Source organism: Lipophrys pholis (genome assembly GCF_963383615.2).
Source record: "Lipophrys pholis genome assembly, chromosome: 9".
Classification (NCBI taxonomy): domain Eukaryota; kingdom Metazoa; phylum Chordata; class Actinopteri; order Blenniiformes; family Blenniidae; genus Lipophrys; species Lipophrys pholis.
The window spans coordinates 1147501-1219589 of record NC_137639.1 but is presented as its reverse complement, the minus strand read 5'-3'; the positions used below and the strand labels follow the sequence as shown (position 1 = coordinate 1219589).

The following is a 72089-nucleotide window of genomic DNA, read 5'->3' as shown; positions in this document are numbered from 1 at the left end:
GTACACACGTGCCTATATAGTATGGGAAGATCATTCAACACTTTCAGCAACAACAACCTTTATACAATATCACTTTAAACAAAAGGAGTAAATCTAAATCTAATTCCAATGGAATTAGACTATTATTATTATTATTATGATTATCATTATTAAAAAAAGTAAAAATTAAGAAACTTAAGTGATATTAACTTTAAATGTATGAAGAAGAATTAGGGACACAACAGTACCACTTTTTTAAAAGACGAGTAAGAGTAATCAGTCAGACTTCAGTTATGTTTAGCATGTAGCATGTAGCATCGCTGGTGTTTGAGCCTGGAACTATTTAGCATGTAGCATGTAGCATCGCTGGTGTTTGAGCCTGGAACTATTTAGCATGTAGCATGTAGCATGGCTGGTGTTTGAGCCTGGAACTATTTAGCATGTAGCATGTAGCATCGCTGGTGTTTGAGCTTGAAACTATTTAGCATGTAGCATGTAGCATTGCTGGTGTTTGAGCCTGAAACTATTTAGCATGTAGCATGTAGCATTGCTGGTGTTTGAGCCTGAAACTATTTAGCATGTAGCATGTAGCATCGCTGGTGTTTGAGCCTGAAACTATTTAGCATGTAGCATGTAGCATGAAGCATCGCCAGTGTGTGATCCTGAAACTTGTTAGCATGTAGCATGTAGCTTTGCCAGTGTGTGATCCTGAAACTATTTAGCATGTAGCATGTAGCATGGCCAGTGTGTGATCTTGAAACTCTTTAGCTTGTAGCATGTAGCATCGCTGGTGTTTGAGCCTGAAACTATTTAGCATGTAGCATGTAGCATGAAGCATCGCCAGTGTCTGATCCTGAAACTTGTTAGCATGTAGCATGTAGCTTTGCCAATGTGTGATCCTGAAACTATTTAGCATGTAGCATGTAGCATGGCCAGTGTGTGATCTTGAAACTCTTTAGCATGTAGCACGACTCAGAGTAAAATCCTCCTGACCCACTGAGGAGTAAAACAACTGAGCAACATCGAGCGAACTGCTGGTCCAAATGTCTGCTGATGAAGCTGCTGGTGATGAAGCTGCTGGTGATGAAGCTGCTGGTGATGAAGTTTCTGGTGATTTAGTTGCTGGTGATTTAGTTGCTGGTGTTGTATGAACTATCTTTCTTGATATTTTGTCAGAACATCATTTACAGTCTCTTTCTTTTATCATTCTCATTAATACTGAAGAATCTCCAAACTGCGACGTTGCTCGTGTTCTCGTCTACCTGCTGCTGACGTTGCTGATAGTGACGTCATGGAAATCGAGAAACTTTTTCAGAGTTTGAGTACAAGTACTCTGTGTAGTATCGAACCTGATACTCAATACTGCTATCGATTTTTCTTTTTTCTGCACACTTTCAATCAAAGAATAACGTGTTGGTAACTATGAAATATTTGTACTCAGTACAGTGTGAATAAATATTAAAATAATATTGTATTAAAGTCACCCAACACCCCCCACCCCCCACCCCCCACCCCCCACCCCCCCCCACTCAGTGGTCTTACCTTGTCCTGTCATGGAGCTCTGTGACAGTCTGGTCAGTGAACTGTGGTGGGACATTTATACCCCGTCCCCCCACCACCACACACACACACACACACACACACACACACACACACACACACACACTCCCCCGGGTCACTGCAGTCAAACATTTCCTGGCGCTGAGCCAGGACGGCCAACAAATTATTACTTTTTTCTGCTGACAAGTGTAAGAATTGCCCCCTGATCTATTGATCAGCCTCCAGGAATCTGCCCCGGAGGACAAAGCAGCACGTCAGAGTCCTGTTGTTTGTGTTTTGGAATCTCCAAGTAAGCCTGAGCACTTTACACAAGAAACAGCTTTATTGTTCCACATGAGGCCGGAGCCCTGCTGCTCTGGACTGAATTCCTGAGATTATGGCCCCAAACAGCTTCACCTGGAAACATTTAATCCCATCACCTCCTCCTGGTCATCGGATAAATGCTCCTTCCTGTTTCTTTCCATGTGTCCTGGTGTGATGTCTGGAGATTTAACCTTCCTGTTGGGTGTTCAGGGGTGAACGTGGCTCCAGCCTATTCAAGTCATTTCATGATGGCAATACTTTTTAAATTATGTGTTTAAGTGGATTTTACAGTGTGAACATTTGCAGCCATCAGCAAAACAGAAGCAGTTTGATATTCCATCATCCATAACTATAGTGAAAAATACTTCAAATGAAGTTTCATTAATTAAAAATTGGGTCTACCATTCCATACACTATATGTAAGTGTGTTGGACACAAGTCCACTGGTTTTAAAGTTGATTTGGAAAACAATTCGAGGGTTATTGTATGAATGCTGTGATGCATGTATAACTTCATCTGTAGGTAGTATTCTGCTTTTTTCATGGATGAAACAGTGTTTTTTATTCATCAAAAGAATTTCAATTGTCCATCCATCCATCCATCCATCCATCCATCCATCCATCCATCCATCCATCCATCCATCCGTTGTCCACCTCTTATCCGGGGTCGGGTCTTGGAGGCAGCACTCTCAGCAGGGAAGCCCAGACTTCCTTCGCCCCAGACACGTCCTCCAGGCCAGCTGAGAGACATAGTCTCTCCAGTGTGTCCTAAGTCTGCCCCGAGGTGTCCTACCGGAGGGACATACCCGGAACCCCTCCCCAGGGAGGTGTCCTGGGGGCATCCCAAACAGATGCCCGAGCCTCAGCTGGCTCCTCTGGCTCCTCACCCTATCTCTAAGGGTGCGCCCAGCCACGCTACGGAGGAAACTCATTTCAGCCGCTTCTTCTTTCAGTCATGACCCAAAGCTCATGACCATAGGTGAGGGTAGGAACCAAGATCAACCGGTAAATCCAGAGCCTCACCTTTTGGCTTAGCTCCTTCTTCACCACGATGGACCGATACAGCGACCGCATAACTGCAGACGCTGCACCGATCCGCCTGTCGATCTCACGCTCCATCTTCCCCCCACTCCTGAACAAGACCCCGAGATACTTGAACTCCTCCACTTGGGACAAGGGCTCTCCACCGACCTGAAGGGGGCAAGCCACCAGGCGTAGAGGGACCTTACAGCCCTTAACAATGGGTCCCGAACCCCATACTCCCAAAGCACCCCCCCACAGGAGGTCCCGAGGGACACGGTCGAACGCCTTCTCCAGGTCCACAAAACACATGTGGACTGATTGGGCGAACTCCCATGAACCCTCAAGCACCCGGTGGAGAGTATAGAGCTGGTCCAGTGTTCCGCGACCTGGACGAAAACCGCATTGTTCCTCTTGGATCCGAGGTTCGACTAACGGCCGGATCCTCCTCTCCAGTACCCTGGAATAGACTTTCCCGGGGAGGCTGAGGAGTGTGATCCCCCTGTAGTTGGAACACACCCTCTGATCCCCCTTCTTAAAAAGAGGGACCACCACCCCAGTCTGCCACTCCAGAGGCACTGTCCCCGACCGCCACGCAATGTTGCAGAGACGTGTCAGCCAGGACAGTCCCTGCACATCCAGAGACTTAAGGAACTCAGGGCGAATCTCATCCACTCCCGGTGTCTTGCCACCGAGGAGCTTAGGAACTACCTCGGTGACTTCAGCCTGGGTAATGGACGAGTCTACCTCTGAGAACCCAGCCTCTGCTTCCTCAGTGGAAGACGTGATGGTGGGATTGAGGAGGTCCTCGAAGTATTCCTTCCACCGCCTGACCACATCTCCAGTTGAGGTCAACAGCCCCCCCCTCCACTGTAGACGGTGTTGGTGGAAAACTGCTTCCCCCTCCTGAAGCACCGGACGGTTTGCCAGAATTTCCTCTGGGCAGACTGGTAGTCCTCCTCCATGGCCTCCCCGAACTCCTCCCAGACCCGAGGCGTTCCCAACAGACCCTCATGACACGTTTGGGCCGGTCGAGTCTGTCCAGCTTCCTCCCCGTCCAGCGCATCCAACTCACCACCAGGTGGTGATCAGTTGACAGCTCTGCCCCTCTCTTCACCCGAGTGTGTCCAAGACACGTGGCCGGAGATCAGATGACACGACCACGAAGTCTATCATCGACCTCCAGCCAAGGGTGTCCTGGTGCCACGTGCACTAATGGACACCCCTGTGCTCGAACATGGTGTTCGTTATAGCCAAACTGTGACTAGCACAGAAGTCCAATAACAGAACACCGCTCGGGTTCAGATGAGGGAGGCCGTTCCTCCCAATCACCCCTTTCTAAGTCTCACTGTCTTTGCCCACATGGGCGTTGAATTAGAACAATTGAGTCCCCAGTTGGAGCACTATCCAGCACCCCTCCCAGGGACTCCAAGAAGGTCGGGTACTCTGTACTGCTGTTCGGCCCGTAGGCCGAGACAACAGTCAGAGACCTGTCCCCTACCCGAATGCGACCCTTTCGTTCACCAGGGTAAACTCCAACACATGGCGGCTGAGCTGTGGGGCAATAAGCAAGCCCACGCCAGCCCGCCGCCTCTCACCAAGGGCAACTCCAGGAAAGTGGAGTGTCCAGCCCCTGTGGAGGAGCTGGGTTCCATAGTCCAAGCTGTGGGTGGAGGTGAGCCCAACTATAGTCTAGACGGTATCTCTCAACCTCCCCTACAAGCTCAGGCTGCTTCCCCCCCAGCGAGGTCACATTCAATGTCCCAAAAGCCAGATTCTGTGTCCGGGGATAAGTCGAGGCCCCTGCTGTCGACTGCCACCCAATCCACACTGCACCCGACCCCTACGGTTGCCTCTGTGGGTGGTGCTCACAGGAGGAAGAGGAGGGGCCCGCGTCATCCCTTCGGGCTGGGCCCGGCTGGGGCCCCGCGGGCAAAGGCCCGGCCACCAGGCGCTCGCATTTTCAAGTAGTCAGAGCTATTCATGACTTTTAACATGATAAACGTATAATATAATAATATAATCATGTTAAAACTTTGCTTCAGTTTGGATGTCGACACAAATCTATTCGACCCCATTTACTCAACGACGTTTAAATTTTTTTTTTTTAAGAAAGGTTTTGAAACGTTTCCAAAATGATGTCCGTTTACATACAAATGGAAGAAAGACTCAAAATGATGTAGCCAGCATGTTGGGCCACTAGTTGGTGCTGTTGTTAGTTGTAGTACTGAAAGTACACACACACACACACACACACACACACACACACACACACACACACACACACACACACACACACACACACACACACACACACACACACACACTCACACACACACACACACACACACACACACACACACACACACACACACACACACACACACACACACACACACACACACACACACACACACACACAGCAGAGAACAATGAGCTCTAAACATTAACGCTGAGAGAACACGGACATTCTAGTAGAAGTGACGTAGCGGAACCCACTCGCCTGAAAGGACGTACAGCGGTCGTCATTTGCCAGAAGCAACGTAAAAGGTTTCTTTTTACGTGTCTTTCTTACAGAATGGAGGATTGTCTTCTGTTAAGGTAAAGATTTGCCTTCTTGTCTATAAAGAAATGATCAGCCTGCACTAATAAGAAGCAGTAGTTATCGCAGTATTAATGAGAGGAGCAGTAGTTTTGTGGTTATGTTCAGAGCAATGGAAATTTAAGTTGCTCTTCCTATCCTCGTTACATGTGTTGGTTTATTAAGTATAATTTTTTGCCTTGTGAAAACTTGCACCAGTAACTTTTGGAGTGGTGAGAGACGAGGTTTGCCAACCGTCTCTTGAAAAACGGAATCTTCCCGTATTCGCAAACAAAAGTATGCGAGTATCCAGTAGTAGCTGAAAAGGGACGCTGTCCCGTATTACCCTGAGAATCAAAAATAGTCTCTAAAATGTCAAAGGGATTTATGACCAGCAGGGCGCTTTATATCAAAACTTATGGTAAAGTTAATCCACCGCCTCTCCTGCTCTGTGACCAATGAGCTGACAGCGTACTCACCCACGAGTATGACAGTACAGAATCCTGCTTCTCTCATTGGTTGAGGTACAGTTGCTCATGAACAAGATACCGGAAGTCAACAGACGAGCAGACAAAGCAGCATGGGGACAGACTCTGATAGTTCACCTTCCACCTGCAATGCTCCTCTGAAAAAACATAAACAAGGCTGCAGCAGTACAGGAGGAACGAGAAGAAGTCAACATCTGGAGGAAAAAGTGCCTGATCACACTTATAAATCCACTGCACTCTGTCCTGGAACACTTTAGATCCTCCTGCTCTCTGCATGAGGGAACATTTCCTTCAATGACATGAGAAGATCATGGAGCAGCTTCACCTGGTCGGCAGGTGATAAACCATGTTTAATATTAGTGATAGTTAGAAACAAAGAAATAGATAATATATATATATACAAATAATAAATACAATTGATAGATCATATATACAAATAAATACATACTCATAAACTTACTTTACATTATACACACGAATATGCATTCTTTTATTCAACATTTTACAAATTCAAACAGTTCATATACTTAATATATGGATGGATAAATAAATAATAAATAAAGTAAACTATACAGGTAGTCAAAATACCATCCAAATTATAAATAGAACTAATAGGATTTCTTTTCCTTTTATTCACCATTTTAAATAACTCAGGTCAACTTCTCATCTCTATTGGCAGAATAAACATCTCTATGGGTGAGCTTCATGAGGAGTGTGTGACTGCAAACAGCCTTCTGGAGAACCTCACTCCAGAACTGCACTACAGAACCTCACCACAGAACCTCACTACAGAACCGCACTACAGAACCTCACTACAGAACCGCACTACAGAAGCTCACTGCAGTACCTCACTACAGTGCCTCACTACAGAACCTCACTGCAGTACCTCACTACAGAACCACACTACAGAACCTCACCGCAGAACGTCATTGCAGAACCTCACTACAGAACCTCACCACAGAACCTCACTACAGAACCTCAATACAGAACCACACTACAGAACCTCACCACAGAACCTCACTGCAGTACCTCACTACAGAACCACACTACAGAACCTCACCGCAGAACCTCACTACAGAACCGCACTACAGAACCTCACCGAAAAACCTCACTACAGAACCTCACTACAGAACCGCACTACAGAACCTCACTGCAGTACCTCACTACAGTACCTCACTGCAGTACCTCACTACAGTACCTCACTACAGAACCTCACTGCAGTACCTCACTGCAGAACCTCACTACAGAACATCATTGCAGAACCTCACTACAGAACCTCACAGCAGAACCTCACTACTGTACCTCACTACAGAACCTCACTGCAAAACTTCACTGCAGATCCTCACTACAGAACGTCATTGCAGAACCTCACTACAGAACCTCACAGCAGAACCTCACTACTGTACCTCACTACAGAACCTCACTACAGAACTCCACTGCAGTACCTCACTGCAGTACCTCACTACAGAACCTCACTGCAGTACCTCACTGCAGAACCTCAGTACAGAACTTCACCGCAGAACCTCACTACAGAACCTCACAGCAGAACCTCACTACTGTACCTCACTACAGAACCTCACTGCAAAACTTCACTGCAGATCCTCACTACAGAACATCATTGCAGAACCTCACAGCAGAACCTCACTACTGTACCTCACTACAGAACTCCACTGCAGAACCTCACTACAGTACCTCACTAGAGAACCTCACTGCAGAACCTCACTACAGAACCGCACTGCAGAACCTCACTACAGAACTTCACTGCAGATCCTCACTACAGAACATCATTGCAGAACCTCACTACAGAACCTCAACGCAGAACCTCACTACAGTACCTCACTACAGAACTTCACTACAGAACCTCACTACAGAACCTCACTACAGAACTTCAATGCAGAATCTCACTACAGAACCTCACAGCAGAACCTCACTACAGAACTTCAATGCAGAATCTCACTACAGAACCTCACAGCAGAACCTCACTACTGTACCTCACTACAGAACCTCACTGCAAAACTTCACTGCAGATCCTCACTACAGAATGTCATTGCAGAACCTCACAGCAGAACCTCACTACTGTACCTCACTACAGAACTCCACTGCAGAACCTCACTACAGTACCTCACTAGAGAACCTCACTGCAGAACCTCACTACAGAACCGCACTACAGAACCTCACTGCAGAACCTCACTACAGAACTTCACTGCAGATCCTCACTACAGAACATCATTGCAGAACCTCACTACAGAACCTCAACGCAGAACCTCACTACAGAACCTCACTACAGAACTTCACTACAGAACCTCACTACAGAACCTCACTACAGAACTTCAATGCAGAATCTCACTACAGAACCTCAGGAGAAGGAAACAGCCCAAGAGAACAGCAGAGAGGTTCCAGTTCCTCCCCAGCATCCAGGCTGTGGTTCCTTTGCCCTCAGCATTCAGCTCATCCTGTGTTTGTGGAGAGGATTCCTTCTTCCATGAAGAAGAAGTGGACTGATGTTCTGCTGAATTCATTAGAAATGAACTCATTGTCAGTCTAAATGATGAAATGTCTTGATCAGAGTTTTACTGTGTAACACTGAAAGACAAACACCTCCTGACTGCAGTAATACCTCAACAGAAATACTAACGGAACAATATTCTGTCTTTACATGATGGAGCGTTGAGCTTTTAGGTTCATGAGTTCCATCTTTTTTCTTTTTTACTTCAGCTGCAGCCTGCTGTCGTTCACCTGGAGGAACAAATATGTTATGTTTAGAACTTTTCCGCAGATTTTCTGTTTGAACTTTTCTTATCGTCCTTTATTACAGGAATGTTCTGCTTTCTATTGTTTTCGATTAATTTATACAATTTTAAGTGAATTGGTATCTATTCTGTTATCATTTAAGCCAGACGAAGTTCTGTTAAAGAAACATGCATTTTTATTCTAAGAAGGTTTCTATGGAGAAAAATACAGATTTTATTTAGTTAATTTTGGTATTTTGCACTAAAAATTTATTGCTAAATAATTTGTTTTCAAAGTGTTCATATCACAAATAATATGCATCTATTAAAATTCAGCTTCAAGTCAAATAGTAAATGTGTTTCACACACAGAAAAAAAAGAGCTAAGAAAATTTTCACCTCACCAGGAACGGTGAACGCAAACGGGTCAACCGGACCTGCCAGTGAGGAGTCCCGTATTTCTTTTCAGGGAGTTGGTAACCCAGCTATGTTCTGCCAAATGATCAACCCTAACCCATGAACACTAGTTCAAACAACACCAGAAACTAAATCACCAGAGACATTTGGAGCAATGATGTCACTCATCTGTGTAACTGCTCAGTGGATCAGGAGGATTTTACTCTGAGCCGTGCTACATGCTACATGCTAAAGAGTTTTGGGCTAACACACCAGCGATGCTACATGCTTAACATGATTAAAATTGGATTGATACATTCCTTAACAGCGAGCTGGAGCATGTGGCAGCACACAGCGAGCTCCGTCCCTCTGCCTTTATGGCATTTAAGTACGTACTTATATCGGTACTCTGTTAAAAAGGTGGTATCAGTTCGTCCCTCGTGCAGAAAAAAATTATTCAATGCACATTTTTTTAAATGATTTATTTTGCTGCACTGGCAGAGAATCAAAACAAATCCAGCAATTCTACTTGTAAAATAGTTAAGTCATAATTTTAAATCAAACCTGCTACACTAAAGATTGTTAAATCATTGTAAGTTAATAAATTGCATTTGGTTTTGAAAATGATCATTTGAACATGTAAATCAGTGTCATCCCCAGGGGTGGCTGGTCATTAGGGACAGGGCTGAGCGCCACCTGGTGTCATCAGAAAGGACTACAAGCAAAGTATGTTATTAATTCTTTAAGATTATCTACAATATTTTCTTGTCTGTGAATAAAACTTCCTCCTCTTTAGCGCATAATAGAATAGTTATTACGTTGACTGTCAAAATAAAAGTACCAAGTTGGATTGTTATTGTGGTGACTGTCAAAATAAAAGTACCAAGTTGGATCGTTATTACGTTGACTGTCAAAATAAAAGTACCGAGTTGAATTGTTATTACGTCAACTGTCAAAATAAAAGTACCAAGTTGGATCGTTATTAAGGTGACTGTCAAAATAAAAGTATCAAGTTCCAGCAGAATAAGAACTCCGAGTCATGACACCATGGAGGGAACTTTGCTCTGCTTGGCTCTACTGAGCATGTGCAGAAGAACTAGTTACTTCGACTGTGGTACTCATGTGCAGTAGCAGTGTTTCAGAAAAGTAATGTTTGCCCCATTTTCACAGAGTCGGAGAGTTTTCAAAAAGTTTCTCATTGGGAGCTGTTTTCAAAAAGTTGCATTTTCAGTGAGTCTGAGCACAGCGCTGTTGTGTAATCTGATGCCCAAAACACAACAACGGTTTTCCATTTTCACCTGAAAACATTGTTTTGTCAGTGTTTAGGAAAGAATCCTGCCGATGAGCGCAGGCCGGCTGTTGGTTTTGACTGTGGCTGCAGGCCGGCTGTTGGTGTTGACTGTGGCTGCAGGCCGGCTGTTGGTGTTGACTGTGGCTGCAGGCCGGCTGTTGGTGTTGACTGTGGCTGCAGGCCGGCTGTTGGTGTTGACTGTGGCTGCAGGCCGGCTGTTGGTGTTGACTGTGGCTGCAGGCCGGCTGTTGGTGTTGACTGTGGCTGCGGGTGTGTTTGTTGTTGGCCACTGCGGTGGAGATGATCTCGGACACAGGCTGGAGCACCTGGTCATGGCACCAGCGGTAGCAGCCTGACCAAGGGCTGCTGGGCGGTGGCTGAGGATGAGAACATCAGTCCGTGGAAATCATTTTAGTCTTAAGTATTCTGACAGTTTTCTTATACTGCAATTTGGCAAAAGGATGTTTGTCATGATAGCAAAAACTCCATTGTAAGCAGACAACTATGTTTAATCATCTGAACTAAGAATGCACCATAATACACTTGTAAGATAAAAAATGTCAAAGTGCCATATATAATCATGTTCTTCACAAGTTCTTGTGTATTTTCTGTATAATTGAACATGGGCATCAAACAACACTCACTCACCCATTTTCATTCTTTTTTTGTTAAAGAGGGTCAAAACTTTACTTTTTGCCCACCTTTACTGATCAGTAGTTGAAGGCCAAATCAAAACAACAGTCAAATCATTTAACTGTGTAAAACCCATTTTAACTAGTTACAAAAACTTTATTCAAAGGTATGAGTATAAACCAATGTAGAAAAATATGAAAGTGCTAACAGAGGCCTAACAATTAAGCCTTTCTGTGTCTGATCTTGTCTTATTCCGGTTTAGTTCTTGTGTGGACAGGGCCAGTCGTGACCATGGTATGGTCGTGACAGCTGCCGAGAGGCTCCTGTACCTTTAAGAGAAAGTCTCCGCCCAGTCATGACGTGAGGAGACGAACAAAAGATTAAAAAGGTTGTTTTTTTTAAAGTGTTGTATTACTATTAGTTAGCATGAAATATATTTAGATTTCTGTAACTGTCTGTTTGAAAATATAACGTTAAATTAATATTTGTTATTATTTTTGGGCGGGAGTTCAAAGGTCAGAAACAACATGGCGGCACACGGCTTATCCGCCGTTACTTCGCTAGGAACAGCCGTCTGTGGAGAATATAAGTGGATATTTTAATGCCCAGAGAGTGGAGCCCACATTAAATCAACGTGTTATGTTTGGTAACATCCCAGGGCAAAGTGCGTTTCATGGCGGCTTCACCTGTGTGCACCCTGTAAAGACTGTGCGGAGGAAGCATCGGGGAGACTCACAGAGACACGCCGAGGACGGAGCGCTGTGAGCAGCGACAGCGCCGCTGATTTCCCCGCTCCGACTTCCACCATCCTGCTGTATACCACGGTTTAGTAAAGCAGCGACCATGAACAGAAAGAAGGATAAAGGCTTCGAGAGTCCGCGACCTTTTAAATTATAAGTGTTCTCTTTATTCTCTTGTTTTCCGGTAACAGAAGCTGTACATGTTATTTACTCACTAATAGTTTTGTATTATTGGTTTCCACGACCCACCAGGTGGTGTGCATCAACAACATCAACTTCCAGAGGAAATCCGTCATTGTGAGTACATTTTATTCAAACAATCAGACCTTTTTCCTACAGAGACAACAGTCCATTCAATGAATATGTGTTTTACAGAGTTATTAACTCATCATTATAAACATTCCGTCTGGTTGCATCCTTTGTTCTTCATCTTTGCTGTGTTAATGCAAACTGTCCAGGTTTCTCGATCTGAGATGTGCTCTAAGAATGTCCGTTTATTAACTTTAGAAAATCAATTTCTCATCTTTTTGTAAAAGTTACTGATAGAAACAAACACGCTGATTTAGTTATTTTACAAATTATAGATGTTGAGTGGCTTCAGGATGTTTTTGGATATGTGAAAGGTCTGCCAAAATATAGGCTTCTAATACTACTACTACTTATTATTACTACTTATTAAGGACAAAAATGTCCAAAACACTGTAATAAAAACTATAGATTACATACATGAGGTTGAACGAGTGGTTTATTTCTGGTCACAGGTCAACACCAACAAATACTAGAAAAAGGCTGAAGCCAGTGCCTTATTTATGCCTGCTCTTTAAAGTCTATGAATAACCTTGAATAATTGTAACTCACAAACAAATAGTCAAAACAACAAAAACAATAACAAAAGTAAAAAATACATAAGGAAGATATAAAGAACATAATACCATAATATTGATATTCCCTTTCTTCATCACCAGTCTGAACTGTAACTCCTAATCAGTTTGTATTTTACAGCTTTTTTGAAAACTGTGAACTACTACGTTTAAGTTCAGCATCTCCTTAAACTGCTTCTGATCAGCAAGATTGTTATTTTGAGGATTTTAACCTGAAGTCACTATTGTTAATTATGAAAGAACAAGCTATTTCCAATGTGGCATTTGTGAACTTTTGTGACTCATGTACACTAAATACTTATTGAATAAAAACAAGCATTACTGCAGTGCATTTACAGAAAACATTATTCTAATGCTGATTATGAGAATTTGACTTATTTCACTGTAGAAAATGGCAAATTTGACAGATGTTGTCCGTTTTATGAATGTTCTCAATAACAGACTCCAGAACATTAATGATGAGGCAAATTCATTTCTATTGGCAGAAGGCAAGTCAGTGCTGAACAAAGAAAAACCCAAAACAGGGAGATTAGGAACAACATGAACAGGAGGATAAAGTGTAAAAGCTAGGTTAAGATAAAGGTACTAAAAATAATAAAATCTACTGTTCATATGGATTCCTGAGCAGATGATAGTGTTTTACGTTATGATTTAGTTGGAGTGAGTGTGTCAAGAGGAAGCTTGTTCCACAGCCGAGGAGGCAGGAAGTAAAAGCTGCTTCACCTTGTTTCTTCTGGGTCTGGGAACTTTTAGTAAATCTCTTCCAGAACCTCAGAGTTTCATATTGTTTCATATTCTACTAGTACTCTGAGATGGACTAAGGCCCGAGACCATTCAGAGCTTTCTGGAGCAGACGGAACATGTTGAAGTCCATGCTTTGCTACACAGGCAGCCAGAGCAGAGGGTGGAGCTCAAGTGTAATGTGCTCCACCCTCAGTGTGTTGGTGTAATGTGCTCCACCCTCTGTTTGTTGGTGTAATGTGCTCCACCCTCAGTGTGTTGGTGTAATGTGCTCCACCCTCTGTTTGTTGGTGTAATGTGCTCCACCCTCTGTTTGTTGGTGTAATGTGCTCCACCCTCAGTGTGTTGGTGTAATGTGCTCCACCCTCAGTGTTGGTGTAATGTGCTCCACCCTCAGTGTGTTGGTGTAATGTGCTCCACCCTCAGTCTGTTGGTCCACCGTCAGTGTGTTGGTGTAATGTCCTCCACCCTCAGTGTGTTGATGTAATGTGCTCCACCCTCAGTGTGTTGGTGTAATGTGCTCCACCCTCAGTGTGGTGGTGTAATGTGCTCCACCCTCAGTGTGGTGGTGTAATGTGCTCCACCCTCTGTTGGTGTAATGTGCTCCACCCTCAGTGTGTTGGTGTAATGTGCTCCACCCTCTGTTTGTTGGTGTAATGTGCTCCACCCTCTGTTTGTTGGTGTAATGTGCTCCACCCTCAGTGTGTTGGTGTAATGTGCTCCACCCTCAGTGTTGGTGTAATGTCCTCCACCCTCAGTGTGTTGATGTAATGTGCTCCACCCTCAGTGTGGTGGTGTAATGTGCTCCACCCTCAGTGTGGTGGTGTAATGTGCTCCACCCTCTGTTGGTGTAATGTGCTCCACCCTCAGTCTGTTGGTCCACCGTCAGTGTGTTGGTGTAATGTGCTCCACCCCCAGTGTTGGTGACGACTCTGGATGGGCTGCAGCTGTGGTCCCACCCTCTCCACCCTCTCCACCCTCTCCACCCTCTCCTGAGCCTATGAACACACTGTGACAATCATCCAGCCTCCTGGAAGTGAAAACATGAACAAGTTCCTCTGAATCTTCTTCGCTCAGGAATCCTTTAATATGTGATGCGCTTGAGATTAAAGAAGTAACGGAATATTCCAAATGGGGGAAGTATATTCAGTGTGACGCTCCAGAAGACAAAAAAAAGAACCAAGAAACAAAGTTTTCCATATTAGTTCTGTGTCGTCCTGCCGGTGGTCCAGTGTGGAGACATCAGGACAGCAGAGGTGTTTCTACCTGCTTCCTTTGTTCTGCAGAGTAATTAAAGCTGCTCTCCATTCGGAACATGGCACGCTGCACTGTTCCGCTGTGTTCTGGATATCTGCCCGTCTGTAACGGAATCCTGCGTTACACACCTGACGGTGCTACGGTCTCATCACAGCGAGCTCCATGTTGACGGAGTCTCAGCCCAAATGTCCTGGCTGTTTTGACCAGAGACCAAAATCTCAGCTGTGTGTTGAATTAGTAGATGTCCTGTCAAACAGCTTGTGTTGGACGAAGCTCTGCTGCTCCATCAGTACCAGCAGACTTTGGACTGTTTTCACTTTCTTCTTTGAAATATTTGCTGACTGTGCTTGAGTGGAGTTATGATGAGTTTCCCGCCGCTGAGCTAAAGCCTCTTGATGGCTCATGCTGACTTTTCACACTGTCCTACCTCAGTCCATCTCCAATAAGCTGGTGTCCTCAGGTTTCCTTGTTGTTCCCCTCTCACAGGGATACGTGGAGCTCACCATCTTCCCCACTGTGGTCAACCTGAACAGGATCAAGCTCAACAGCAAGCAGTGCCGCATCTACAGGGTCCGAGTCAACGAGCTGGAAGCCCCCCTCATCTACAACGACCCCACTCTGGAAGTGTGCCACCACGAGTCCAAACAGTCCGTTCACACCTTTGTCTAATTTTATACACACTGAAGAGAAAAATCATTTCAATGTAAAAAACTTCAGGTCTTTTATCAAATATTTAAAGAGTTTGAAGTTAAGAAACATCAGCTTTATATCCTACGTTACAGTTTAGTTGTCTGGTTCACAGTCAAGAACAGGCTCATATAGATTACACAAAAAAGTATGTAATGTATTGATAACTTTAGAACAATGTTTTATAATTACAAACCCATTTGAAAAATGTAATGTTTGATGAACTTATTTAGATTCACCACTTTCTGTGCCACCAGGGCCCACCAGGGGGCAGCAGCCCACACTTTCCTATACTTTATAGTCATTGTGTTTCTGCACATCAGATGTGTCACATTCATTTCATTTCAGTTCAGGGGCCACATGCAGTCCAGTGTCATCCTGAGTGGGCCGGACTGGTAAAATAGTGAGCTACTCCTTAGAAATTTGCTTTAAAGAAAAGAATCAATGTTTTCTTTGGAATGTTTCCTATTTTCTTGGTGATTTGGCCGGGTTGGCGTCTCTTGTGGGCCGGTTTTGGCCCAGGGGCCTTATGTTTGGCACCCCTGCTCTGCGTCTTACAGGTTGTTATAAAGTGATTCACAAATACAGTTTGATTATGAACCTGCTGATAAACTTGCAATAATGAATTTTCTGGATTAAAGAGACGTAGCTAGAGCAGCTTCAGATGGCCTGATGTTCAATTCTCTGTTGGCAGGAGGAACCTGAACTATTTCTCCAGTGCGTACACAGCAGCAGTGAGTGCTGTGGACCCGGACGCAGGACATGGAGAGCTGGTCATCAAAGTGCCGTCTGAGCTGTGGAAACAAGGAGATGGTGAGAAAGAGCGCTCAGAAGAGTTGTGTAATGTCAGGACAGATCTGTACCGGTGGATTCTCGTCTCGCTGTGCAGACCTCAAAGTGTTGAAGGTCTACATCGAGTTCTCTCTGGATCAGCCCAAAGGCGGGCTGCACTTCGTGGTTCCAGATGTGGAGGGCAGCATGGCCGAGAGAGGAGCCCACGTCTTCTCCTTCGGCTACCAGAACTCTTCCAGGTGAGTGATCCACCCTAAACCCCCCCCCCCCCCCCCCCCCAATGAGTCCCGGAGGGGCTCAATCCCACTTTTCCTGCCCCGTCAGGTTCTGGTTCCCCTGCGTGGACTCGTACTCGGAGCTGTGCACGTGGAAGCTTGAGTTCACCGTGGACGCCTCCATGGTGGCCGTGTCCTGCGGGGACCTGGTGGAGACCGTCTACACCCACGACATGAGGAAGAAGACGTTTCACTACATGCTGCCCATCCCCACCGCCGCCCCCAACATCTCGCTGGCCGTGGGCCCCTTCGAGATCCTGGTGGACCCCTACATGCACGAGGTCAGTCCACAATCACTTTCACTTCGGCTAGGTACAATACATATTGTACAGTACATAACATATTTAAGATTGGGTTTTTTTGTTCTATGTGTTTTTAGTCAGTCAGTTTGCTCCAGTGAACTCCCACCCCACACATTCTACATTGCAAAAAAGCCAACGTGTAAACATAGGGACCAACGTGTAGGGACGTCCCGATTACACTTTTTTGCCCCCGATACCGATCTGATTTTTTTTCAGAACATGGCTCAACACGAGGCTTCAGGGCATGTAGTACACATGCCAGGCCTGTAGGGGCGCTGTGACTCACCAAACACAATAAAAACGCAGAAGAAGACAGACCACATAGAAATTTAGAAGTAGACTTCTGCACATAAACACATAACCCACTTTATATGACTCTAGTTTTATAGGTCTATTGCCCCTCTCCGCCTGCTTCTAGCTTCTGCAGCTCCACCCGAGCTTCTAGTCCCTGATTGTTCTGGTTATTAGGTGACGTAGTGGTTATTAGGTGACGTAGCGGACCGCGTTTTTTTTTTTTTTTTTTTTTTTTTTTAGATCGGTGGGGTGATCGGCTGGATTTGCCGATCCCCGATCACTCACAAATCACTAATATCGGCCCTGATCCGATATCTACCGATCGGATCGGGACATCCCTAATATATATATATATATATATATAAAGTTTGGGGTCACTTAGAAATGTCCTTATTTTTGAAAGAAAAGCAGAGTTTTTTTCAATGAAAACTTTAAAGTAATCAGAAATACACTCTGTACATTGTTAACGTGGTAAATAACTATTCTCGCTGCAAAGGTCTGGTTGTTGGTTCAATACCTACAGAGGTGTATAGAGGCCTGTCCCTCCAGTGTTCTAATGCTCCAATGTGTTGCTCGTTGTGTCAGAAGGCTGATGGATGATTAGAAAACCCTTGAGCAATCATGTTAGCACATCTGAAAACAGTTTAGCTGCTGAGAGAAGCTCTAAACTGAGCTTCCTCTGAGCAGCTGGAGGATCTGGAGCATCACATGTGTGGGTGGATTCAGGCTCCAAATGGCCAGAAAAAGAACTTTCATGTGAAACTCGACAGTCTGTTCTGGTTCTTAGAACTGAAGGCTATTCCATCACCAGGAAAGTGAAGATTTCCTCCAGCGGTGTGTCCTAGTCCCTCCAGAGAACAGCACAAACAGGCTCTAACCAGAGCAGGAAGAGAAGTGGGAGCAGGAAGAGAAGTACATTAGAGTCTCTAGTTAGAGAAATAGACGCCTCACAGGTCCTCAACTGGCAGCTTCATTAAATAGTACCCGCTAAACGCCAGAGTCAACCTCTCCAGTGAAGAGGCCACTCCGGGATGCCGGCCTTCAGGGCAGAGTGGCAAAGAAAAAGCCAAATCTGAGACTGGATAATAAAAGAAAAGATTAATATGGACAAAGAACAGAGACATTGGACAGAGGAGGACTGGACAGAGTGTTATGGACGGAGGAATGGGAGTTTGAGGAGTTTGGATCACACAGAAGAACATTAGTGAGACGCAGAACAACTGAAAAGATGCTGGAAGAGTGTCTGACACCACCTGTCAAGCAAGGTGGGGTAAGGTGATGGTGTGGGGTTGCTGTGGTGCTGGTAAGGTGGGGTAAGGTGATGGTGTGGGGTTGCTGTGGTGCTGGTAAGGTGGGGTAAGGTGATGGTGTGGGGTTGCTGTGGTGCTGGTAAGGTGATGGTGTGGGGTTGCTGTGGTGCTGGTAAGGTGGGGTAAGGTGATGGTGTGGGGTTGCTGTGGTGCTGGTAAGGTGGGGTAAGGTGATGGTGTGGGGTTGCTGTGGTGCTGGTAAGGTGGGGTAAGGTGATGGTGTGGGGTTGCTGTGGTGCTGGTAAGGTGGGGTAAGGTGATGGTGTGGGGTTGCTGTGGTGCTGGTAAGGTGGTGTAAGGTGGGAGGTTTGTTCAGGGAAAAGGATTTTGAATAAGGAAGGCTATCCCTCCATGTTCCAGCGCCATGCCGTCCCCTGAGGACAGCGCTTGGTTGGAGCCAGTTTCATCCTCCAGCAGGACAATGAGCCAGAGCACCTCCAGAGGGTGGAGGAGTATTTAGAGGAGAAGCAGGCAGCTGGTATTCTATCTGGAATGGAGTGGCCAGCACCGTCACCACATCTAAACCCCATTGAGCTGCTGTGGGAGCAGCTTGACCGTATGGGACGCAGGAAGTGTCCGTCCAGCCAGTCCAACTTGTGGGAGGAGCTTCTAGAAGTGTCAGGTGACATTCCTCCAGATTACCTCAACAAATTAACAGCTGGAATGCCAAAGTACTGCAATACTGGGATTACTGCAGATGGAGGATTCTTTGACCAAAGCAAAGTTTGAAGGAAAAAATTATTATTTCAAATAAATATCATTACTTTTAACCTTGTCAATGTCTGGACGATAGTTTCTATTTGTTTTACAACTAGTGTGTAAATAAAAGTGTGACTTTTCATGGAAAACACAAAATTGTCTGGGAGACCCCAAACTTTTGAACGGTAGTGTAAATATATACATATATATATATATATATATATAAAGTTTAATTCAACTTTATTTATACAGCACCAAATACAACACAGTCATTTCTAGGAGCTTTTAACAAAGAAAAGAGAAAAACCCAACAAATCCACATGAGCAGCAGATTTATTTGCGACTATGGAAAGAAAAACTCCTCTAACAGGAAGAACCTTTGTAGAAACCAGAGTCAGAGGTGGAGGGGGGGGGGGGGGGGGGGTAGAGGAGAGGAAGGGATAGGATAGACAGAGAGATAGATTGAGGGGATCTGGGATCTGGTTCCACATCAGAGGAACCTGAAAGCTGAAAGCTCTGCCTCCATTCTACTTTTAGAAAAACTAGGAACCTCCAGTAAGCCAGCACTGTGAGAACCAAGAGTTCTTCTGGGGAGATCTGGGACCAGCAGTTCTTTAAGATCTGAGCAGCACCGTGACAACAGAGCAGCACCGTGACAACAGAGCAACACCGTAACTGACTACAGAGCAGCACCGTGACAACAGAGCAGCACCGTAACTGACTACAGAGCAGCACTGTGACAACAGAGCAACACCGTAACTGACTACAGAGCAGCACCGTGACAACAGAGCAGCACCGTAACTGACTACAGAGCAGCACTGTGACAACAGAGCAACACCGTAACTGACTACAGAGCAGCACCGTGACAACAGAGCAGCACCGTAACTGACTACAGAGCAGCACTGTGACAACAGAGCAACACCGTAACTGACTACAGAGCAGCACCGTGACAACAGAGCAGCACCGTAACTGACTACAGAGCAGCACTGTGACAACAGAGCAGCACTGTGACAACAGAGCAGCACCGTGACAACAGAGCAGCACCGTGACAACAGAGCAACACCGTAACTGACTACAGAGCAGCACTGTGACAACAGAGCAGCACTGTGACAACAGAGCAGCACTGTGACAACAGAGCAGCACCGTGACAACAGAGCAGCACTGTGACTACAGAGCAGCACCGTGACAACAGCAGCACCGTGACAACAGAGCAACACTGTGACAACAGAGCAGCACCGTGACAACAGAGCAACACTGTGACAACAGAGCAACACTGTGACTACAGAGCAGTACCGTGACAACAGAGCAGCACCGTGACAACAGAGCAGCACCGTGACTACAGAGCAGCACCGTGACAACAGAGCAGCACCGTGACTAGAGAGCAGCACCGTGACAACAGAGCAGCACCGTGACTACAGAGCAGCACCGTGACTACGGAGCAGCACCGTGACTACAGAGCAGCACCGTGACTACGGAGCAGCACAATACTGAGTGGAATAATATTAAGGCAGAAACTGTCACTTTAAAAAGTTCTCTGAGGCTGATTGAGAAAATAAAAGTCATTTGGTTTACTTTGTAAAGCTGAATTTAACAACCGCAGAAGTGCGTGCGTGCGCGTGCATGCTCTCTCTCGTGTGTGTGTGTGTGTGTGTGTGTGTGTGTGCGTGTGCGTGTGCGTGTGCGTGCGTGATATATATGATTGCCACTTAGTTTATGTAATAATTGTACAACTTTGTTTCTAGAACTATTAAATTCTCAAAGTGGTGGACCTGCACTCTAACAAAACCCAGACTCATGTTAGACGTTTATTAATTAATGAATTTATGTTTTTATTATTTTGCTGATCTTGGAGAGAAACAGTTTCACCAAGAGCTAAAAGGACGTTATAAAGATAGTCTTTTAATTTAAATAAAGACTCTGTGTTGAGTCGACATTAATTCTGTGGTTTTCCCCAAATGAATCTCCATTACAAGCTTCAGTCTTCAGTAGAAAAACAAGCTGATTAATCGCAATTAATTACAGAAAATTGTGCAATTAATTAGTTGGGTTTTTTTAATCAATTGACGGCAATAATATTAATTGATGATATTGGTAGTCAAACAAATGGGAATCAAAAATGAAATCATAAATAAACAAATATATAAATACAAAAGGAAAAAGATCAGTCTGTACATTAAAATTATAATCCCAAACACCCATTTTTTCTATCTGATCCAGAACCGGCTGCTAGACGGTGTAAAATTTTAAACTACTTGCTCATATGCAGACGAACTATTAACTAATGTGACTACTTTAATATACTAAAACATGAAAATCATTTCTTTAACTTTATTGCATCAACAATTAGATGATTACTCCTCGTTATCACATTTTTATGGATCTCTTCTTTTAGTTTTCGTTGACATGCAGCCTGTTCTTAGGATGAAAATCAAGAGTCATTGGTTCTTTTCCACAATCGGTCCAGCAAAATTTGAAGCTTTACTAAAGAAATACTTGAGTCAGCATTCTTTTCTTAATTCTTTAAGCCCCAAAGTAACAAACTCAATGAAAGAATTTTCTTTGATTGAATTGAGTTGTAGTTCCTCTCAGTGACCACTAGATGTCACTGAATGCCAGCAGGGAGATTGACTGTGACCGTTTTTGGGAAACTGGTCTTGGTGTGCGGTCCCTTCTCAATATCTACAACCCAAATCTCCAACTCGATTCTAGTAGATTCATCAGTCTGGTCACACCTAAAGCCCAAAGTACTTTCTTTGGTCGCTTCTCATTTCAGTTTTCTGCTGTACGACTGGAATCATCTGCCACAGACCTTCAAACTTTCTTTATTCCACAACCATCAAACAACAGTAACTGGAGGATCACTGCACTTACTCTTTTATCGATTTATTTCTCAATATAAATCACTGTGAAGACTGTAAATACTACTTTGAAGATTGCTTGACACTGTTTTCTAGTATACATATGATGTATAGATGTGTTTCTGTGTCTCACTCCCCGCTGCCTCGTGGCCAGCTCAGCATTGTAAATGAGAACTGCTTCTCTGTCGACCCAGCTGGTAAAGGGAAGTTGAACTGACTGACTGAATGTTGTGGTGATTCCCTCTCAGGTGACTCACTTCTGCCTGCCTCAGCTGCTCCCGCTGCTCAAACACTCCATGTCCTACCTGCACGAGATCTTCGAGTTCTACGAGGAGATCCTGACGTGCCGCTACCCGTACGCCTGCTTCAAGACCGTCTTTGTGGACGAGGCCTACGTGCAGGTTTCCACCTATGCCTCCATGAGCATCTTCAGGTAGGCGGCGGGGTTCCGGGCTCGGTGGCGTCTGTCGGGTGAAGCCGGGACTCAGATGAGGTTTCCTTCTCGTCTTCTAGCACCAACCTGCTGCACAGCGCTCTGATCATCGACCAGACGCCGCAGACCCGCCGCTGTCTGGCTCAGGCTCTGGCTCAGCAGTTCTTCGGATGTTTCATCTCTAGGATGTCCTGGTGAGGGAAGCTGATGCTTTGATTTTCACTTGGAAATGCTCACAACATAAGTCACACTATTTGTAGTTTGACCATCTGTTGATGGGTTTCACTTATATAGTCCCCACAGCACACACACATTCACACACACATTCACACACACATTCACACACACATTCACACACCAATGGAGCACACCAATCAGTATCTGGCTCAAGACAGTGGAGATGGGAATTGAACCGGCAACCTTCCGATTGGGAGACGACCGCTCTGCCAACCGAACAGATGTCTGTTACCACTGATCTGTTCAGTAGGTCCAGTGTAACATTTGTACAAGTTACTATACCGTGTATCTATGTAGTCATAACAGACAGTATTTATCCTTTACCGTTTATTTTACTAGGTCCGTAGATCAAGGTAAATCATCCATTCATGCCAGTCTTTAGTGAACTTGTCTGTACAAAGGCTCAGTATTTCTGCCTCGGTTCTGATCCTTCTTTAGTTAGTCATCTCCTTGTTATATTTTTCTTAGTGGCTGCCAACATTATTTTATTTGAATCAGATATTTATCAGTGACTTTAATCGTGGATGGGATGTTGCATCATTCATCTTCATTAGGGATGGGTCCGATCCAGTGTCAGTATCGGTATCGGGTTCCGATATCAACGTAATTCACGGATCAAAAATTTCTGATCCAACCTGCAGAGGTTCCTGATCCATGGTCCTGGTCTGATCCATGGTCCTGGTCTGATCCATGATCCTGGTCTGCTTCATGGTGCTGAAATGATCCCCAGTGTTTCCCTGCTGCTGCTCTGCTCGCTGGCTGCAAACTGTGGACTGGATTTCCTGAAGGGAGGCGGGTCTCAATGAGACCAGGAGGAATGAGTCAGGAAGTCTATTCCACAGTTTGCAGCCAGCGAGCAGGCTAGGGAAGTAGCACTGTGCTAGCCAACTTTTCATGGCAACATGTTGCTGTTTGGACAGATTTTACACTCCGTTTTCTTTTCTTTTCTTTTTTTTTTTTCTTTCTTTTCTTTTTTGCACTCCGGTTTCCAAGAGGTGTAAAAAAAACCCAGCCAAGACGGGGTGCGCTCGCTCCCGCGCTCCGACCTGAGATCCGCAACTGAACAAGCGCTTCATACTCGACCTTATTTACCAACAACATTCCTGGACACAACTTCAAAATAAATGTCAAAATGTATTTTCAAAACAATCTTCTCCCAACCGAGCTTGTATTTTGAAAAGAATACTGGATGCGTTTGCGTCCATGTGAGAGTGCGCACGTAACTGACTCAAATGACCCGTGGAAACTGCGTAAAAAGAAATGGAGTGCATCACTAATGGAGCAGCAAAGAGCAAGAGTCTGGTGAAAGAGAGGAATAACAGAGAGAGAGAGAGAGAGAGAGAGAGAGAGAGAAGGGAAACAGTGACGGCTGCTACGTCCACATCTCTTTTTATTTGGGAGAGTATCGAAATACATGGTGGTATCGGTATCGATACCAAAATGTTGGTATCGTGACAACACTAATACATGTATACATTCCTATATTTCATACTTTCCTGTAGAGAGGAGTTTATTACAGCCTCATATAAAATCAACAATAATGATGATAATAATATTAAAGCAGACAGAGCTCTATTGGCAGACATCCAAATTCAGGTATCAGGATCGGATCAGAAGTGAATAGCTGTGGATCGGTGCCTCCCTTATCCCGAGTCCAAAACTCCTAAGAAAGAAAAAAAAAATCTATATTTTCTTTGAAAGTTTTACAATTTCCTTGTTGGTTTGGCGGCTGGATTGGAGCCTCCTGGAGACCGGTTTTGGCCCATGAGCCTTGTGTTTGACACCCCTGATCTGGTGGGCCCGGTTTGGCGTGCTGACCATGTTTGACACCATTACTGGATGTGGTGAAACACAAAGCGGGAGTTATCTAGTTTATTCATGTTCATGAGAGTTTGATGGGAAGTCGTGTTTATTTCAGCTCCGAGCAAAAGTCGAGAAAAGTGAAAAAAAAGTGCAGATTGTGTGTGATTCAGAGTGAAAAGCACTTTCAGCCGTCCTCCACGCTGCCTCCTCATCTGTTTTAAGAAACGTGGCAACATTTGGGCCATCATCATTTGATGACAGATTGACAACAGATCGCAGCTCCTGTCGGTGGATTGGAGGTGGTGGACGAGCTGATGGATGACTGCCAGACTCGTTTCTGTCAAATCTCATAATGAAGCTTTTTCTGCACCATAGAGGAGAAAATATCATGATCTGCAGATCTTCACTGTGTGTGGGCTTTGGCAGTGGAAATTATGTTTTTAAGTTTGTGCGTGCGTGCGTGTGTGTGGTCAGATCTCTCTGACTCCTCCTGAACATACCATGGTTCTGTGTGGCGTGGTGCTGTGTGGTGTGGTACTGCGTGGCGTGGTGCTGTGTGGTGCTGTGTGGCGTGGCACTGTGTGGCGTGGCACTGTGTGGTGCTGTGTGGCGCTGCGTGGAGTGGCGCTGTGTGCTGCTGTGTGGCGTGGCGTGGTGCTGTGTGGTGCTGCGTGTCGCTGTGTGGTGCTGCGTGGCGCTGTGTGGTGCTACGTGGCGTGGCGCTGTGTGGTGCTGCGTGTCGCTGTGTGGTGCTACGTGGCGTGGCGCTGTGTGCTGCTGTGTGGCGTGGCACTGCGTGGTGCTGTGTGGCGCTGCATGGTGCTGTGTGGTGCTGTGTGGCGTGGTGTGGTGCTGTGTGGTGCTGTGTGGCGTGGTGTGGTGCTGTGTGGTGCTGCGTGGCGCTGCGTGGTGCTGCCTAGCACTGTGTGGTGCTGCGTGGCGCTGCGTGGTACAGTGTGGTGTGGCGTGGTGTGGTGCTGCGTGGCACTGTGTGGTGCTGTGTGGCGCTGCGTGGTACAGTGTGGTGCAGTGTGGTGCTGCGTGGCACTGTGTGGTGCTGTGTGGCGCTGCGTGGTACAGTGTGGTGCTGCGTGGCGTGGTGTGGTGCTGCGTGGTGCTGCGTGGCACTGTGTGGCGCTGCGTGGTACAGTGTGGTACAGTGTGGCACTGCGTGGTACAGTGTGGTGCTGTGTGTCACTGTGTGGTGCTGCGTGGTACAGTGTGGCGCTGCGTGGTACAGTGTGGTGCTGTGTGTCACTGCGTGGTACAGTGTGGTGCTGTGTGTCACTGTGTGGTGCTGCGTGGTATGTGTGGCGTGGCGCTGTGTGGTATGTGTGGCGTGGCGTGGCGCTGTGTGGTATGTGTGGCGTGGCGCTGTGTGGTATGTGTGGCGTGGCGTGGCGCTGTGTGGTATGTGTGGCGTGGCGCTGTGTGGTATGTGTGGCGTGGCGTGGCGCTGTGTGGCGTGGCGCTGCCTGCCCGCAGTTAGTCGGAGGAGGCTAACTGGAGCCACTAATTGAAACCAGGCCACGCTCAGTCACACATGAAAGAAAAAACATGCTGCTTTAGTCCCTTTGAATTCACTAAGTTGGATTTGAGCCTCAAAAACAACAAAGACTTGCTTCCAGTCTGGTGCTCTGTAGTTCTGCACATGCTCAGTAGCTGGACAATGAGAACTATGTTTGCCTCCGGAGTGTCATGACTCCCAGTCCATACTCTCCCGGGAGCTTTAAATCCTGAAACTGTGTACTTTTTGTCAGTTTTAATGTAAATAAATGGCACATAATGGTGCTTTGTTTTTAAACTTTTATGACTTTCGAACGCCTCTTAAACATGTCTCCAGGTTTTAATTTCTGAGATTTACTAAAGTTTTGCACTATATGAAAAGTAGTTTAAATCTTAACTGTATTGTATTATTTTTATTAATGACTGACTTTTAAAGCAGAGAGAATCCTCCAAGAGTGAATACAGTAATTCAAAGAGTGCTGGATAATTATTATTTCTGTACTTTACATCATCTCTCAGACTGAATTGAATACACTCTCAGGCCACATATTTGACATCTGCCTTAAACCACCAATTCTGAAACGATTCAACGTTGGCACAAAGGAGACCAGAACTTGGCAGAAGTTGTTTCCATAACGTGGGCTGAGCAGATACCCGGGTGAAGCCTCACTGGATCCAGCTCACCATGCAGTGGTGAAACCACCAACGTCGAATCTACGTATTGTCTCCTTTAACAGGCCAATAAATCCAGGCTCATAGATTTATCAGAGCAGACTGCGCCAAGCCCAGTTCCATCCAAGGATTTCCACAAGACCAAAACTCACAACAACAAAGTGATGAATGAACCCGGCCCGGAGATGCATTGGCCTGGGAGGCCTGGGAGGCCTGGGAGGCCTGGGAGGCCTGGGAGGCCTGGGAGGCCTGGGAGGTTCAGCAGGGCTGCACACAGCAAAAGCAGATGGAAGGCTAAAGGGGAAATCATCACTTTTACTTTATCAACCACACCTGGTGTCAAACCAGATCATTGTCTCATCGTCTCAGGACTCTGGATGGAACGGAGTGGGAGACCTTAGAGTTGTAGAGAGAAAAGCATCCCTTCCTCCTTCAGACAGCACTTTGATACGGTTTGGGAGGCAGAAACTCCCTTTAAGGAGGAAACCGCTAATAGAAGCTGACTCAGAGGTGGGTGGTCATCTGCCTCGCCTTGTTGGAGAGAGAACTTTTCAACTTCTCAAAGCTGCAGAAACGGTCACATATTGAGGCACATTTCATAGTCGTTTCCACAGTTGATGTCATCAAGAAGTAGAAGTTCATCACAGGTTCTGGAAAAAGTTCTTAAAAGGTTTCTTTTTGTTCCAACGCAGAACTCAAGAAATCTAATCAATCAGAGCATTTTAGGGCCAGAGTCACACACCTCGACTTCCACGTTCGGGCTCATTTAGATGAAGGTTGACTGGAACGTTGGAGGTCCGGTAAATATCTCAAGTTTTCTTGTTCTTCCAGACCAAGTACAAGAGCAAATCATTATCTTCTGGACTGTAAGTGTCACTGCTGTAAAAAGGCTGAGATGTACTACTATGTCTTAAAGCGCTGTCCACAATGGACAGTGTGTAGTCTCTACGCGGTCCGTTCACCATGGAAGTTCTGCGTCGAGTTTGTATGAGCCGTGAAGTAGTTCACTGCCATAACGCTAGGGGGCGTTGAAGGATCGGTTGAAACCGCATTAAACTCATTGGTAGTGTTTATTCTTATTGAGCAATTTGAAGATTGACAGTGATGCTGTGAGTTTTAGCTTTGGGTGAAGCCAGCAGACTAGCAGCGAGCTACAAGCTAGCTTCTTGCACGTCATCCAGATTATCGCAGGTGTGCAGATTATTCTACCCTGATCCTGGACGGTGTGTTCTCCTCACTCTTCAATTTAACAGCTTCTCCAATGAAGTGCAAAATTAGTACACCATAATCTGGATGGCGGGAGTTCTTAACATGCCCCATGGTGTAGCAGAACAGACCACTCACAGCCCTGGTTGTCTCATGACATCATAGATCGGACCAATCACAGCTCTCGTGGACTGATCCCCCCTGCATTCTGTCACTTCGATGTGTGTGAGGTTACGCAAAATCTCTGTGGAGGGGGTTTCTCGACAATGCCTCGTCTTTACGTATATGTAACGTAGGTACTATAAATTGGGTTTTAGAATGATTTATTTTCCCATGTCCAGATGTAAGTGTTTATTATCGTGGTCCAGCAGCCGCTGTTCCAGAACCTTCTGTGAATTTGGTCCTCAGCTTTTAACCAATGATTACCCTTCTTTGTTTTCTTTCCTGCTCTGTCAGGCAAGTACAGTCCTAGAGGAGGTTACTCTGTGGTACTGTAGCAGCTTTGTCTTGTAATAGTGACATCTAGTGGTCACAGAGGGTATATACTGATATATGTATCGATATGTACAGCTCATGAACTTTGAATGGGTTGTAAAAAGACCATAAACCTTGAATGTATTTGACTTGTCTGGAGGTTGTGAGCTGTGTTGCTCTGTGTGCAGGGCTGATGAGTGGGTCTTAAAAGGAATCTCAGGCTACATCTACGGACTCTACCTGAAGAAGACATTTGGAGTCAATGAGTACCGACACTGGATCAAGGAGGTATCTGTTAACCTGGTGACAAATCTTCCCGGCTTTCCCTCACACGCTGATCTTTGACATCTGAAACAGCTGCCTAACTCTTACCTCGCACCCTGAAGGTTTTCCTCTACGTTGTCATCTAAAGATGTTCCAGATACAAACTGTTTCTCTCCAGTGTCTCATCTGTAACACTTGCTCAGTGTCTTTCTCTGGGCTTGTATTAACTTATTTACTCCCTGACAAGCTCATTTCAAAGATCAACTCACAGTTAATAAAGTGACTGATCCTGACCCCAAAGACCGCATCACACTTTAACTGGAACACGGCACTGCAGTGCGGGGAGTCTTATGACGTAGATAACTCATGTGATATGTGCTTTTTCAGTCTGTTACAATTACAGATACATGACATTACAAATTTATTGATATCAACATGAACAAAATTATTCCTGTGGTGGTCACAGGGCGGAAGTGAAGATTGAATGAGTCAAAGCAACATATCTAACAAATTCCTCCACTTGTGAAACACGTGAGAAGCACAGAAACAGAAAACTGTTGTGTTTTGGGTGTGATATGACAGCAGTGCTCGGAGCCACTGAAAACACATCTTTTTAATTACCTGTGGAAATGGACATATTGATCTCTGCTGCATGTGTGTGTGGTTTCATTGAACAACAACCCCAACAGCACCCACTAGTGGCCCTACATGCTAACTACATCATTTTCAGTGTCTCTGCCATTTCTGTGTAAACAAGCATGGTTTTCAAAACGTTGCCTTGCAAACGCCAAACTATTCCGAAACAAAAATGCTAAATTGATGCATTTTCACTTGAAAGGTTGACCTGTAATCAGGGGCTGAAGAAGTTTGTTTTCTGCAAATAAAATGTACTTCCTATTTTGGCCACTTCTTCAGACGACATCGTTGTATTGTTCGCCAGTGTGTTTGCGCAACTGGCTAACAAGCAACAATAAATAAATACATGCAGTGTTTTTAGTATTCAATACCATGAATGCATTTCAGTTTACAGCCATGCTACAACTTCATAGCTGACAACATTGATTGTTCCGAGCTGTTTTAATGTTGCTGAAAAAAGACAAAACTCATTTTTTGCTTCTTTTATGATAACAAACAAGAATTGTTGAGTATGTACATTGTTTGAAACCAAACATTTCAAGTAACAAATGAACATTTGAAAACACTTTTTCATCATATTTTGACTTTAGGTTAACAATTCCATTCATCCAGATACTTAATAACTAAAATGATGAGTAGTCCCAGCATTGACGTTTGTTAATAAAATATAGTTCAGAATATAATATAATATGTAGAGTCAAACACATTGAAAAACACCTGAAAGTATAATGATTACAGCGTTTCATCAGAAGCAAGTTAACCAGCAAGGCATTGCTGGAAAGGGCTTGTAGTACCATGTTGTGCCACAAGAGGGTGTAGTGAGTCACTTCAGTATCTCCTTTCATTCAGTCTTTGAACAGAAGAGACCAAAGCCGGGATAAACTGGAAATTTGATGAGTTTGTAGCAGCATGTAACAGCAAATTACTGAAATTTGAACTGACATAGACACTACTGACATCCAGTGCACAAAAGTGGTATTACACAAATCTTATGTAGTATACATTTATGCTCCAGAATATTCTAAGGGCCGTAATTAATTAATATAAACAAACCCTCAAAATGATGGGCAAAACACAAGTAAAGCAGAAGTTGGTATGAAACCGAAGGCTATCGGGATTATCTCATCTGCTTGTTTTACAGGAACTGGACAAGATTGTGGATTACGAGCTGAAAATGGGAGGCGTCCTCCTACACCCCACATTCATCGGAGGCAAAGAGAAAGACAAGTAACACTCCACTCAAGACTTACTTTTCACACCGGGGAGTGTTAGCTCTCGTTAACAGAAGTTTTTCTCCTCAGTCCGACACCACACCTTCACTTCTCCATCAAGCACCCTCACACCCTGTCCTGGGAGTACTACAAGATGTTCCAGTGTAAAGCCCACCTGGTGATGAGGCTGATCGAGAACCGCATCAGCATGGAGTTCATGCTGCAGGTCGGACGCCACCACCATTTGCTCCTCCTCTCTTCGTCTCTTAGTGGTTGAATTTGAAAGTTTCTTGTTTGTACTGCAGGTCTTTAACAAGCTACTAAGCCTGGCCAGCACAGCCTCGTCTCAGAAGTACCAGAGTCACATGTGGAGCCAGATGCTTCTGTCCACCCACGCCTTCCTCAAGTCCATCTCCAACGTCTCGGGCAAAGACATCGGACCTCTCATCAAGCAGTGGGTGTATCCTTCACCTGTGCGTCATCCAGAACCAACAGATCAGCCGAGGACCAGAACAGGCTTCACCAATCCACCCAATGGATGAATGAGAAATCAAAGTCTAATGTTTATTTTATTACTGATTTATTCACTGTGTTTGTAAGAGTAGTGCTCATAAAAGTTAGTGCTCTTATTGCTAGCATAGCACATGGTCCGGAGGAAGGCTTAGGACATGGCCGAACCAGCGGGTGCGCCGTTGCACAGCCAGGTGGGATGCTCTGGGCGTGCAGGCTCTAAGCACTTTGTTGGAAACTCGCTGAGGTCACCTGATGTTGTCGATGGTTCTGAGAGCCCTGCTATCAAAGCCATGGATTCTGGCCGCCAGAGTCTTGTTTAAGGGCCAAGTCTCCGAGCCGTAAAGCAGGATGGAGAGGACTGCAGAGTTGTAAATCTGGAGCTTCGTCTTGCTTGAGACGGTCTGGTGCCGCCAGAGTGGTTTCCAGAGAGACTGCAGAGCTGATGCAGCCAGGGCTCTTCTGTGGATAATCTCTGGTTTTAGTCCCCGTTGTCTGTCACTATGGACCCCAGATACACAAAGTTCTTGACATGTTGTTACCGAGCCATAGAGGAGGTGGATCCGGTCCATCACCGACATACAGTACATGAACTTGGTTTTGGTCCAGCTCACTTGGAGGCCGAGCTTCTCTGCCTCTTCACTGTATATACCCAGAGCGTCTCTCAGCTGACTGGATGTGCTGAGCAGAATGGTGTCGTCAGCGTACTCCAGGTCAGTCAGGTGGGAGCTGCCGAAGGACACTCCGGGGACCCGCTCACAGACCCTGAACGTCAGATGGTCAATGATGCAGTTGAAGAGGTCGGGAGCAGCCACGCAGCCCTGGCGACGCCGCTGGAGAGCTCTGCCGTTAATGCGGACACAGCTCTGGGCATTGCTGTAAAGCAGCTTGAACAGGGCAACGATCTTAGATGGTGCAACAAGGGGCTGCAGCATTAGCGGCTGTTAGGATGGTGGGATCAGCCGAGGTGGCACCGTGCTGCAGAAGGAGGCTGAAGTGCTCTTTCCAGCTTTCTAGGCAGTTTGCTTCAGTGGGAAACCCACAAGACATTTACATCTGCTCAGATTCATAATTACTCATCGACAAAAAATAGTCCCTATCCTGCAAGTCAAGGCGTGTTCATATTTCCCCGTTTGATCTGGATCAGAATCTCTTCAGGGAGTTTCTGGGTAAGATGGCATGCTAACTACATTGCTTTCAGCGTTTATACCCTTTCCACGTAAATGGGCATTGTTTTCATAATATTGATGTGTAAACACAAAACAACAATGCATGTCACGGAAACGGGACCTAAAACTGAAGTCCTTTGGTAGGTTTGCTCAAGGGAATAAGGAAAGAATATTAAAAAGAAAGAAGAGCAAATAGAAGACATGTTCTAAAACATTTTCAGATTGAATGTGTAAAAAAAACATTAAATTGTAGTTTTTATTGAACCTTTAAACATTTCTGGTTTTCTATAAAGATTGAAATGTTAATGTGTTTGCATTGAAACGGGTGAACATTTAGAGTTGGAGTGCTTGATAGATTTTTGATGACGTTCTTTACTGAAGCGGCTCCCTCCAGGTCTATTAGGGGTCAACTAACATGTCTTAGACATCTACACGTTGCTGTCGATGTTTTTCATTATCGTGCCAATCGTAAGTTCCTACAGCACATTTCCTTGCATTTGTTGCCAATTTTTAAACTAAATAAGCCTGTTTAAAAGAGTTTCTGTAACTTTCTGACCTGATCTGCATGTTTTTAGTCTTAACTGCATGTCCAGAGACCAGAGCAGTGTGGTGAAGTTCTTTGGTAGTTTTGCCTTCAATAGGAAGAGGAACGTTCTGGAGCTGGAGATCCGTCAGGACTACACATCATCAGGAACTCAGAAATATGTGGTCAGTAAACGGCTGCAGAGCAGAATCCACAACAACCCTCCCCTCAGACACGGTTCTCCAGTGGGTGGAGCTTTGCTCCGCTCCGAGGGGTTCTCGCCGCCGCCTCGTGCTCTTCTGAGTGAAATGACGGTGTGACTCTCCTGACAGGGTCCCATCAAGGTGACGGTGCAGGAGCTGGACGGCTCCTTTAACCACACGCTGCAGATCGAGGAGAACAGCCTCAAACACGACATCCCCTGTCATTCCAAGAGCAGAAGGTACGCAAACACTAGAACACTAAACGTGTTTCCCAAACTCTGGTTCGTGGCCCTCTTGTTGAAAACTTCACCTCTAATGGTGAAAGTAACAACATGGTGTCACTCTACTTTGATCATATGAGCCTGCAGCTCAATCTGTCAATCTTCTTAAAACATGAGGGGTTTTTTACTATCTCACCCACACACACACACACACACACACACACACACACACACACACACACACACACACACACACACACACACACACACACACACCTCTGTGGAACCACCTGAAGAACTGTGAGTAGCACACTTCATCACAATATCTATCTGTCCAGGTCTGAAATACCTCAAAAAATCTTCAGACCACCTTTTAACCACACATAACTTATTTACTTATTTCATTTCTCACTCACTCACTCACTCACTCACTCACTCACTCACTCAATAACTCACTCACTCAATGACTCAATGACTCAATAACTCACTCACTCACTCACTCACTCACTCAATGACTCACTCAATAACTCACTCACTGACTCAATAACTCACTCACTCACTCACTCACTCACTCACTCAATGAATCACTCAATAACTCACTCACTGACTCAATAACTCACTCACTCAATGACTCACTCAATATCTCACTCACTGACTCAATAACTCACTCACTGACTCAATAACTCACTCACTCAATGACTCACTCAATATCTCACTCACTGACTCAATAACTCACTCACTGACTCAATAACTCACTCACTGACTCAATAACTCACTCACTCACTCAATAACTCACTCACTCACTCACTCACTCAATGAATCACTCAATAACTCACTCACTGACTCACTCACTCAATGACTCACTCATTTGCCTGTTTATTTAATTATTTACTCAGTTTTTCATTTACTTATCTACTTCCTTACTTACTCATGTATTTACTTATTTACTTATATACAGGTACATCTAAAAAAATAGAAAATCATGAAAATGTTCAATATTTTCTGTCACTCATTTCAGAAAGTAAAACCCATATATGATCTATGCTCATGACACACAGTGAAATATTTAAGCCTTTATTTCTTGAAATGTTGATGATTTTGTCTTACAGAGAGTGAAAACCCAAAATTTAGTGTCTCAGAAAATTAGAAATATAAAACATTTTCATGATATTCAAATTTTTTGAGATGAACCTGTAATTACTTGGTCATTCATTCATTCATTCACTGTAGAGGCAGAGAAAGATGAGATGGACAGGGAGGACACTCACCTTTCTTTATTGCCTCCAGCAGCAGAACAGTTCACCTGTGCATCGCCACACTTCCTCTTTTAACCCTTCAGCTGTCACCAACACACCCACAGGTGCACACCACATTACCAACTAATTTATTTACTTTCATATATATTTACTTGCTTATTTCCTTATTTATTTATATACTTGCTTATTTATTTACTTAACTATTTGTTGATTTACCTACGTATTTACTTAAAGGGCTGAAGACTTTGTGCACTGTTAAAAACCCGGCTTGGAAAACATCTCAGCTGAAGAGGCTAAATTAAATCAAGTCAATTTTATTTTATTTGATTGAATAGTTACAATTACAACAAAGTCATTTCAAGGCACTTTTCCATCCATCCATCCATCCATCCATCCATCCATCCATCCATCCATCCATCCATCCATCCATCTTCTCCAGGTTATCAGTTGTCAGGTGGTGGTGGTGTCAGTCTGAGCACCGTCACCCAGATCACATTGCACCATTAAGAACCTTCCTGCAGGTGGAGAGCCCACAGGAAGGTGGAGAGCCCACAGGAAGGTGGAGAGCCCACAAGAAGGTGGAGAGCCCACAGGAAGGTGGAGAGCCCACAGGAAGGTGGAGAGCCCACAGGAAGGTGGAGAGCCCACAAGAAGGTGGAGAGCCCACAAGAAGGTGGCGCCCGGCATGGGACATGAACCCTCTACCTTGAGACTGAGAGTCTCATGCTCTACCTACTGAGCTGGACGGGGGACATGAACCCTCTACCTTGAGACTGAGAGTCTCATGCTCTACCTACTGAGCTGGACGGGGGACATGAACCCTCTACCTTGAGACTGAGAGTCTCGTGCTCTACCTACTGAGCTGGACGGGGGACATGAACCCTCTACCTTGAGACTGAGAGTCTCGTGCTCTACCTACTGAGCTGGACGGGGGACTTCAAGGCACTTTTACAGAGAAAAAAACAACAATTCTTTAGGATGGAAATAGAAAATATATCCAGCATCTTAACTTAGTGTTTTCTTATATTTGATAAAGAAAAGTGTCTTCGTGTTTGTTTTTGTACAGGAACAAGAAGAAGAAGATCCCTCTGATGAACGGAGAGGAGGTGGACATGGATCTATCAGCCATGGAGTAAGACGACTCATCTTAAACTGGGATCTTTTTCTTCCACCTGACTGGAATTCCTACTGGAAGGGTTGAGTCTTTCCACGAAAATGTTCCCATAAATCCATAATAATTCAGTCGTATCCCCTCCCTCCCTCCCTCCCTCCCTCCCTCCCGCGCAGCGCTGACTCTCCTCTCCTGTGGATCCGGATCGACCCGGACATGTCCATTCTGAGAAAGGTTGAGTTTGAGCAGGCCGACTTCATGTGGCAGTACCAGCTGAGGTACGAGAGGGACGTCGTAGCCCAGGTGAGCTCATCATGTACGGTCTAATCTGCTCTGACAGAAACCAAACCTTCATCGGGATCAGGATGTTTTAGAACATCAGCCCAATACGAGTGTTTCAGGTGCGTCTGAAGGTCTTTTGATGCTCAATGCTCAAAGCTTTTGTCCGTCTTTAATTGGTTTGTTTCTAGGGAGCTTATGGAGGCGTAGCAAACAGTAATACCACCAATGACCTGTAGGGGCAGTGTTGAGCCTCATAAGTTAAGACTTCTTAGAAATACTTTGTCTGCTGTTTACACAACGTTTTCAAGTGAAAATGCAACTTTTGTTGTGTTCCAGGTGTATGTTTACTCAACAATGGTGCTCACAGCCACAGAAAACGCAACTTTTTGAAAACATTCTGTCTCCTTGGAAATGGGGGAAAACACAACTTTTCTGAAACGCCCATACTTGTCCTGAGCACCACGGCCGTTGTAAATAGTTGTTCTGCACATGCTCAGTAGAGACAATCAGAACGTTTCCTCCGTGGTGTCATGACTCCCAGTTTATATTCTCCTGGACTTGGTACTTTTATTTTGACAGTCACCGTAATAACAATCCAAATTGGTACTTTTATTTTGACAGTCACCATAATAACAATCTAACTTGGTAGTTTTATTTTGACAGTCACCGTAATTACAATCCAACAATCCACCGTTATTACAGTGACTGTAAATATAAAACTGACTATTTTAACTAACTTGTTTTAAACTATTTGATGGTTTTTAGAATCTATCTTTTATATGCTCAGGCTGTCCGCAGGGTCTTAAAAAGTATTAAAAGTTGATCAATCAATTGTGTGAAACTTAAGGCCCTTAAAAGAATAAAAAAAAAAGTCTTAATCGCGATTCTATCAGGTATTAAATTTTATACGCTTTGACTCGGTTGCGTTCTCGGAGTGAGATCGCCGTGTACGGGAGCGACGTCATCACGTCACAGCGAAAACAGACGAGAAGAGATTTCTGATCCATGGTCCTGGTCTGATCCATGATCCTGGTCTGATCCATGATCCTGGTCTGCTTCATGATCCTGGTCTGCTTCATGGTGCTGAAATGATCCCCAGTGTTTCCCTGCTGCTGCTCTGCTCGCTGGCTGCAAACTGTGGACTGGATTTCCTGAAGGGAGGCGGGTCTCAATGAGACCAGGAGGAATGAGTCAGGAAATCCAGTCCACAGTTTGCAGCTAGCGAGCAGGCTAGGGAAGTAGCACTGTGCTATCCAACTTTTCATGGCAACATGTTGCTGTTTGGACGGATTTTAGTTTTAAAACACCACAAAGCAACACAGCAACGTGGATGTTAGCAAAGCAACTCAGCAACGTGGATGTTAGCAAAGCAACACAGCAACGTGGATGTTAGCAAAGCAACTCAGCAACGTGGATGTTAGCAAAGCAACACAGCAACGTGGATGTTAGCAAAGCAACACAGTAACGTGGATGTTAGCAAAGCAACACAGCAACGTGGATGTTAGCAAAGCGACACAGCAACGTAGCAATGTTTACAAACATTGGAGCAGGAAGGAAGTCTTTGTTGTTTTTGAGGCTCAAATCCAACTTCATGAATTCAAAGGGACTAAAGCAGCATGTTTTTTCTTTCATGTGTGACTGAGCGTGGCCTGGTTTCAATTAGTGGCTCCAGTTAGCCTCCTCTGACTAACTGCAGGGAGGCAGCGCCACACCACACAGCGCTACGCAGCTCTGCTCCATTAGCTGCTCCGTTAGCCACCTGCTAGCACACTGCTAACTCGGCTCCGTTAGCCACCTGCTAGCACACTGCTAACTCGGCTCCGTTAGCTGCCTGCTAGCACACTGCTAACTCTGCTCCATTAGCTGCTCCGTTAGCCGCCTGCTAGCACACTGCTAACTCCCCTCCATCAGCCGTCTGCTAGCACACTGCTAACTCCACTCCGTCAGCCGCCTGCTAGCACACTACTAACTCCGCTCCGTTAGCTGTTCCTTTAGCCACCTGCTAGCACCCTGTTAACTCCGCTCCATTAGCTGCTCTGTTAGCCACCTGCTAACACACTGCTAACTCCGCTCCATTAGCTGCTCCGTTAGCCACCTGCTAGCACACTGCTAACTCCGCTCCATTAGCTGCTCCGTTAGCCACCTGCTAGCACACTGCTGACTCCGCTCTGGAGCTTGCAGCTAATATCTTGGTTCCAGTATGCTGAAACGGCGGTGTGAGCGCATTGACCTGGGCAGTGTTCTATCTGTGTGCTCAGTGTTTGGCACAGCGATGTTGCTATCTGACAAGCGAGTTAGCATCAATATGAGCTAATGGCTATCATGCTGGTGATGCTACCTCGGTTCCACAAACAAAGGTGGCGTTGGCGAAGGTCTGCTCTCTACCCAGTGCCTGTTTTAGTTTTCACTGTTTCTGCCATTTCCGTGGAGACGGACATGGTTTTACAAACAGTGTCGTGTAAAGATGAAACTTTTCTGAAACTAAAATGCAGAAACAATGGTTTTTATTTGAAACATTAAAACGGCTGCATGAAGGACAATCGTTCTTCTAATTGTTCTTTACTTTTGGAGTACAGAATACTTCCTTAGAGGAGGGTGGGGTCTGATTACCATGTGAACCTTAAGATATGAACAATTGAAGCAGAAGGAACTGCTGTGCGCTGCGTCTGTTCATGGTGCAGGTCTGTTCCTCCAGCTGAATGAGTATAAAGTATTAAGGCTCAGTCTGTCCTCTGCGATACTCACACATGTGGGTATCACCATGAAGATCTGCTCTTTCTGGACTTGTGTTGCTCTCAGGAAGAATCGATCTCTGCTCTGGAGAAGTTCCCGACTCCGGCCTCCAGACTGGCTCTGACCGACATCCTAGAGCAGGAACAGTGTTTCTACAAAGTCCGCATGCAGGCCTGCTTCTGCTTAGCCAAGGTACAGACCCACTGAGACACTCATCTGAACTGCAGAACCAACTTCATGCTTCAGAGCCAGTTTTCCTGTGATGTTCCTCCAGTTCCTATCAATCCCCCTGAAGCTGCTTCACATGAACTCAGGCAAAGTTCACACACCATTAAAATCTCTCCTCCATCATCTCATTCTGTGCCTTCAGGAGGGAACTCTCTATTCTTTGCTATGCCCCCTAACCCCCCCCTCCCACCCCAGATACCCCAACACACTCTCACACACACCCTCCCCTCCCCCGACTTCTGTCGTCCAGGTTCCACCTGAACTAATATTTTCACAACAAGATAAACTGAGCCAAGGTTGAAATGCCAGCAATTCAACACACACGCAGACAAATATGGATGTACGTACACACACACACACACACACACACACACACACACACACACACCCTCACACCCTCTTCAGGTGTGGATGTCCTGTATTTTTCTAACCAGATGAAAACATCCTGTATGAATTTCGGTCTTGTGTTTCCACATAACATACATTCCTGTGATATCCTCCAACCTTCAAACCTCCCCTGCTGCTGCTGGTAGTGCTGACATTTACTCTGGAGTTTTGTTTTGTGGCTCAGAGTGAATTTTATTTGGTGGAAAGAAGTAAAAAAGTCATTAACAGCTGATTCTTCATGAACCTGCGCATCAATCTCATCACTTTATTCAGTTCCCATGAAAACAGGATCGTCTCTCTATGAGCCTGTGAAGTGTGAGCGCTCCTCTCAATCTGAAGTCAACCTCCCTAGTCTCCAGAAGCTGAACAGCTCCAGGACCTGGAGACCAGCAGCACCGCCCCCTCTCAGCCCAGACACAAGCTCTTTCAGCCCCTCCCCCCTGGCAGGAGGCTCCAGTCCAACAGGACCAGGACCTCACGCCACCAGAACAGCTTCTTTTCAGACTGATCAGACAGACTGATGAACAGTACTACCACCCCCACCACATAATATTAGTCACATTACTTTTTGAGTGCACATATTTAATGTTCTTTGTTTTGTGTTTTGTACCCTTGCACCAACAGAAATTCCTTGTACTGTGAAAATGTAAATTTTTATAGTCCCTGGCAATAAAAGCTTTCTGATTCTGATTCCTGTTGTCCTCGCAGATCGCTAACGCCATGGTGAGTACGTGGCAAGGACCACCAGCCATGAAGTCGCTCTTCACCAGGATGTTCTGCTGCAAGAGCTGCCCAAACATCGTCAAGACCAACAACTTCATCAACTTCCAGAGCTACTTCCTGCAGAAGGTACAGGAAGCTACCAAAACACACAGTCATCAAACTTCTGATATATATATGTGTTCACCTCTACCTACAGATAAAGCTAACACTAAGCATGTAGCTGCCAACTAAGCATGTAGCTACCAACTAACACTAAGCATGTAGCCACCAGCTAAACATGTAGCCACCAGCTAAACATGTAGCCACGAGCTAACACTAAGCATGTAGCTACCAGCTAAACATGGAGCCACCAGCTAAACATGTAGCCACGAGCTAACACTAAGCATGTAGCCACCAGCTAAACATGTAGCCACGAGCTAACACTAAGCATGTAGCTACCAGCTAAACATGGAGCCACCAGCTAAACATGTAGCCACGAGCTTACACTAAACATGTAGCCACCAGCTAACACTAAGCATGTAGCCACCATGTAGCCACCAGCTAAACATGTAGCCACGAGCTAACACTAAGCATGTAGCTACCAGCTAAACATGTAGCCACCGGCTAAACATGTAGCCACCAGCTAAACATGGAGCCACCAGCTAAACATGTAGCCACGAGCTAACACTAAGCATGTAGCTACCAGCTAAACATGTAGCCACCAGCTAAACATGTAGCCACCAGCTAAACATGTAGCCACGAGCTAACACTAAGCATGTAGCTACCAGCTAAACATGTAGCCACCAGCTAAACATGTAGCCACCGGCTAAACATGTAGCCACCGACACACTCAACATGTAGCCAACAGCTAGATGTGTTTTCTCAATAATCCCACCTCACGTTGACTTCCTGTTTTCATTCCTGGTGTCAGACGATGCCGGTTGCAATGGCATTACTCCGAGACGTGCAGAACCTCTGTCCCAAAGACGTCCTCAACTTCATCCTGGACCTCATCAAGTACAACGATAACAGGAAGAACAAAGTAAAGACCAGCTCGTGGTTAAATGTGTGTTTCATTTTGATACCGCTTTCCAAAACTGTGTATTTGTCTTCCAGTTTTCGGACAACTACTACCGAGCAGATCTGATAGGAGCACTGACCAACTCTCTGACGCCGGCTATCAGTATCAACAACGAGGTGCGCACGGTGGATAATCTGAATGCCGACGTGCGGCTCATTCTGGAGGAGATCACCCGCTTCCTCAACATGGAGAAGCTCCTGCCCAGCTTCAGGAACACAATCACAGTCAGGTACACCCAAACATCTCTCAATGAGTGTGCAACTTCAGATTAATATCAGATTACAGAGCATCTTCCTCCTCTAACATTCAAATTATAGAGCATCTTCCTCCTCTGACATCCAGATTATAGAGCATCTTCCTCCTCTGACATCCAGATTATAGGGCATCTTCTTTCTCTAACATCAGATTACAGAGCATCTGAATGAGGGTGTTAACAGCTCTACTACTGTGTAACAGCACAATAACAAAGCTTATGACCACAATCGAGAAAGATAACAGAAATGCAAACGTTATTTATTTATATTTATTACGAGCTGACTTTTTATTGTCAGCTAGTAACTTGTAACTTCTTTTAAAAGTAATTTGTGATTCTAAAGATTTAGAGTAACTTTTGCAACATTTGTGGGGTTACTTAAAAAAAACAGCTGGACAAGCCTTTTTCGAGGATTTGTACATAAATGTGAGTTATCAAGAGTATTTTAGAGAAAAACTAGAGCTACACTTAGTGGAGTGCAGACCTTCACCAACGTCACATTTGTTTGTGGACCCGCGTTAGCATTGCTAGCATGTTAGCTGTTAGCTCTTATCAATGGTAACTAGCCTGTCAGATAGCAACATCACTGTGAGAAACACAGAGCGGAGGCAAACAGATAAACCATTGCTCCACCCAATTCTCTCACACCAGTGTTTCTGGATACTTGTCGAACCGAGATATTAGCAACGGAGCGAAGTTAGCAGTGTGCTAGCAGGCGGCTAACAACAACTTCCTTGCTGCAGCCCTTACTGACTGGCCTTTTTGCAAACAGTTGGTAAAATACATACAAACCAATAAATATCTAAAAGAAATACACGCTGCCTGAAGCATAACCTTCACCACCTGTCGTTGGCGAAGGCAATTAAAGATCCTCATTGATCGTTCAGGTCTTTCCTCTGTTTGCGTGACACAAATGAAATATTCTGATTTGCACTTCTCACCTGCTGATGTTGCCAGCAGTCATGTAGAAGGTTTGTTGTTCTGGAACCATCTCACACAGCTGGAATAACATGTGTACCCCCCCTCCACCCCCTCCCCCCCACCCCACCACCACCACCACCACTACCAGCTGTCTGAGAGCGATTCGCCAGCTTCAGAAGAACGGTCACATCCCCAGCGACCCGTTGCTCTTCAAGTCTTACGCGGAGTACGGACACTTTGTGGACGTCCGCGTGGCGGCGCTGGACGCTCTGGTGGACTACACCCGAGGTCTTTAACACGCTCTGCACACACGTACCTAGCTTTAGCTTTAGCATTAGTTTCAGCATCAGGATGAAGGATGAGCCTTTGCAGGTTTTCTCTTGTAAATCAAAATGTTTGTGCTCTCATGCAGTGGAGTGCAGTTCAGTGGAGCTGCAGTGGCTCCTCGATATGGTCCAGAACGACCCAGCGCCGTATGTCAGGTCAGCTGACACACACACACAAACACACACAGATCTACACACACACACAAACACAGACACCTGCACACAGACACTCGGCACGTTGCTCATTAAAGAGGTAGTTTGAACTATTTTTAGTCAACACAACCAAAATCAGGATGTTACAGAGAAATGTTGCCTTGTAATATCATTTTCTGCCACAAGGTGGTCCAGTGAGTTGCTGTGTCCACTTGTAAATCAGCGTCAAACACAAGTTAGTTCAGGTTCCACATTCAGTTCAATTTTATCTTGAGTGATCCGGACCGGTAAACTAGAACCTTAATAACCTTTAAATTCAAACTTTAAAATATATTTCATTTGTTGTGTTGCAGAGTTTACGTGATGAAAATATCTATATGTTCACAAAACCAGATAATTACTGATGAAAATGACTCACCATCAATCAGATTGTAATGAAGCCTTGTGGTGTGAAATGTCCAGGAGCTTCTCCTGCTCCTGTTGCATTGTGGGACTTTTCCCAGCCCCCCCCTGACAGCATGGCTCTGAGGCTGTTTGATAGCAACCAGGGAGCTGCTTCATGGAGCATCAGGATATCTCAGCAAAATGAGTTGTTAGTTGAGCGAAGGTCTTGTAATGTTGGTGAGCCTTGTGTTTGCCACCCTGCTGTAAACGTCAGAACATCAGATCAGGAGTGACTCGCTCACTTTGTTCCTTCCATCACAGACGTTTTTCTCACTCAGTCTTTCAAGTGTTAGACGTGATTTCTGTCATTGGAAAGCTTTGTGCTGAATAACGATAAGAGGCATAGAAAAGAATCTGAATGAGAGACACTTTGAGGCTTTGCTGATTTGATTTATATCGTCCTGATGAGAAATCAGGAAAGACTTTTTTATCTTCTGGAACATCACCAAGCAGCTGGCTCAGCTTCGTCTCTCTCAGACCTCCAGGGTCACCTGAAATTCACTTCCGTCTGACTGGATTGATTCCAGTAACAATCAACAGCAGTGACCCGGCAATATTTCGTTGTCGTGTAAAGAGGGCCAAAATCTCACCATTAATTTCCTGCCTGTTGTTCCAGCTTTAATGACTTCATCCAACTTTCCATCTGCAAAGACGTTGAGGTCTTGATATATGCTGACGACACGGTCTTCTTCACTCTTGTGGCAGCTCAGCCGTCCAGGGCGATGAACAATAACAGAGTGGCTGAAAATGTCCTGCCTCACGCTAAACAGAGAAAAGCCTTACTATGTTTTTACAAACAAAACAAAATCAAGGTGTTCTACCAAATATTTATATGAATAGTTATTTGATTAAAAACGTTGATGAAGTCAATCAACCTAGGAGTGATCCAGGATCCGACATTTCATTTTAAGAATCAAGTCAAAAAGATATGTCGTATTCTAAAAGGGAACATCGCCAATTTCAAGCTCATCAGGAACTCTCGGTCATTGGAAGCAGCAAAATCATTATTAAATGCAATGATCATTGACATATTCTATACTCTATGTCATCATGGTCTCAAGCCAAACAGACCCTGTTAAACCCTCTCAGATCACTACATAATCAGGCCTTGGAAATACTCCATCAAAAACCCCGGAGGTACCACCATTGCAACATACTCGAAAAATAGAGAGTACTAAGCTTTGACAGCTTAATCAGGTACTCTGATATCCGCCTGGTACATAAAATCCTCAATGATGCTGCCCCACCCCCTCTGAAATGTCCAGCAACGCCCTCACCTAACAAGCAGAGCATTAAGGTCTGTATCCAGGGGGACCAGGGTGGTCCCGGGCAATATTCCCAAAAGAAAGTCTGCCTTCCCTCCATCGGCCTTTTCATATAAAGCCAAAGATGGAATGGGCTCCCAGACACTCTACAGAATAACGCAGAATATCACAGCTTCTCATGGGCAGTCAAAGACCGGCTTTTAGACCAGCAGTCCTGTTCACACTGATAGTACCAGACGGGTATCCGGCCATCAGATAGTACCCTCCTGGGAATCATCTGATGGCTACCAGATTACCAGATTGACAGTGTTATAATGCCACCTCGTCTACATACACTGTACCAATATGGTACAAATTAAATTCTGAGCTATATGGACTGGAAAAATAAAACAAAACTGTTGCACTTTAAATAACGCTGCTATAGACTGTAACTTCACGATATTGCACTTATATGTAACCTGCACTTTGTACTTGTATATTACACTGATATTTATAAATTACCTTTTATCGTGTAGTTTTAATCCTTTGATGTAATTTTAACCATGTATATTCTATGTACCTTGTAAGAAAGACAGATGGAACTTAGCTTTGTGCTAAATCTGGTACAGAAATCTTTTTAATGTAACTGCTCATTGTCCAGTCCCCGTCCAGCTCAGTAGGTAGAGCATGAGACTCTCAGTCTCAAGGTAGAGGGTTCATGTCCCCCGTCCAGCTCAGTAGGTAGAGCATGAGACTCTCAGTCTCAAGGTAGAGGGTTCATGTCCCCCGTCCAGCTCAGTAGGTAGAGCATGAGACTCTCAGTCTCTAGGTAGAGGGTTCATGTCCCCCGTCCAGCTCAGTAGGTAGAGCATGAGACTCTCAGTCTCAAGGTAGAGGGTTCATGTCCCCCGTCCAGCTCAGCTGGTAGAGCATGAGACGCTCAGTCTCAAGGTAGAGGGTTCATGTCCCCCGTCCAGCTCAGCTGGTAGAGCGTGAGACTCTCAGTCTCAAGGTAGAGGGTTCATGTCCCCCGTCCAGCTCAGCTGGTAGAGCGTGAGACTCTCAGTCTTAAGGTAGAGGGTTCATGTCCCCCGTCCAGCTCAGCAGGTAGAGCGTGAGACTCTCAGTCTCAAGGTAGAGGGTTCATGTCCCCCGTCCAGCTCAGTAGGTAGAGCATGAGACTCTCAGTCTCTAGGTAGAGGGTTCATGTCTCACGACGGGCGCCACCTTCCTGTGGGCTCTCCACCTTCCTGTGGGCTCTCCACCTTCCTGTGGGCTCTCCACCTGCAGGAAGGTTCTTAATGGGTCAATGTGATCTGGGTGATGGTGCTGAGACCATCACCCCCCCGGGAGACGATGGATGCTTATTGTCTTTTAAATAAACTATATAATAATATGAATACATATTAATGATAAATTAAACAGCTGAGAAACGCAAGCAAGATATTCAAGATCCCAAAACACTGCAGATCTTTATCTGTGTGTGTGTGTGTGTGTGTGTGTGTGTGTGTGTGTGTGTGTGTGTGTGTGTGTGTGTGTGTGTGTGTGTGTGTGTGTGTGTGTGTGTGTGTGTGTGTGTGTGTGTGTGTGTGTGTGTGTGTGTGTGTGTGTGTGTGTGTGTGTGTGTGTGTGTGTCAGACATCGGATCCTGGGCCTGCTGTGTAAGAATCCTCCGTTCACCAAGACAACAGACTCTGCTCTGTGCAACGAGGCTCTGGTAGATCAGCTCTGGAAGCTCATGAACTCTGGTGAGACACACAATAACACCCCTACACACACTGAAATACACATACAAACACACACTGAGTGAAGAATGAAGGCTGCAATGTGATTGAGAGATGAAAGTTGGTGTCTGATTTATGGAGAATATGTGAAGAAAGAAACACACACACACACACACACACACACACACACACACACACACACACACACACACACACTGCTAACAAAGGACAGAAAATCTCTACAAAATGTGAAACTTAAATAGAACTGGTCAGATTGTACTCGATTCCTTATTCAGTACTTTCTCGAATCATTGTTAACCTCCTTCAGGATCTTAATCAGAGGATTAGCAGAGATTATTTTTGATGGATTATTCCTTTTGATTTGAAATCTGTTCATTGTATTGTGTGTATGTTTTTGCACTAAAGTTTCCCTCTGAGATTCCAATTCATCTTCATGATGCTTTGAACCAAATCAGTAATAAAGACAGATTTAACCAGAATGAGGAGTCGTGTTTCCCTGAAATTCACGTTACTCCTGCTGCCACGGGGTTAAACAAAGTGTGTTATCAATCAGAGTGACTTCATGTGTCTGAGGACACGTCACAACATCTGTGCAGCATCACTTTCTGTTTTCAGATGTTTGGGTTCCACAATTAAAGCGTCTGAATCTGTATACGATCCAAAGCAGGACTGTCAGACACGTTTTGGTCGAGAGGCCACATTCAGCCCCGCTTCATCGTAGCCTCGGTGCCACTGCACAAAATGTGATGGTAAGGTAAGGTAAGGCCCCCAGACCCACCTCTGTAGCAGGTCCCACCATAGAGAGTATGGCAAAATGTAGGCGGTTTGTGATCAACGCAGGTATGTGATGTCATTACACAACAGTAGTCGTGGGAGCACAGTAGAAGTTGCAGCCGTGAGCCTCTGTTCTCTGTGACACAACTCGGAAAACGTTCTGATTGTGAACAATGAGAAAGTTCTGGACGCAGCAGCGTCCAGCTCATGCTGAAACTCCTCCTCTCCTGTTACTGAGAGGAGTGTCTGCACCTTGTCGGAACACCAGGGGGCAGTGGAGCGCCGACGTTTCAATAAACCCAGTTGACAACAACCAGTGAGTGGAAAGCGGCGTATGAGAACAACAACGGAGGTGTAATCGCTATCGTCCAATCCTACAACCTTGACGGATTATAAAATAACTCGCCGGGAACCCAGCTGTCTGAAGGAGATGACGTCCAACTCCATGAATTGTACACAAATCTTCTTTATTTTACTCACACAGTTGAGTCTGAACCAAGTGCCCTTTCCAACAATCCATAAAACAGCGAACATAAACTTCACGCCGTTAGTCTCTGTGTTGTGGAGCTGCAGTACTTTGCCAATTGTGTTGTGGTCAGAAACCATTCGCCTCCCTCCGTCACGCAACACCTGAGGTTCCTACCAATATAGGTTCCGTTCAGTGCAATTATCCCCCCCTTGTGGACCAATCGTGTACTACACCCACACATATACAGAAAGTAATGGCCATTACAGGAGGAATTATGCGGCTGATGAGATATTTGAATGTTGCTGCTTGTCCAGAGTGCGGATGACTGCATTGTAGCTCCTCCTTATGAAACCATTCCGTAGTGTTAGCTACCTCAACGGAGGGGTGACGACAATTCATAACCTTTGGTTCTGCTTGTTTCTGTACCGTCCACAACGTTTCTAGTCGGACGCAGGAAAACCCGTCCCACTCTGGCACATACGGCGTGGTGCGACCGAGACACTTGAGTGGAGTGGACCGGTAAACTAGAGCCATAATAACCTTTTAGTTTAAACTTTAAAGTTTTTCTCTGACGTGTTGCTGAGTATACGGAATGAAAATGTTTTGATTTTACACAAAACCAAACAGTTACTACAGAAAATGGTGACAGTCTGGCTTTGGCCCACGGGCCTGATGTTTGACACCCCTGATCCACTGCCTGCTAGATGCTTCACATTCTGAGAGGGCTTCAGAAGTCCCTGCCTTCACGTTGTCCTGTGGGATGCAGCAGGGCTCTGTGTTTGGGCTTTGTGCTCACTGAGCTGACCAACAGTCCTGGAAAGACTTTAATTCTCCACTGGAGTCAAAGCGATGGAGCGGATCACGTCATGGTGGTGCTGCTGCTGCGTGGCCTCACTCACTGCAGAGGAAATCTGATGTCATCTGATGGTCATTGTTATAGTTTATCATTTTAATCTTCAAATGAATAAGATGAAGAATTTCCCTCTTCCTCACATGAACACTCACTCTCAGATTTGGATTGAAGTTTAAAGCAAACGACTTGGCTGTGCCTTGAATGGTTGTGTTTTATGGCTGCTGATGCAGCGTGTGCGTGTCTCAGTCCGTCAGCTGGTTTCCAGACGTCGCTGCTGTGATCCACACCAAAGAATCGACCCTCAGCAGCTTGATTAAAGCTTCTCTGCTCACTTTCCTCCATCTTTCAAAGTCATCTCATTAGAAAGGTCTGGAAGGCACACTGTAATGTCACTGACTGTCCCAAAAACATTTCACACCACAAAAAAGGGTAGACCAAATATAAGATATAAACATTACATTTACAAGAAAATCACTTAAAACTAGTGAAGTTATCTGTCCATGCAGCAAGTAAATTTTACTTGATGAGAAATCTTGAAATAAGATGTTTAATTTAGATTTAAGATTATACTGTAAAATAAAGGACTAAAAATAACTTGATAACTTTAAAAACAAGCCAAATTATCTATTATATCTTAAAATAACAATTAAAATCTCGGAAAATGCCAAATGATTTGCGTTGCAGTAATGGTTTTTTCTCTGTTTGGCTCAGAAATGTGTGTTTTTCCCTAAAAGTCAGAGCATTTTCACAAAGTTCCACCCTGAGAACCATTTTCCAAAAGTTGCGTTTTCAGTGGCTCCACGAATTGTTATGTAAATGGCCCACCACAACGCAACCAACGTGTTTCGTTTTTACTGGAAATCGTTGTCATGGAAACGTGGCCTGAGTCGCTCGCTAGAAAAATGAATGTGACACAAACAAAGGAGGAAATGAAGCGTTTCTTTGTGACCAGTCGTCTGTGTGAAGTGAAGAAATGCTCTGTCTTCACATGTAAACTGATAATGGGGATGGAAGATGTCAGTCGATACCGTTCAACAGGACAGAAGTTTGATTTTGAGGGGGAGAGAGCGTGGCTCTGTTCACGGCGGTGGTTGTGTGGGCCTCTGGAAATGGCTTCCTGTTCGAGTGGAAGGGTAGAAGTTTTTGAAAATGCACCGCTGCTCCTCCACATTGAGAGGATCCAGTTGAAGAAGTTCATCTGCTCAGGACGCCCCCTGGTGGCCTCCCATTAGAGGGTTACCCCTCGTCTCCACTTCCATGGAAAACACAACTTCTCTGGAGGATTCCTAGTCGCATCGGATCTTGGCAGTTTGCTGATTGGACAATGTCCGAATTGCCCAACTTTAATCACCAACCACATGACTCTTCGTCCACGCTGTTTGGAGATGAATGTCGATGTCAAAGTAAAACTGGAGGATTCAGAAGAAACGCTGATCTCAGACATTGAAGTACCTGATCAGACTCTGAAAGAGAGGAAAGTTTCTCGAAGCTGGATCAGTCAACTAACAAAGTCATCTTCAATATTGGGAGGTAAAGCTGAAGTCACTAATATCACAGTGCAAAGCATTATGGGACTGTGGGATGATATTCTTGTGCATCAGTCCGATTGCTTTATGCTTCATTTAACGTCACAATCTGATGTCTGAATCAGAAAGAATTTCATCACTGACCAAAAGTGACCTGGCCAGATGTTGTGGACAATTGATAGAAATCACAAATGTTATCATTTTGCTGGTGGCACTTGAATTACTGTAAAGAACCAACACAGCTTCTCCTCCTCCTCCTGTTTCCCCAGAAACTGGGATTGAAACAGGTGAAGCAGTTTCAACATCCAATGCAGCATCGATGTGATCAAATGAGCTCCGTTATTCTTTCATTCTCAACGCTGCTGCCGTTCATGAACTTTGAAAGCTTGGGTTCCACTTCTGGGCGCCTCAGCACACCCTCCAGCCTGAGCCCCCCATTGAGTGCTCAGGTTTCATCATTTGGTTGTGGACTGGGGGGGTCCAGTGTGTCTGCGCTCACCAGCGAGGCCATTATAGGCTCTATTCTGCCAAAGCAAACACCCGCCATCCCACAAACCAAGTACATGCTCGCAGACCTCCGATTACAACATCTCATTCAGCTTATTGACTCGAAACGGTGAAAAAAGGAGGAAAATATTGATGATGTTATTTCCAGTGAGGCTCTGTTGGTCAGGGCGGCGTGGGAGGCTGCAGCTCACTGCTGCCAGGCCAAATCCCAGAGTGGCCACTGTGGTCACCTTAAATACTACCTTCCCCACTCCGGTATCCCATAACCCCCCGTGTGGGACTCGCACGCCGGCTGAAGGTCAGTCCTTCCTGCTGCTGGCAGCCATTTATCGAAAGCCACAGTCTGTTAGGAGAGGCGCCGGCGTTTAATTCATCCCGACTCCAGCCACTCAAATGACATGTGTAACGACGCGTTGAGCTCTGAGTCTGTGGACAGCCGCTTCAGACGTGTTTACTTGATGCACTATTGTCTCTGAAGGAAGGTCAAATAAACCTGCTGGTTCTAGTGTTTGTGTTCAGAGAGGTGAAAGATTTTAATAAACTCAGCAATACAAACTCAAGTGTTTAAATCTTTGTAATAAACAAGTGAATTCTAATAAATGCTGTTTGTTCAGAACATTCTGAACTGCTGATGGCACCATTTCATCACATTTGATCTAAATTTGATAGGAAAACTTCTGTCCATCTTTGTTTTTTAAACTTTTTCATTTACTGCTAAATTTGCTATTCATGTTTCTGGTGACTACCTTCTGTCTCAACTAAATTAAAAACGTCTTGTAAAAACGGAAAACAATGTCATTAAACAATGCAACAGGAGCAGGAGAAGCTCCTGGACATTTTGCACCACAAGGTTTCTTTACAATTGGCTTTATTTGCTCCACAATAAAGAAAAGTTTACAGTTAAAGGTCATCATGGCACGATTTCACTGGTCTAACCCACTCAAGATGAAACTTGAGTGGTTGTGGGCCCTTGGCAGCCTTTCTTTAAACATACCTAAAGGACGCTGAACTAGTCTGAAGGACGCTGAACTAGTCTGAAGGAGGCTGAACTAGTCTGAAGGAGGCTGAACTAGTCTGAAGGACGCTGAACTAGTCTGAAGGACGCTGAACTAGTCTGAAGGAGGCTGAACTAGTCTGAAGGACGCTGAACTAGTCTGAAGGACGCTGAACTAGTCTGAAGGAGGCTGAACTAGTCTGAAGGACGCTGAACTAGTCTGAAGGAGGCTGAACTAGTCTGAAGGACGCTGAACTAGTCTGAAGGAGGCTGAACTAGTCTGAAGGAGGCTGAACTAGTCTGAAGGACGCTGAACTAGTCTGAAGGAGGCTGAACTAGTCTGAAGGAGGCTGAACTAGTCTAAACGTGGCTGAACTAGTCTGAAGGAGGCTGAACTAGTCTGAAGGACGCTGAACTAGTCTGAAGGACGCTGAACTAGTCTGAAGGAGGCTGAACTAGTCTGAAGGACGCTGAACTAGTCTGAAGGAGGCTGAACTAGTCTGAAGGACGCTGAACTAGTCTGAAGGAGGCTGAACTAGTCTGAAGGAGGCTGAACTAGTCTGAAGGACGCTGAACTAGTCTGAAGGAGGCTGAACTAGTCTGAAGGAGGCTGAACTAGTCTAAACGTGGCTGAACTAGTCTGAAGGAGGCTGAACTAGTCTAAACGTGGCTGAACTAGTCTGAAGGAGGCTAAACTAGTCTAAACGTGGCTGAACTAGTCTGAAGGAGGCTGAACTAGTCTAAACATGGCTGAACTAGTCTGAAGGAGGCTGAACTAGTCTGAAGGAGGCTGAACTAGTCTAAACGTGGCTGAACTAGTCTGAAGGAGGCTGAACTAGTCTAAACGTGGCTGAACTAGTCTGAAGGACGCTGAACTAGTCTGAAGGAGGCTGAACTAGTCTGAAGGAGGCTGAACTAGTCTAAACGTGGCTGAACTAGTCTGAAGGAGGCTGAACTAGTCTAAACGTGGCTGAACTAGTCTGAAGGAGGCTGAACTAGTCTGAAGGACGCTGAACTAGTCTGAAGGAGGCTGAACTAGTCTGAAGGACGCTGAACTAGTCTGAAGGACGCTGAACTAGTCTGAAGGAGGCGGAACTAGTCTGAAGGAGGCTGAACTAGTCTGAAGGAGGCTGAACTAGTCTAAACGTGGCTGAACTAGTCTGAAGGAGGCTGAACTAGTCTGAAGGAGGCTGAACTAGTCTAAACGTGGCTGAACTAGTCTAAAGGAGGCTGAACTAGTCTAAAGGAGGCTGAACTAGTCTAAACGTGGCTGAACTAGTCTGAAGGAGGCTGAACTAGTCTAAAGGAGGCTGAACTAGTCTAAACGTGGCGGCAGCAAGCATTTCATTCCCACCTCTTCAGGACCAAACGTGTTTTTGAAAATGATGTCAGCTAATTTAATGAAAAAGGCTCTTTTTGTCATGTTTTTGGTTTTTATTCACCTTCAACTAAACCCTGTAAGGGTACATATGAAATTAATCATTTAAAATGTGAAATTTACCTGTAATTGTAAGCCAGAATAATAACTGCCAGTGCTATCTCCAGTGCTAATTTCCCCAAGTCTGACTGATAATGTTACTTTTGTCCCTGAACACTATTCAGTTCTCCGTTTCCACGACAACGTTTCACGTGACAACACCTAATCCGTTAAAAAAAGGAGTGTGTTTCCACTGCAGCAGCGGACACAGAGACAACGATGTAGTTAGTCTGCCGGGCCACTGGAGGGCGCTGTTGTTTGATTTTGTAATGAAACTACACAGACGTGTGCAGAGAACAAAACACTATAAAGGTGAAGAAAATGGAGAGAACCTGACATCCTAGTGGACTGATGAGGAACCGGATGCTTTCAGAAAAAACTAGAACTCGACCACGAGTCAAACCACTCCAGGTCGGCCATGTTTGTTTACAAGCGCAGGAACAGAAGGAACTACTTTCAGCAGGGGGGGAGGGAGGAGAGAATCGCAGCCTCTGCAGGGGGGGAATCACCCAACAATCTTTCCACCTTGAGAGCCGGTATTAGAACTTGATGGATACAGTGGATCTGAACACGGGAGTCGGGTAAACAGACTCCCCAAAAGTAAAGAACGTTTTTCAGATACACTCGTATTTGTTTTCCTGTAAACGAGGCCTCACTGATCTTCTGTTTAACGCCCCACCGTCTCTTCTCTCAGGAACCTCCCACGACTGGCGGCTGCGCTGCGACGCCGTCAACCTCTACTACTCTCTGTTCGGCCTGACTCGGCCCTCCTGCCTGCCTCTGCCGGAGCTGGGCCTGGTGCTCAACCTCAAAGAGAAGAAAGCCGTCCTCAACCCCACCATCAAGCCCGAGCCGGGGGTCGGTGCCATCATGGACACGCCCGCCAGCATCGGCATCCACGGCGTGGGCATGTGCTACACAACTGTAAGTGGAGCGGAGCAGCCGCAGGTGGAAGGTCACTGGGTGTCAGGATGACCAGGAGCAGAAGTTATTTCTATCACGTCATTTTACTGAACTGTTATGTGGAAAGTGGTATGTTATTTAAATATGGTAAAGATATCTGGATCGTATGGAGGAGTATTAGGGCCACAGAAGAAGAAAAGAATTCTGAGGGAAGAAGAAGAAATTCTCATCCACTTTGAGACAAAAGTCAAAATTCAGCATTTCTTGACTCCATGAGGATTTTTCTTTCCTCAGTGGCTCTCCTACTCTTCCGTAGGATCGTGTGAGAGCTCACTAGTCTTTGTAGTATATTGAGTCACAGTTAAAGCAAAAAGAGGAGACATTTTGATCCAGAGCACTGATTGGTCGAGGTTTTTGGCTGAGCGTCCTGGCAGTAAGTAACACTAATATTGAACAAAAGCAGATGAAATGTCAGTGGTTTCCCTCAGTCGACCCACACTGTCTCCAACCGCTGGACCATCAGGCACACGGTGTCACTATGGATCGCTCCGATCTATGGGGTTGTAAAGCCACTTGTGACGCAGGCCATGAGCTGATGGTGGTCTTTATTTTCATAAACTTTGATTTAATTGTGCTACAATAAAAAATAAGATAAAATACTGTATTGTCTTACATGAGGTCCACGTTCTTGTGGGTAAAGCAGCGTTGTGCCTGTGGTGTTCTTACTGCCTGACCCCCAATGATCGGAAACACACACTTTCTAAGTCCTTTGGCTCATAAATCCACTTTTAACTCAACTAGTTGTTTAATGATGATAAACATTTTATTTAGCGCTTTTCTTGACACTCAAAGACGCTTTCCGTTCTTCATCCCTCCATACTGGATGGTGGTGAACTACGTCTGTAGCCACAGCTGCTCTGGAGCAGACTGACGGAGGAGAGGCTGCTAATCTGTACCATTCACCATCCACCAACCACTCACTCTCTCACTACATTCACCTTCTGACCACCACCAACCACTCACTCTCTCACTACATTCACCTTCTGACCACCACCAACCACTCACTCTCTCACTACATTCACCCTCTGACCACCACCAACCACTCACTCTCTCACTACATTCACCTTCTGACCACCACCAACCACTCACTCTCTCACTACATTCACCCTCTGACCACCACCAACCACTCACTCTCTCACTATATTCACCCTCTGACCACCACCAACCACTCACTCTCTCACTACATTCACCCTCTGACCACCACCAACCACTCACTCTCTCACTACATTCACCCTCTGACCACCACCAACCACTCTCTCTCTCACTACATTCACCCTCTGACCACCACCAACCACTCACTCTCTCACTACATTCACCCTCTGACCACCACCAACCACTCACTCTCTCACTACATTCACCCTCTGACCACCACCAACCACTCACTCTCTCACTACATTCACCCTCTGACCACCACCAACCACTCACTCTCTCAGGCAGTGGTTTTTGTTCGTTGTTCGGTTGGTTGGTTAGTTGGTTAGTTGATTGGTTAGTTGACAGGGGGGACAAAAGAGATAAGAATGAGCAGGCCTATGGGACAAGGAAAAAGTGAATTTCCTGTTGGTCATCAGGTTTACTGTCCACTGCAGACGTCCTATTGGTCATCAGGTTTACTGTCCACTGCAGACGTCCTGTTGGTCATCAGGTTTACTGTCCACTGCAGACTTCCTATTGGTCATCAGGTTTACTGTCCACTGCAGACGTCCTATTGGTCATCAGGTTTACTGTCCACTGCAGACGTCCTATTGGTCATCAGGTTTACTGTCCACTGCAGACGTCCTGTTGGTCATCAGGTTTACTGTCCACTGCAGACGTCCTATTGGTCATCAGGTTTACTGTCCACTGCAGCGGCTGCACGTGTCACTGCTGGCTCATGTTGCTTCGCTTGTGTCTCAGGTGGATGAGGAACCAGACCCTATTTCTCTGGGGGTGTGTGGGGTGGGCCAGCCCCCGCAGGGCCTGAAGAGGAAGGCCGAGACCCCGCTGGGATCCCCTCCAGAGCCGGGACAGATCCTGCAGCAGCAGGATGACGACGGAAGAGGAGGTCGCTACAAGATCAGGGTAGGACTGGGCTCCAGGACTCTGAGGGGATCTCACCCTTCAGATCCTCTCATTTGATGTGGAGATAAAGCAGAACCATTTTAGTTCCCAGATTAAACTGTCACCATGCTGCTTTGTGATTGGTCGATTTGAGCTGCGTTTTAACGTGTTCTGTGGCTCCAGGTGAATTTTAGTTGGTAGAAAGTGACGTCAACCTGACGGCTGAAGAACACTTTGGAGGAAGAAGTTTGCCTTTAGGAAGCTTCTGGAATAAAAAGGGAGAAATCCATTAATGTGATCATTCTTCTCCAGAGGAAAATATGTGAAACCTTTCAATGCTGTCATGGTTCCTCATCTCTTCCTCTCTGTGGTTCCGTTCTTTGTTCGGCTGCAGTTCAACACCATGGAAGATGAAGACATCGACATGGAGACTGTCCATGACAGCCAGGCCTTCATCCACCATCACCTCAACCTGCTGGAGAGACCCTCCACCCCAGGTACGCACCTCCACCGGGCAGTGAAAGGGAAGGTGTGGGGTTTCTTCCTGTCTGCAGCTGATTGGTCCTCGTCTCCGTCTCCAGGTAAAGAGCCTCCGTCGGTGGAGCAGCCGCTGCTGTCCATGCCCGCCACGCCCGTCCCCTCCTTCTCCAAAGAGCCGGGCTCCGTGTCGACCAAGCACTCTGGCGAGCACGGCCACCATCACCACCACCACCACCACGAGCACAAGAAGAAGAAGAAGAAGCACAAGCACAAACACAAGCACAAGCACAAGCACGACGGCAAGGACCGCGACAAGGAGCGCGAGCGCGACAACTCGCACACCTACAGCAACAGTCCGGCCAGCGGCAGGTCACTGCGCTCGCCATCGCTGTCTGACTGAGGGCGGGGGGAGGGGCTACCCCATGACCAGGAACATCCCCCATCACCAGGGACTCCCTCCACCAACAGGAACATCCTCCGTCACCAGGGACTCCCTCCACCAACAGGAACATCCTCCGTCACCAGGGACTCCCTCCACCAACAGGAACATCCTCTGTCACCAGGGACATCCTCCACCACCCAGACACCCTCCCCCGGTGTGTTGGTTTGTGTGTCGGACTCGTCGTCCTCTTTGTTGGCCGCTCTCTGGTTTAATAAACCAGCGTTTGTCTCATGGTGCTTGACTGGACTGGACTGGACTGGACTGGACTGGACTGGACTGGACTGGACTCGACTGGACTCGACTCGACTCGACTCGACTCGACTCGACTCGACTCGACTCGACTCGACTCGACTCGACCCGACCCGACCCGACCCGACCCGACCCGACCCGACCCGACCCGACCCGACCCGACCCGACTCCAGTCTCTGATTAGATGGTTTCAAACAAAGAAGAACAGATAGTGGCGGAGGACGGCTCTGCCTGTGGAATCCTGCTCCTTTAGTCCTGTAACATAATAAACGTTTGGCTGTAGTTTGAATTCTTTCTGTACTCAGATTACTTTTTTTAATGTGTTGTTACTCTGTAAATTCACTGAATGGAAGCAGAGCAGAAAAGCTCCTTCACTTCGATCAGTTGGAAGGCCGAACATGAAGAGGCTGAGGTTTTCTACTTTTTAAGACAGTTTGAAATAAATAAAAGTTTTAAACTGCTGCATCATGTCTGTTTATTTATTTGAGGCTTTTTGTAGCAACTTTCTGAAGACTGGGATCGATCAATCAATCAGTCAGTCAATCAATCAATCAATCAATCAATCAGTCAATCAATCAATCAATCAATCAATCAGTCAATCAATCAATCAATCAATCAGTCAATCAATCAATCAATCAGTCAATCAATCAATCAATCAATCAATCAGTCAATCAATCAATCAATCTGGATTCTGGTGAGTTTGCATGTTTTTTTTATTGCTTGTTGGAGTTTTCTACAGGTTTTCTTGTTTTTTCCAACAGTCCAGTATGAAGTTCATTGTGCTGATATTTAAGATCCTGACACTGTGAGCGCTCGTTCAGACTGAGGCTGTCCTGTTCTCTGCTGCATGAGCATCACTCTTTCCTTTTTCTTTTCTTTTTATTGAACTTTATAACAAACAACTGGCATACAATGGAATTTTGGGTTTTGTTCCAAAAGTATTAAGGGAATCAAAACTTATATTTAACCAAAATGTCACTTTCTTGTATTTCTCCATCCTCCTCTCTCCCCTTTACTACTGATGATTAAAGATATATCCAGTCTGTCACAGGAGTGAGGACACCCCTCACATGTCTCCAAATATTTTATTCTATCTTTACACTGGACAACACTGAAGAAGTGACACTTTGCTTCAAAGTAAAGTACTGCGTGTAACAGTGTCAGTTTACTGTCTCCTCAAAATAACTCAATACACAGACATTAATGTCCAAACTGTTGGAAACACCAGTGAACACACTCCTCAGTGAAAAGGTCCAAATTGGGCTGAAAGTGTCAATATTTTGTGTGGCCGCCATTATTTTCCAGCACTGCCTTTACCCTCGAGCCTGGAGTTCACCAGAGCGTGGCAGGTTGCCACTGGAATCCTCTTCCACTCCTCCATGACGACGTCACGGAGCTGGTGGATGTTAGAGACCTTCTGTTTGAGACTCCCCCCAGAGACACTCAATAGGGTTTAGCTCTGGAGACATGCTTAGCCAGTCCATCACATTCACCCTCAACCTCTTTAGCAAGGCAGTGGTTGTCTTGGAGGAGTGTTTGGCTTCGTTATCATGTTGGAATACCCCCCTGTGGCCCAGATTCTGGTGGGAGGGGATCATGTTCTGCTTCAGGACGTCACCACTGACTCCCCAGTGCCGGCAGCTCATGCAGCCCCAGACCATGATGCTCCCTCCACCATGTTTAACTGGAGGCAAGACACATTTGTCTTTGTACTCCTCACCTGGTGTCCACTGCACGCTGGACACCATCTGAACCAAATAAGTTTATCTTGGTCTCATCAGACCACCAGACCTGGTTCCAGTAATCCAGGTCCTTAGTCTGCTGGTCCTCAGCAAACTGTTAGTGGGCTTCCTGGTTCATCGTCTTTAGAAGAGGCTTCCTTCTGTGATGACAGCCATGCAGACCAGCCCCACATGGTCTGAGACTGACCCCCCCACATGGTCAGAGACTGACAGACTGACCCCCCCCCCCCCCACATGGTCTGAGACTGACAGACTGAGCCCCCACCCCTTCAACCTCTGCAGCAATGCTGGCAGCACTCGTACGTCTGTTTTCCAACGACAACCTCTTGATATGACGCTGAGCACGAGCACTCAACGTCTTTGAATGACCATGGTGAGACCTGTCCTGAGTGGATCCTGTCCTGAGTGGATCCTGTCCTCAGTGGAACCTGTCCTCAGTGGATCCTGTCCTGAGTGGAACCTGTCCTCAGTGGAACCTGTTCTGAGTGGATCCTGTCCTCAGTGGATCCTGTCCTCAGTGGAACCTGTTCTGAGTGGATCCTGTTCTCAGTGGAACCTGTCCTCAGTGGATCCTGTCCTCAGTGGAACCTGTCCTCAGTGGATCCTGTCCTCAGTGGAACCGGTCCTCAGTGGACCCTGCCCTGTTAAACCACTGTATGGTCTTGGCCACCACTGCTGCTCAGTTTCAGGGTGTTGGTATCTTCTTATAGCCTTTATGTAGAGAATCATTCTTTTTTTCAGATCCTCAGAGAGTTCTTTGCCATGAGGTTCCATGTTGAACCTCCAGTGACCCGTATGAGAGTGTGTGAGAGCGATAACACCACATTTAACACACCTGCTCCTCATTCAAACCTGAGACCTTGGAACACTCAGGAGTCACATGACACTGGGAGGGAAAACCGCTGTTAGACCTTAATGTCTGTGTTATTTTGAGGGGACAGTACATTTACACTGTTATACAAGCTGTACACTGAATACTTTACAGTGGAGTAAGTATCACTTCTTCAGTGTTGTCCAGTGAAAAGATATAATAAAATATTTGGAGACATGTGAGGGGTGTACTCACTTTTGTGACAGACTGTATATGCATACTGTTGGGATTTATGGTTGGTTTTTAGCCTTAAATTACTGATTACTGAAAGTAATTTATGAAAAATTGAAATTATTCATGCAAGTAAACGGTCATTTACTCATTAACAACTCCTAAAGTAATTGAGTAATTACTTAAAAATGAATAAATTATAAAAAATTATTTATTAATGAAAAATTATTAATTTGCATAAATTTGTTATTTATGTATTAATAATAAATTGGGGCACCACCAGATAAACTGGAAATAGCTAATACCAAAATATCAGTCTATAAGTTTATTTAAGTTAGTTAATATTTCTGTGTAAAACATAACAATCTTAAATAAAAGGGAAGGTGTGAGATCCGAACGAATCGTTCAATTCAGCTAACAGGCGTTTATTAATAAAATGTATTAATTCATAAATAATTCATAAATAATCTCATAAATCAACACATTTAAGTAGCAAACGACATGACGGAGAAAGGGGGAAGACAAGAGACAGACTGAGAATTCTGGCGGCGCTCGGTTCTGAATCCTGGTTCCTCCACACAGAACTTCCAGTGGACTGGAGCTCACTTGGACCTCTGGTTCTGAGGTGGAAAACCCGAGTCCCGGACTTGGTTGGTGCGCGTGCGCAGCGTCTCAAACAGATGAGATGCTGAGGCCTTCTCAGCGGCTCATTGAAACACACATTGCATGTTAGCTTCACGCTAATCTAACAATATCTCTGCCCAGACAAAAGCTCTATCACCGTCCGTGGCTGGACAGTACCGTCCGTGGTGTTGTTGGTTCTGTGAGGCAGTTTAGCTGGTTGTTACCAGGTCTGAATTCAGCGTCCTAAATTCAGAGGCCTGGCTTCAGCTGCAGGAGTGGACAACGAGGCAGCTGACAGGAGGAGAGGAGACGCTGGCCTGCGTCTCCAGAATCCCCCCAAAAAAGGGAAAAGAGAAAAGAAAAGAAGTAGTCCAAACTGTGTCCTGCTCGTCCAGCGGGCTGGGTTTGGTTCTGTCCCTTGGACCTACTTGGTGCTCTCTTTACCGTCCCGAAGCAGAGACGTGTGTCCCTCTCGGTGGTCGGATTGAGAAGCAGAGAGAGTTGGTAGGAAAAGCTTCACCAAGTTGACTTTTGGACCCCTGTGGTGTCGGGTCGGGTTCGACCATCACCATTGGTTGCCAACCTGGGGGGTTGGAGACTTCCTGGGGTCTTTGCCTTGCTCCCTGCTGTCTTATGTCCTGTTCATTGTCCCTGGTGTTTCTCCTCTGGGGGAGAATCTTCTGGAGGAGTTCAATGGAATCTTCAGCCCAACAATACTAATATATCATGCACACCCCACATACTCAAATGCTCCCCCACTCTCACGTACATATATATATACATACACACCTCTACATACCTGCACTTTCATACACCAATCAAAAAATAAAGAACACTGAAACAACATCCTGGAGCTCAATGAATGAAATATGTCAGTTGAAAGTCTTTATTGAAAACATAGTAGAGTGCCATGAGAACACAATAACATAAACATAATGAATGTAAATCAAACTATTATCCCATGGAGGTCTGGATGTAGAATCCTATCAAAATAAAAGTAGAGAATCACATTGCAGGTAACATTCCTCCAGACAAGTTAAAATGAGGCTCAGTAGTGTGTGTGGCCTCCACCTGCCTGTAGGACCTCCCAACAACGCCTGGGCATGCTTCTGATGGACGTTCTCCTGAGGGACATTCTCTTGAGGGACATTCTCCTGAGGGATGTTCTCCGGAGGGATGTTCTCCTGAGGGATGTTCTCCTGAGGGACGTTCTCTTGAGGGATGTTCTCCTGAGGGATGTTCTCCTGAGGGACGTTCTCCTGAGGGATGTTCTCCTGAGGAATGTTCGCCTGAGGGATGTTCGCCTGAGGGATGTTCTCCTGAGGGATGTTCTCCTGAGGGACGTTCTCCTGAGGGACATTCTCCTGAGGGATGTTCTCCTGAGGGACGTTCTCCTGAGGGACATTCTCCTGAGGGATGTTCTCCTGAGGGACGTTCTCCTGAGGGATGTTCTCCGGAGGGATGTTCTCTTGAGGGACATTCTCCTGAGGGATGTTCTCCGGAGGGATGTTCTCCGGAGGGATGTTCTCCTGAGGGATGTTCTCCTGAGGGACGTTCTCTTGAGGGACATTCTCCTGAGGGATGTTCTCCTGAGGGATGTTCTCCTGAGGGACGTTCTCCTGAGGGATGTTCTCCTGAGGGACGTTCTCCTGAGGGACGGCCTCCCAGACTTGGATCAAAGCATCAGTCACCTCCTGGACCGTCTGTGGTCAAGGTGTGGTTGGTGGATGGAACCAGACAGTTGGATTGAGGTCTGGGGAACGGGCAGACCAGTCCAGAGCATCAAGACCTTCATTATGGAAGAACTGTGACACACTTCAGCCACATGAGGCCTGGCATTGTCCTGCATCAGAAGGAACCCAGGAACCACTGCACCAGCATCTGGTCTCTCACTGGGTCTGGTGATCTCATCCTGGTACCTGATGGCAGTCAGGGTACCTCTGGCACATGGAGGCTGTGGGCCATCCAAAGAAATGCCTCCCCACACCTTTACTGACCCTCCACCAAACCGCTCATGCTGGAGGATGTTGCTGTAGCAGAACGTTCTCCACGTTCTCCAGACTCTGTCACGTCTGTCACATGTGCTCAGTGTGAAGCTGCTCTCATCTGTGAAGAACCCAGGGTTCCACTGGCCAACCTGCCAGTGTTGCTGTTCTCTGGCTAATGCCAATGGGCCTGCAGGGTGTTGGGCTGCAAGAACAGCCCCCCCTGGTGGACGTGGGCCCTCATAGCACCCTGGTGAAGTCTGTTTCTGACAGTTTGAGCAGAACCATCACATTAGTGACCTGATGGAGGTCATGTTGCAGGTCCTGTTCCTTCTTGCTCAAAGGAGGAGGTAGAGGTCCTGCTGCTGGCTTGTTGCCCTCCTACGCCCCCTCCACGTCTCCTGGTGTCCTGGGCTGTCTCCTGGTGTCTCCTCCATGCTCTGGACACTGTGCTGGGAGACACAGCAGACCTTACCACAGCTCACATTGGTAGAGAGTTCATGTCCCCCGTCCAGCTCAGCTGGTAGAGCATGAGACTCTCAGGCTCAAGGTAGAGGGTTCATGTCCCACGCCGGGCGCCACCTTCCTGTGGGCTCTCCACCTTCCTGTGGGCTCTCCACCTTCCTGTGGGCTCTTCACCTTCCTGTGGGCTCTCCACCTTCCTGTGGGCTCTCCACCTTCCTGTGGGCTCGCCACCTTCCTGTGGGCTCTCCACCTGCAGGAAGGTTCTTAATGGGTCAATGTGATCTGGGTGACGGTGCTCAGACTGACACCACCACCACCTGGAAATGGAGGGATGGATGGAGGGTGGGATGGATGGAATTATATTTCAGGTAATTTACTGCTGGGAGTTTGTGTGAGGGATGAGGAGAATAACAAGAATAACTTTATCTATAAAGCACTTTTAAGATCAGTTGTTCCAAGAAGCAGTTACACAAAGTACTTCACAGTAAAAACAAGCAGCCAGTAAAGCAGAACTAGAGATGAACCCCAGAGAGCTGAAGAGAGAGAAAGAAACCCCAGGAGATGAATGGAGCTTCAATTGGAGTAAAAATAGATCAATGGAATAAAAACAAGTAAAACAAAAGGTAAACATCAATTAAAGACGAGTCTGGAGAAGTTGGATATATGAACTTATTATTCATCTCTATGTTCTTCTGGCCAAAACCTCCCGTCCAGCACCGGGTTAGGGTTAGGGTCCAAAGCAGCTGACCCACGCTCCAGCTCGCCAAACCTCCGAGACGAAGAACAACATTCAAAGAAAAGTTCTGAGAGTACGACCCAGAGAAGAGCTGAGCTGCGAACAGCCTCAGAGCCGTGAGGTGGGGTCCCACAATGCAACAGGAGAAGCTCCTGGACATTTCACACCACAAGGTTTCATTATAATCTGACTGATGGTGAGATTACAGACACTTTCTGGAGGAATTGTTGGTTGTTGTGACAAAACATGTTTATCAGCTGAACTCTGCAAAACAACAAAGAAAGTTTGAATTGAAAAGTTTTTCACCACCAAGGAAATAATCTGTGAGCAAGAGTACGTCAAACGACTGCATGGACTAAATGTTCCCCACCAATAGAACCAATAGAAATCAGGCCCGAGAAGATTCTGTTACATTCTGAGGTGATCCGGATTCTGGATTAGGATTTTATTTTGGAGGATTTTAAGGATTATGTCAAACTCCAAAATGACAGATGAAACTTCTGGCTGAGGTCAGAATCTCCAGTTCACCTCCAGCTTCGGTCTGGATGAAACTGGTGGAACCAACAACCGGGTGGAGACGGAGCAGAAGGTTGACTTCAGCTGCAAATACACCCCCTCCACCCCTCCTCCTCCACCCCCTCCTCACCAGCCCTCCTCCCCTCCCCCCCTCCCTCTGCAGCCCCCCCTCCTCCTCCTCCTCCTCCTCCTCCTCCTCCTCTCCTCCTGCTCTCCTCCCGGCTGCTGCTCCCGGACAGTCACCCCGGGCTGCTCCGCCGGACAACATGCTGCTGCTCCGCCTGGTAAGACTCCCGCTCCGGCTGCCGCTGCTCGTTTTGCGCAGATCGGTGCGTAATGACGCGCCGTGGCTGCGCGTGTTTCGGTGGTTTGCTTTCAGATTTGCTCTGCGCTCTTTCATCCGTCCTCCCTGCCGGTAAACAGTTGATGTTCCTGTCAGGTCCGAGTTCCGAGTTCGAAGAGTTAAACGGAGCGGAGCCTCGGCAGCTCGGATCTTCTCACCTTCAGGCTTTCTTCATTCACACATCCAAGGTTCCTTCCAATCTTGTTTTGGGAAAGAAAAACCTGCTTTGGTGAAAGTTTTTAAATTTGAAAGTGAGCTGAAAGAGAATGTTGTTAATTATTGATGTCCTTTAAATCCTGAACAATCCGAGCAAACTCAACTGGGATCAAATGACTTCATTCATCATGATTCAGACACAAACTGGGATTAATTCACACATGTTCTAATCGGTTGAAGCCTGAAGGACTTCATGTCTGAGATCAAATGACTGAAGGTAGAAGAACACAAATGACCAAAACCCACAACCTGCTGATCACAGCTGCTGTCAATCAGAGGCAGGAGAACGAGCACGTGACCGGAGAACAGCCCTTCACAGGGCTGAGGACGTCTCCGGGGTCGTGATCAATTAGTGACGTTACTTCATCTTTATTCTTCATTCAGACCTGTTCGTTCCACTGATGGACTTTGAGCATCATAAAGTTTATTCACAAGTAAAGACTCAAAGTGACCAGCCTTCAGGACGTTTCATGTGTAATCAGGTCTCACCTTGGTGCCCAAATCTGTCTGTAATTTGACACCAGTCTCACTGAACTCAGGAGTCATTTGACCAGTTTCATTAAAAGACGTACTCAGCGCCGTGGGTTTGACCTTTTGGTCCATTTCACTCTATTCAGTCACATTGAGTCTCTCCAGAGCGGTTATTGGTTATTGGGGTTCGGGTTAGTTATTATCTACTAGTCAATCTAATCCCTCCATGGCTTTGGCTTCGCGAACGAAGATTCATGAAGGAGGTCCACCCCGTTTTCTCCCACAAGACCTCTCGTATCTCATCTAATCCCTCCATTTCTATTCTAAACTGTTAATGGAAGGAAATACTAGAATTATTGTAGTTCATGATTGACATAAGTGTGTGTAGTCCCACTGACAGGGTTTGTCTTGGTGTTTCAGCGTCTTCAGATCCAGATCGGTGCAGGTTATTGATGCATTTCTCTGAAAGGTGTTGGAACATCACAACTGTTTGTTGTTTTCAGTCATAAACACACTCAGTGTCGTGATTCTTATTGAATGTGCTTTTATTTTGAAAATGTGCTTGTTTGTTACACAAGGGAACTCATTAATGTATCAACAGTCTGTAAAAGGGCAGAAAGGTCATTTTCTGAACCAGAAATAGAAAAAAAACTTATTTGCTCAGTTTATTTAGCTTTTGAAAAGATCTGATTAGATATTAATCATGTAGTGTCTTTAATAATCCTCCAACATCATTCAGGATTAGAAATGTCTATTTGTATGTTTCAGTGTCTGTAAAGGGTTAATGTGAATACCACAGAGTAACGCTTCTGTTCATGTGGCCATGAGAGGCACAAACTCATCAAGCTTTTAATTTGAAGCAGATTTATTAGGGTGTTCTGAGAGCTGCTGTAAAGAGCCTGGTGTCAAATTACATGCTGATGTTGGGATCATTTCAGGTCCTGAGTGTGTGTGTGTGTGTGTGTGTGTGTGTGTGTGTGTGTGTGTGTGTGTGTGTGTGTGTGTGTGTGTGACGGAGATGTTGGACTAGTGGCCCACATGCTCTGTGGTCTTTGACATAATCATCATAAATCAGCAAATCATTGATTTCACTGCTCAGTTCTGATCATTTCAAGCACTTTTCATTGAATCAACCCAAATTATTTCATGACTCAGTTTAATTTAATGTGAAAATATCACTGATATCGATTTTCAAGGTTTTTCTGTTCAAATTCAAAGGTTTTAAGGCACAAACAAACTAAATATTGTCTTTAAGAGATATTAAAACTGACACATGACACTTGTTTCAGGATTTCAAGCCTACAAAGAGTGTAAATGCCCAAATTCCTCACTTGTAGTTTTCCAATATGTTATAAACTCCCGCCCAGTTACTTCCCAGCCTGTTTGATCAGTGAATCAGTTTCCATATTGATGAGGAGCACGAGGTGGAGGAAGGGCGGATGAGAAAAGCAAAGGGACAGAAAGAGGTGGAGGTGTTTGTCATGAAGACAGACGTTTGCTTCTCACTTCCTGTAACAACGTCCGAGCTGCACTCAGTTCCAGTGGTTCCACTGCCAGATGTGTGTTTTTCAGCCAATCAGCCTTTTAATCATGTGATATGAGTGACGGAGGCTCAGACACCCGGGACTTTCAAATGCTTTTTAATCCTGCTGGCTTTACTTCAGGTTTTCCACTTCTCAGCTCTTCATCAATCTCTTTATATGGTCGTCTGCTTCAGAGACGATGATGCTGGTGTCAAATTACTGGAGGTGTCGGCTTGCTCTGTGCTTTTCACGTAGAGTTTCCAGGCCAGTCGGATCTGCTGAGTCGGAGGTTTAAAAAGAGTTTCAGACAGGAAATGAAGTTCAGATGACGATCAGGATTTTTACACTCTGGCTGATCAAGGCGACACAGGAAGCTCCAGGAAACCGAGGAGAACTCTAGAACCAGCTCAAGAAGTCTCCGTTAATCTAAAGCTCATTTTGAAGGATTGTGGAGGTCAGAGGTCAGTAAGCTGCAGCCGCTCCAGGCTCAACAGCTCCTCCACCAGGGTGTCCAGAGACCACGCCTCCTTCTGAATGAGTGTTCTGCTTCCTTCATGAAGGAACCTCCTGCTCTGGTGGAACCCCCTGCTCTGGTGGAACCGCCTGGTCTGGTGGAACCCCCTGGTCTGGTGGAACCTCCTGGTCTGGTGGAACCGCCTGGTCTGGTGGAACCCCCTGGTCTGGTGGAACCGCCTGGTCTGGTGGAACCCCCTGGTCTGGTGGAACCGCCTGGTCTGGTGGAACCCCCTGGTCTGGTGGAACCTCCTGGTCTGGTGGAACCGCCTGGCCTGGTGGAACCCCCTGGTCTGGTGGAACCTCCTGGTCTGGTGGAACCTCCTGGTCTGGTGGAACCCCCTGCTCTGGTGGAACTGCCTGGTCTGGTGGAACCCCCTGGTCTGGTGGAACCTCCTGCTCTGGTGGAACCCCCTGGTCTGGTGGAACCCCCTGCTCTGGTGGAACCGCCTGGTCTGGTGGAACCTCCTGGTCTGGTGGAACCTCCTTGTCTGGTGGAACCCCCTTGTCTGGTGGAACCCCCTTGTCTGGTGGAACCTCCTGGTCTGGTGGAACCTCCACTGTGTGTTCTGATGGACCCTCGTTCTGTCCTCAGGTGGTCTGGACCCTGATGGTCCTGCTCGGCTCTGACTCCTGCTGTGGCTTCGTGTACGACCGGCCCAAACGTTCCGGAGAGGACGGATCCTCCTCCAGGACCGAGCGTGAGTAAGAACACCAAGGGTTGCCATGGTTTCTGGACTGTAACTGCAACTAGAACTCTGGGAGGCTTGTGTGACTTCTATTGAGAAGTGACTTACATTTGTAGATGAACTCCTTCAGGATTAACTCTGGTTTTCTCTTATCCAGGTAACTTCAGGATTAACTCTGGTTTTCTCTTATCCAGGTAACTTCAGGATTAACTCTGGTTTTCTCTTATCCAGGTAACTTCAGGATTAACTCTGGTTTTCTCTTATCCAGGTAACTTCAGGATTAACTCTGGTTTTCTCTTATCCAGGTAACTTCAGGATTAACTCTGGTTTTCTCTTATCCAGGTAACTTCAGGATTAACTCTGGTTTTCCCTTATCCAGATAACTTCAGGATTAACTCTGGTTTTCTCTTATCCAGATAACTTCAGGATTAACTCTGGTTTTCTCTTATCCAGGTAACTTCAGGATTAACTCTGGTTTTCTCTTATCCAGATAACTTCAGGATTAACTCTGGTTTTCTCTTATCCAGGTAACTTCAGGATTAACTCTGGTTTTCCCTTATCCAGATAACTTCAGGATTAACTCTGGTTTTCTCTTATCCAGATAACTTCAGGATTAACTCTGGTTTTCTCTTATCGAGGTAACTTCAGGATTAACTCTGGTTTTCTCTTATCGAGGTAACTTCAGGATTAACTCTGGTTTTCTCTTATCCAGGTAACTTCAGGATTAACTCTGGTTTTCCCTTATCCAGATAACTTCAGGATTAACTCTGGTTTTCTCTTATCCAGATAACTGCAGGATTAACTCTGGTTTTCTCTTATCCAGGTAACTGCAGGATTAACTCTGGTTTTCCGCACTACGACTCTCGCTCACTTCTCACCAGGATAAATCACCTGGTAACTGACGCTGAAAGTCTAACCTGCTCTGGAGCAGGATATGTTCTAGATAAGAGGTCAGAGCTCCGCCTCCTGACCAATCAGATCTCTTGGAAAATGCCCCGCCCATTCTTAAATGATGGTGATTGGTGGGCAGGTTCAGCTCTGAGCTGCAGCAGAGAGGAGATGATAAATTAATCTAGAACAATCTTTTTGACATAATAAAATAAATCCTGGTCTCTGAGGCTCTGAAGGAGGTTCTGGTTCTTGTTCTTGTTCTTGTTCTTGTTCTTGTTCTTGTTCTTGTTCTTGTTCTTGTTCTTGTTCTTGTTCTTGTTCTTGTTCCAGGTCTGTTTATCTCCACGAGGGTTGATCTAGAATAATGAGGTTCATGATCACACCTGACAGAACTGCAGAACCATGCATTTATGGAACCAGAACTACTCGTGTCGTCATGGTGATGAATTAATATTCCAACAGGAAACACAAGAGAACCTCCGCCTCAGAACCAGTGATGGAGAACCTAAAGTAAAAGAAGAGCAGTGAGGAAGTTCAGCCTGGAACCTTTCTGCTGGAATAAAGTGGAACTGAGTGATCACAGTGCTGTTCCTTTATATCACTGATCCATTAATCTGCTCTAATCTCACCAAGTCAGGAAGGTTCTGGTTCTGGCTGCAGCAGCAGTGTTGCTTTGAGCTGCTGGATGAGTTTGAATTCCTCATAATCTCAGAGATTAACTGCTCCTTCAGTAATCTGTAAACTGCTCTGCTGAGTTTCTCTGTGCGTGATTGGTCAGATGCTGCAAGCTCCGCCCCTTTCATGTGAACGTGAACACGTAGGTCTGTGTTGAACCAGAGAGTTGAGAACCTGCTTGGTAGGAACGGTGATCAGGATCAGTCAACCAGGAACCAGAGAACCTGGATGTGTTGATCAGGTTCCTGGTTCAGGCCTCAGGATATGTTGATCAGGTTCCTGGTTCAGGCCTCAGGATATGTTGATCAGGTTCCTGGTTCAGGCCTCAGGATATGTTGATCAGGTTCCTAGTTCAGGCCTCAGGATATGTTGATCAGGTTCCTGGTTCAGGCCTCAGGATATGTTGATCAGGTTCCTGGTTCAGGCCTCAGGATATGTTGATCAGGTTCCTGGTTCAGGCCTCAGGATATGTTGATCAGGTTCCTGGTTCAGGCCTCAGGATATGTTGATCAGGTTCCTAGTTCAGGCCTCAGGATATGTTGATCAGGTTCCTGGTTCAGGCCTCAGGATATGTTGATCAGGTTCCTGGTTCAGGCCTCAGGATATGTTGATCAGGTTCCTGGTTCAGGCCTCAGGATATGTTGATCAGGTTCCTGGTTCAGGCCTCAGGATATGTTGATCAGGTTCCTGGTTCAGGCCTCAGGATATGTTGATCAGGTTCCTGGTTCAGGCCTCAGGATATGTTGATCAGGTTCCTGGTTCAGGCCTCAGGATATGTTGATCAGGTTCCTGGTTCAGGCCTCTGCTCTTCCACTCCGGGTTCCAACTCAGAGTCATGTGACTGTGATTGTGTTCGATCGGTAGGTAAACACCGTCAGTGTTTCCTCCATATCTGCTTCAACCATGTTTCACTTTTCTGCACCATCAGTGGTCTGCTGGCGTCGAAACCAGGATATCTCTGTTACCTGGATAAACATACCAGGATATCTCTCTTACCTAGATTAACATACCAGGATATCTCTGTTACCTGGATTAACATACCAGGATATCTCTGTTACCTGGATTAACATACCAGGATATCGCTCTTACCTAGATTAACATACCAGGATATCTCTCTTACCTAGAATAATATACCATGATATCTTTGTTACCTAGATTAACATACCAGGATATCTGTGTTACCTAGATTAACTAACCCAGACATTCTGGATCCTCATCAGCATTAACAGGAAGCAGGTCATCACCTCACTAGTTCAACCAGAGTTTCCCTCCAGGATCAGAGCGTTCACATGAAAGGGGCGGAGCTTGCAGCGTGTGACCAATCACAGAGGGAGAAACCCTGCAGAGCAGCTGACTCTACCATAGAGCAGCAGTTAATCTCTGAGATTATGAAGAATTCCAACCCATCCAGCAGCTCAAAGCAACACTGCTGCTGCAGCCAGAACCAGAACCTTCCTGACTTGTTAATGCTGACTTGGTGAGATTAGAGCAGATTAATTCATGGGACAATAGAACCGGAGTCACTTTCACTTTATTCCAGCAGAACGGTTCCAGGCAGAGCTTCCTCACTGCTCTTCTTTTACTTTACATTTTACCTCCACTGGTTCTGAGGCGGAGGTTCTGAGGAGGAGGTTCTGAGGAGGAGGTTCTGAGGCGGAGGTTCTGAGGCGGAGGTTCTGAGGCGGAGGTTCTGAGGAGGAGGTTCCTCCGTGTGAGTGTGTTTCCTGTTGGAATATTAATTCATCACTGTGACGACAGGAGAAGTTCTGCTTCCATTAATTCATGGTTCTGCAGTTCTGTCAGCGTCAGCATTATTATTAAGATCATTATTCCAGATCAACCCTCGTGGAGCCAAACAGACTTGGAACAAGTCAAGAACAAGAACCAGGACAAGAACCAGGACAAGAACCAGGACAAGAACCAGAACCACAACCAGAACAAGAACATCCTTCAAAGCTCAGAGACCAGGATTTATTGGGTTCTGTCAAAAAGATTGTTCTAGATACGTTCTCCTCTCCTCTCTGCTGCAGCTCAGCGCTGAACCTGCCTACTAATCACCATCATTTAAGAATGGGCGGGGCATTACCCAAGAGATCTGATTGGTCAGGAGGCGGAGCTTTACACTCACTGTGATCTTATCCAGAACATATCCTGCTCCGGAGCAGGTTAGACATTCGGAGTCAGTTACCATGGTGATTTATCCTGGGAAGAAGTGAACCAGCGTTGGAGCACGGAAAACCAGAGTTAATCCTGAAGTTACCAAGATAAGAGAAAACAGAGTTAATCCTGAAGTTACGTGGATAAGAGTAAACCAGAGTTAATCCTGAAGTTCACTGGATAACAGAAAACCAGAGTTAATCCTGAAGAAACCAGAGTTAATCCTGAAATTACCTCCATAAGAGAAAACCAGTGTTAATTCTGAAATTACCTCCATAAGAGAAAACCTGTGTTAACTGGATAAAAAAAGCCAGAGTTAATCCTGAAGTTACCTAGATAAGCGAAAACCAGTGTTAATCCTGAAGTTACCTGGATAAGAGAACACCAGAGTTAATCCTGAAGTTGCTTCCATAAGAGAAAACCCAGAGTTAATCCTGAAATTGCCTAGATAAAAGAAAACCAGAGTTAATCCTGAAGTTACCTCCATAAGAGAAAACCTGAGTTAACTGGATAAAAGAAGCCAGAGGTAATCCTGAAGTGACCTGGATAAGAGAAAACCAGAGTTAATCCTGAAGTTACCTAGATAAAAGAAAACCAGAGTTAATCCTGAAGTTACCTAGATAAAAGAAAACCAGAGTTAATCCTGAAGTTGCCTCCATAAGAGAAAACCTGTGTTAACTGGATAAAAAAAAGCCAGAGTTAATCCTGAAGTTACCTAGATAAGCAAAAACCAGTGTTAATCCTGAAGTTACCTGGATAAGAGAACACCAGAGTTAATCCTGAAGTTGCTTCCATAAGAGAAAACCCAGAGTTAATCCTGAAATTGCCTAGATAAAAGAAAACCAGAGTTAATCCTGAAGTTACCTCCATAAGAGAAAACCTGAGTTAACTGGATAAAAGAAGCCAGAGGTAATCCTGAAGTGACCTGGATAAGAGAAAACCAGAGTTAATCCTGAAGTTACCTAGATAAAAGAAAACCAGT

The 72089-nt window shown here is 45.7% G+C and overlaps 3 protein-coding genes across 5 annotated transcripts in view; 2 read left to right on the top strand and 1 right to left on the bottom strand.

The window, feature by feature from the left end:
* cndp1 (carnosine dipeptidase 1) overlaps nt 1–1552 on the bottom strand; it is a 26648-nt gene extending 25096 nt beyond the window's left edge. Inside the window, exon 1 of the mRNA XM_080470813.1 lies at nt 1522–1552. The gene's annotated coding sequence lies outside the window, so the exon portion shown is untranslated. The remainder of the gene's footprint in view (nt 1–1521) is intronic.
* A 10120-nt stretch (nt 1553–11672) lies between these two features.
* On the top strand, nt 11673–56986 carry taf2 (TAF2 RNA polymerase II, TATA box binding protein (TBP)-associated factor). The gene is made up of 27 exons (XM_080472432.1): nt 11673–11868; nt 11910–12015; nt 15084–15244; nt 15979–16097; nt 16174–16315; nt 16401–16632; nt 22063–22247; nt 22328–22441; nt 28334–28433; nt 30187–30272; nt 30347–30482; nt 30562–30716; nt 32529–32643; nt 32791–32900; nt 35205–35270; nt 35426–35552; nt 38331–38456; nt 39588–39728; nt 40513–40623; nt 40698–40891; nt 41985–42124; nt 42249–42318; nt 45642–45751; nt 53043–53272; nt 55205–55369; nt 55743–55845; nt 55930–56986. The coding sequence occupies exons 1-27, from the start codon at nt 11822–11824 to the stop codon at nt 56226–56228; spliced, it is 3690 nt and encodes a 1229-aa protein (XP_080328558.1). The 5' UTR covers nt 11673–11821; the 3' UTR covers nt 56229–56986.
* A 6860-nt stretch (nt 56987–63846) lies between these two features.
* Nucleotides 63847–72089, top strand: part of enpp2 (ectonucleotide pyrophosphatase/phosphodiesterase 2) — a 54654-nt gene continuing 46411 nt past the window's right edge. The window contains exons 1-2 of one of the 3 annotated variants that reach the window (XM_080470649.1): nt 63847–63913; nt 67291–67396. In XM_080470649.1, coding sequence (XP_080326775.1) covers nt 63896–63913; nt 67291–67396 — 124 coding nt within the window. In that variant the 5' untranslated portion in view covers nt 63847–63895. The remainder of the gene's footprint in view (nt 63914–67290; nt 67397–72089) is intronic. The other 2 variants (XM_080470650.1, XM_080470648.1) reach the window with 2 other exon arrangements.

What these genes read in the sequence shown, in the direction of transcription:
- taf2 (XM_080472432.1), top strand. Translation starts at nt 11,822, where the DNA reads ATGAACAGAAAGAAGGATAAAGGCTTCGAGAGTCCGCGACCTTTTAA. An exon ending in CCTCTCATCAAGCAGTGGGT is followed by an intron (nt 30,717 to 32,528) that starts GTATCCTTCACC and finishes CTGCATGTCCAG; the next exon opens with AGACCAGAGCAGTGTGGTGA. An exon ending in ACGATAACAGGAAGAACAAA is followed by an intron (nt 40,624 to 40,697) that starts GTAAAGACCAGC and finishes TTTGTCTTCCAG; the next exon opens with TTTTCGGACAACTACTACCG.